The sequence below is a fragment of the Delphinapterus leucas genome, chromosome 3 (genome assembly GCF_059928025.1).
Source record: "Delphinapterus leucas isolate spDelLeu-1000000601 "Yukka" chromosome 3, BTC_Dleu_Yukka2, whole genome shotgun sequence".
NCBI classification, from domain to species: domain Eukaryota; kingdom Metazoa; phylum Chordata; class Mammalia; order Artiodactyla; family Monodontidae; genus Delphinapterus; species Delphinapterus leucas.
The window spans coordinates 118950430-119022518 of record NC_143131.1 but is presented as its reverse complement, the minus strand read 5'-3'; the positions used below and the strand labels follow the sequence as shown (position 1 = coordinate 119022518).

At 41.5% G+C, this 72089-nt stretch overlaps 1 protein-coding gene across 1 annotated transcript; it reads right to left on the bottom strand.

The window, feature by feature from the left end:
- Positions 1–21075: 21075 nt before the first annotated feature.
- Positions 21076–65297, bottom strand: PCDHAC2 (protocadherin alpha subfamily C, 2). The gene is made up of 4 exons (XM_022566565.2): positions 62702–65297; positions 54148–54206; positions 51103–51191; positions 21076–24013 (listed from the first exon to the last, which is right to left on the bottom strand). Exons 1-4 carry the CDS (start codon positions 65255–65257, stop codon positions 23703–23705), a joined length of 3015 nt encoding a protein of 1004 aa, XP_022422273.2. The 5' UTR covers positions 65258–65297; the 3' UTR covers positions 21076–23702.
- Positions 65298–72089: the final 6792 nt, after the last annotated feature.

The following is a 72089-nucleotide window of genomic DNA, read 5'->3' as shown; positions in this document are numbered from 1 at the left end:
TATAGCACAGGGAACTCTATTCAATACTCTCTATTGGCCTATATGGGAAAAGAATCTAAAAAAGAATGGATATATGTATAACAGAGTCACTTTACTACACACCTGAAACTAACACAACATTGTAAATCAACTATACTCCAATAAAAATTTTTAAAAAACGAAGCGAAAGAGGAGAACTGAAACAACAGAAATACAAAAAATCAGGAGAATACTATGAACAATTATATGCCAACAAATTGGACAACCTAGAAGAAATGGACTGGTTTCTAGAATCATACAACCAGCTAAAACTGAGTTGAGAAGAAGCAGGTAATTTGAACACACCAATCACTAGAAGTGAAATAAAATCTGTAATTAAAAAAAACCCAACAACCCAGAAAAACAGAAAAAAACCTCCTGGCAAGGGCAAGTCCAGTACTAGATGGCTTCACTGGGGAATTCTTCCAAAAACACAAAGAAGAACTTGTACCTATCCCTCTCAAACTATTCCAAAAAACCGAAGAGAGAACACTTACAAATTCATTCTATGAGGCCACCGCCACCCGGATACCAAAACCAGGCAGAGTCACTACAAAAAAAGAAAATTACAGGCCAATATCTTTGATGAGTATTGATGCAGAAATCCTCAAAAATATATTAGCAAACTGAATCCAAAAATACATAATCATATACCGTGATCAAGTTGGATTCATTCCAGGGTCGCAAAGATGGTTCAACATACACAAATCGGTGTGATACACCACATTAAAAAAAGGAAAGACCAAAGCCACAAGATCATCTCAACAGACACAGAAAAAGCATTTGACAAAATTCAACATCCATTCAAGATTTAAAATCTCACCAAAGTGACTATAGAGGGAACATATCACAACAAAATAAAAGACATTTACAACAAAAACTATTAAGACTAGTAAATGAATTCAGCAAGGTAGCAGGATACAAGATTAATATACAGAAATCTGTTGCATTTCTTTATACTAACAATGAAATATCAGAAAGAGGAAGCAAAAAAAAATCCTGTTTAAAATCGAGTCAAAAAACCCAAAATACCTAGGAATAAACCTGACCAAGGAGGTGAAAGACCTATACACTGAGGACAATAAAACACAGATAAAGGAAACTGAATATGATTCCAAGAAATGCAAAGATATCCCATGCTCTCAGATTGGAAGAATTAATATTGTTCAAATGGCCATACCCCCTAAAGCAATCTACACACTTAATACGATCCCTATCAAATTACCCATGCCATTTTTCACAGAACTAGAACAAATAATCCCAAAATTTATATGGAACCACAAAAGACCCAAATTGCCAAAGCAATCCTGAAGGAAAAGAACAAAGCAGGAGGTATAACCCTTCCAGACTCCAAACTATACTACAAAGATACAGTAATCAAAACAATGTGGTATTGGCACAAAAAGAAACATATAGATCAATGGCACAGACTGGAGAGCCCAGAAAAAATCCACATGGCTACAGTGAATCTATGACAAAGGAGGCAAGGATATACAATGGAGAAGAGACAGTCTCTTCACAAAGTAGTGTTAGGAAAGCTAGACATCTGCATGTTCAATGAAATTATGAACATACCCTCACACCACACATGAAAATAAACTCAAAATGGCTCAAAGACTTAAATATGTGACATAACACCATAAAATTCCTAGAAGAGAACATAGGTAAATCATTCTCTGACAAATTGTAGCAATATTTTCTTAGATCAGTCTCCCAAGGCCAAAGAAGTAAAAGCAAAAACAAACACATGGGACCTAATCAAACTTTTAAGCTTTTGCACAGCAAAGGAAGTCATCAACAAAACAAAAAGACAACCTATGGAATGGAAGAAAATGTTTGCCAACGATACAACCAACAAGGGCTTAATTTCCAAAATATACAAACAGCTCATACAACTCAATATCAAAAAAAACAACAAACCCAATCAAAAAATGGGCAGAACACCTAAATAGACAATTTTCCAAAGAAGACACACAGATGGCCAACAGACACATGAAGAGACTCTCAACATCGCTAATTATTAGAGAAATGCAAGTCAAAACCACAATGAGATATAACCTCAAACTGGTCAGAATGGATACCATCAAGAAGTCTGGAGAGGGTGTGTTGCAAAGGGAACCCCCCCCACGCACTGTTGGTGGGAAGTAAATTGGCTTCCCTGGTGGCACAGTGGTTGAGAGCCCACCTGCTGATGCAGGGGACATGGGTTCGTGCCCCGGTCCAGGAAGATCCCACATGCCACGGAGCAGCTGGACCCGTGCACCATGGCCACTGAGCCTGCACGTTCGGAGCCTGTGCTCTGCAACGGGAGAGACCACAACAGTGAGAGGCCCGCGTACCGCAAAAAAAAAAAAAAAAAATATTATGGAAAACAGTATGGAGGTTCCTCAAAAGCTAAAAATAGAGTTACCATATGATACAGCAATCCCACTCCTAGGCATATATCCAGACAAAACTATAATTCAAAGAGATTCATACACCCCTATGTTCATACACCTCTATGTTTATAGCAGCACTATTCACAATAGCCAAGACATGGAAACAACCTAAATGTCTATCGACAGATGAATGGATCAAGAAGGTGTGGTACATATATACAATGGAGTAGTACTTAGCCATAAAAAAGAATGAAATAATGCCATTTGCAGCAACATGGATGGACCTAGAGATTATCATACTAAGTGCAGAAAGTCAGAAAGAGAAAGACAAATACCATATGATATCACTTATATGTGAAATCTCAAATATGACACAAATGAACTTATCTACAAAACAGAATCCATCTCCCAGACACAGAGAACAGACCTGTGGCTACCCAGAGGGATAGGGACTTGGGGAGGGATGGAGTGAGAGAAGGGATGGATTGGGAGTTTGGGATTAGCAGATGCAAACTATTATATACAGAATGGATAAACAAGAAGGTCCTGCTGTATAGTACAGGGAAGTATATTCAATATCCTATGATAAACGTACAGAAAAGAATATGAAAAAGAATCTATATATATGTAAGACTAAATCACTGTGCTATACAGAAGAAATTAACTCAACATTGTAAATCAACTCTTCAGTAAAATAAATTTTTTAAAAAACAGTGTGATATCAGCACAAAAACAGACATATAGATCAATGGAACAGAATAAAGAGCCCAGAAATAAATCCACACACCTACGGTCAATTAATCTTCGACAAAGGAGGCAAGAATATACAATGGAGAAAAGACAGTCTCTTCAACAAGTGGTATTGGGAAATCTGTACAGCCACATGTAAATCAATGAAGTTAGAAACTCCCTCCCACCATACACAAAAATAAACTCAAAATGGTTCTTAAATATAAGACATGACACCATAAAACTCCTAGAAGAGAACATAGACAAAACATTCTCTGACATAAATTGTAGCAATATTTTCTTAGATCATCCTCCCAAGGCAAAAGTAAAAGCAAAAAACAAATGGGACCTAATCAAACTAAACAAAAGCTTTTAACAAACTTCAAAGCTTTGTACAGCAAAGGAAAATGTAAACAAAATGAAGACAACTTATGAAATGGAATAAAATATTTGCAAATGATACAGCCGGCAAGTGGTTAATATTCAAGTTATACAAACAGTTCATAAAACTCAATATTGAAAAAACAAACCAGTCCAATCAAAAACATGAGCAGAAGACCTAAATAGACAATTTTCCAGAGAAGACATACAGATGGCCAACAGGCACATGAAAAGATGCTCAGCATCGCTAATTATTAGAGAAATGCAAATCAAAGCAATAATGAGGTATAACTCCAAACTGGTCAGAATGACTGTCATCAAAAAGTCTACAAATAATAAATACTGGAGAGGGTGTGGGGCAAAGGGACCCCCTACACTGTTAGTTGGAATGTAAACTGGTGCAGCCACTGGAAAACAGTACGGAGGTTCCTTAAAAACCTAAAAATAGAGCTACCATATGATAGCCTTGGATATTATTCATAGCAGGAGGAATCAAGGTTCTGGCTTTCTACCCTTTTTTGAAGACAAATCCATTCCTGAAGCCCTTACTTTTCAGGAGATCAGAGCATTGTGATGACAATTGTGCTGCTAATGCTGCCAATTCTTCTCACATAGGACAATGACCTGTGAGAACCAAAGGGCAATGAGAATGTCTAAAAAGTAGCACTAAGCTGATGGGTATTCATGTTTCTGTATGGCAAGGATGGGTAATCTTGAAAAATGGAAAGTTCAGTTAGAGGCTTCCAGAAGTCTTTTTTTTTTTTTTAAGTTTAAAAGTTGGTTACTTTCTATCACCAAGATCAGAAACACAATGGCCTAATCAGTAACTGTGGGCATTTTGAAACATTGTAATATTTAAGAGGAAATTAAAAGTGAGTCTTGCTTGCTATCAATGTTAAAAATCACAAATAGACACACCATACTGAGTCACTGTAATAATTCTCTAGCCTTGGTTCACTGAATCTCTGCAGATTCAATTTGGCATCAAATAACAGCCCATTCTTCTCTGCCACAGTGGTTCTTGGGAGCTGATGAGGGAGACAGATAGCACCTTAGCTACAGAGACAAAGATTTCAGGTGACTATTTGTTTTGGAAAAAGTCTGGAAATGTTAAAGTCTGATCTGTTTTTCTAAGCAATACTAAGCAAAATCGGAGAATTTCACTGTGACATCTTTTCTTAAGTTAACTCAAGTAGGAGTTAGGATTCTGGAGTTTGCCTCTGGTTATGTCCCTAACGCTTAACATGTTACAAACTTACTCTTACTTATAGTTTCTCCATTTGCAAATGAAAAATAAAACTGCCTTAGAGTGTCAGAGGGGATTTCTGAGCCATCGTTGACTTGAGACCAGGGTGTTTCAACCTGAAATTTGGAGAGAACGTTCACACGTTCAGTTCCAGACTTGAGCTAATAGGCAAGAGATGCGAACTGCTCTTCTCAGGAGAGGCCTCACGTAAGCAAAGAGGAGAGCCAGAGGCAGATGCCAAATTTAAAGTGGGACCCTGTGAGTAATTGTCTATAAAATGAATTAGGTATTTAGAAAGACATAATGCCCAAGGGGTATGGACAATCTTTGTAAGTAGCATGCAAAGGTGGTGATGGGAATTTAGTTCACCTGATGCCATTTCACCTAAAGTCAAATCTCCTGATGCCCCTTCTGCAAGTGCAGGGGACACAGGTTGTAGCCCTGGTCCGGGAAGATCCCACATGCCGTGGAGCAACTAAGCCTGCGCGCCACAACTGAGCCTGCGCGCCTAGGGCTAGTGCTCCGCAACGAGAGAAGCCTGCGCACCGCAAAGAGTAGCCCCCACTCGCCACAACTAGAGAAAGCCCGCGCAGCAACAAAGACCCAACACAGTCAAATACAAAAAAATAAATAAATTTTAAAAAACCTCCTGATGCCAACTTGCCTAATTAATTCATATAAAATTAGCATTCTCTAGAGAAGTGTATCTTAATCCTAGCTGTGAATTAGGTGGTTCTGACCTGGGAAATTTTAAAAAATACTAATGTAATAGACATTTCAGATAGGCCTTCAGACAGGGTCCCGTATTCTACATAGCAAATTAACACTAAATCATGTCGTATTAATAACCAAAAGAAAAAAATTGCTTGACAAAATTGAATAAGTAATGTATTCCCATGGCACAGTATTTTGAAACTATAAAATTATACAAAAATAAAGACAGGTCTCTCTTTCACAGTTACCAAACAACCAAGTTCTCTTCAGAGATATCCCACTGATGTCAAGTCCTTATGTCTCTGCCCAGGGATGTTCTATACATACACCAGCATACACGTACATGCACACACATATCTATTACAAATGGTAGCTTATATTTACTGACCTACACCAGTCTGTTTATTTTAAAGAATTACTGTTTTTTATTTATTTATTTTTGGCTGCATTAGGTTTTCATTGCTCACCCGGGCTTGCTTTAGTTGGCGTCAAGCAGGAGCTACTCTTCATTGTGGTGCGCAGGCTTCTCATTGCGGTGGCTTCTCTTGTTGCGGAGCAGGGCTCTACACGTGGGCTTCAGTAGTTGTGGCACGTGGGCTCAGTAGCTGTGGCCTGCAGGCTCTAGAGAACAGGCTCAGTAATTGTGTCACACAGGCTTAGTTGCTCCGCGGCACGTGGGATCTCCCCGGACCAAGGCTCGAACCCGTGTCCCCTGCATTGGCAGGCAGATTCTTAAACCACTGCGCCACCAGGGAAGCCCTCTACAACAGTTTTTAAAGATCTTTCCGGTAATCAAGACAGTATGGTACTGGCACAGAAACAGAAAGGTAGATCAATGGAACAGGATAGAAAGCCCAGAGATAAACCCATGCACATATGGACACCTTATCTTTGATAAAGGTGGCAGGAATGTACAGTGGAGAAAGGACAGCCTTTCAATAAATGGTGCTGGGAAAACTGGACAGGTACATGTAAAAGTATGAGATTAGATCACTCCCTAACACCATACACAAAAATAAGCTCAAAATGGATTAAAGACCTAAATGTAAGGCCAGAAACTATCAAACTCTTAGAGGAAAACATAGGCAGAACACTCTATGACATAAAGCACAGCAAGACCCTTTCTGACCCACCTCCTAGAGAAATGGAAATAAAAACAAAAATAAACAAATGGGACCTAATGAAACTTCAAAGCTTTTGCACAGCAAAGGAAACCATAATCAAGACCAAAAGACAACCCTCAGAATGGGAGAAAATATTTGCAAATGAAGCAACTGACAAAGGATTAGTCTCCAAAATTTACAAGCAGCTCATGCAGCTCAATAACAAAAAAACAAACAACCCAATCCAAAAATGGGCAGAAGACCTAAATAGACATTTCTCCAAAGAAGATATACAGATTGCCAACAAACACATAAAAGGATGCTCAACATCATTAATCATTAGAGAAATGCAAATCAAAACTACAATGAGATATCATCTCACACCAGTCAGAATGGCCATCATCAAAAAATCTAGAAACAATAAATGCTGGAGAGGGTGTGGAGAAAAGGGAACACTCTTGCACTGCTGGTGGGAATGTGAATTGGTTCAGCCACTATGGAGAACAGTATGGAGGTTCCTTAAAAAACTACAAATAGAATTACCATATGACCCAGCAATCCCACTACTGGGCATATACCCTGAGAAAACCAAAATTCAAAAAGAGTCATGTACCAAAATGTTCATTGCAGCTCTATTTACAATAGCCCAGAGATGGAAACAACCTAAGCGCCCATCATCGGATGAATGGATAAAGAAGATGTGGCACATATATACAATGGAATATTACTCAGCCTTAAAAAGAAATGAAATTGAGCTATTTGTAATGAGATGGATAGACCTAGAGTCTGTCATACAGAGTGAAGTAAGTCAGAAAGAAAAAGACAAATACCATATGCTAAGACATATATATGGAATTTAAGAAAAAAAAATGTCATGAAGAACCTAGGGGTAAGACAGGAATAAAGACGCAGACCTACTGGAGAACGGACTTGAGGATATGGGGAGGGGGAAGGGTGAGCTTTGACAGGGCGAGAGAGAGTCATGGACATATACACACTAACAAACGTAGTAAGGTAGATAGCTAGGGGGAAGCAGCCGCAAGGCACAGGGATATTAGCTCGGTGCTTTGTGACAGCCTGGAGGGGTGGGATAGGGAGAGTGGGAGGGAGGGAGACGCAAGAGGGAAGAGATATGGGAACATATGTATATGTATAACTGATTCACTTTGTTATAAAGCATAAACTAACACACCATTGTAAAGCAATTATACTCCAATAAAGATGTTTAAAAAAAAAAAAAAAAAGATCTTTCCGTATATAGGTAACTCATTTACTGCCTGCATACTATTCCATTGTATAGATACATTGGCATTTATTTAAGCAAGCTCATATTTGGGGGAATTTAGTGTTTGTTTTTTTTAAATTCCTGGCTGGTATACAATGCTGCAGTGCATATTCTTTTGCAGCCATCATTTCACCCATGCTAATATATTATTTTTTTTTTAAATAAATTTATTTATTTATTTTTGGCTGTGTTGGGTCTTTGTTGCTGCGCGCAGGCCCTCTCCAGTTGCGGCGAGCAGGGGCCACTCTCCGTTGCAGTGCGAGGGCTTCCCATTGCGGTGGCTTCTCCTGTTGCTGAGCACGGGCTCTAGGTGCGTGGGCTTCAGTAGTTGCAGCACGCGGGCTCCAGAGCACAGGCTCAGCTGCTCTGTGGCATATGGGATCTTCCTAGACCAGGCTTCGAACCCGTGTCCCCTGCATCGGCAGGCAGACTCTCAACCACTGCGCCACCAGGGTAGCCCCTCATCAGTATTTTTTCAGTTGTAGTAAATACTGTCAAATTACTTTCTGCAAAAATTGTAGTAAATACTATCAAATTACTTTTACCAACTTACATCCCATTAGCAACACGTCTGAGCTCAAATTACTTCCAAAAGCAAACCCTCCGACAGGGTTGTGATAGGTAACTAGTTTGGGAGATTTGTGGGCTGCACCCGCAAGCCTTGTACTTGCCCAGCCACAAGACCAAAGAAAATGCCTGGAGGCAGTGACAGAGACATCAACAACTTGTTGGATAGGGAAACTTACAAGTCAGAAGCAAAGTCCTGGAGCAACACCCCACGGTGTACAGCAGACGGGCAGGCAGGACATGGCAACAAAGATGGCTGCTGGGGAGAAAGAAAGAGGTTACCATTTATAGGGGGAATTGAAGTCAGGTTGGCTCATCAGTTACCATGGAAACCAGCTGAGGAGCCCACCCCTTACAGCCCCTCAGGTTAACGATCATTATGATCATTATCCTGGTCTAAGGATTAGAACAATCACCAGCTGAGGCAGGGGAAAAAAACTGATTAAGTTCTACGATTAAGAAGGAAAGTCAGTCATGGGAGTAGGGTACAGGTGAAGCAAGGAATGGTCGAGCAGGGGATGTGCAGAGAGCAAGAGAACTGCCGTCTTGAGTGGCCTGATCATACAGAGGTGATCTAAGGGAGAAGTGAAGGACCAATAAAAGTGAAAAGGAGAAGAGCCAATGCAGGGATGCATCATCGAGATCACCACTGTAGGGAACTGGGGTTCCAGCCAGCCAGGAACTTCAGAGGAGGCTGTAAGATGCCTCTTGTAAATGTTCACCCAAGGGTCAACAGGGAAAAAACATGTGTCCATCAGTCCTCATCTAACCTCATTGAAGGTTAGCCCAGAGGTATTAAGGCCCATACTTCTAGAATAAACCTGTACCTTCAACCACCAGTGACCTGTGAATGAGATACCAGAAAAGCTCTAGGAGAGAAAGCAAAAAGACTTGGATGCATGCTTGAGGCAAGATACTGTCAGCCAGAATGAGTCTAAGCTCACAGAGGATTTTTTTCTTTTTTTTTTCTGCAGCAACAGCTGGAATCAGAGGTGAAGTTTAGAGGCTGTGAGGTGAGGCACAAGAAGCATCTGATACGTGGCATAGGACTTGCACCCTTATCAACAATGTGTCATTAAATTTCTTAACCATTTCTAATCAATAGGTGAAAAAATGATATCTCACTGGAGTTCTGTTTTGACTTTGTTGAACCATGTTCAAAACATCTGTATTTTCATTTTCTGTGATATGTCCTTTGCACATTTTTCTATTGGTTTTGAAGGCTTTTATCTATTAATGTGTAGGAGTTATATGTATAGAAATTAGCCCTTTTCTATGACATTAATGAAAAGATATTTTATCTTCTGATTTTCAGTGGTTTTCACAGTGCATTTTTAAAATTTGTCTATACATTTTTCTGTCTTCTTAGTATTCTGTCATACTTATAAAATCTTTCCCCATTTTGAGATTTTTTAAAAATCATCCATTTTGTGGCAGAGGCTACAGCCCCCAAATTCTCTTCTCTTTAAACAGAGAACCCTGTTTTTAAGTGGTCACATTCTTGCATCTAGTTTTGACCATGTGATTGATTGATTTGCCAGCGAGATGTAAACAGAAATGTTAGGTGGGACTTCTGGGAAACCTTTTTAAAAGACTTCCCTACCTCCTTCTTGTTCTTGAAATGGCTGGAGATCTAGCAGCCATATTGAATTATGTGGGAGACCGTGATAATGAGGAAGCAGAATCTCATGGCAGAGCAGAAGATATGACCCTAGGTCCCTAATGACATAATAAAGCTACCCTATTAGCTTTGACTATCTCCAGACTTCTTTTTATGAAAGAGACATACTTTCCATCACTTTTGAGTCTTTTAGAAATATACTAACCTAAACCTAACTGATGCATCATGTTTGCTTTTAACGTATTATTTCTGTCTCTCCAGCTTGAATTTATTTTGGTGTGCATAATTTTATAAAGTCATAAAAGTAGCACATGCCAATTTAAAAAGACACAAAGAAACATATAATCAGAAAGGGGTATCAGTCTTCATCTTACTACTTAAAAATAAACATTGTTAAGATTTTTGCTGTATTTCCTTCTAGGCTTTTTTCTTTGTAAATTACATAGCAAAGTCCTCGGCTCATTGTACAAGCTAAAAAATATTAGTTGAATGAATGAAGTGTATACATTCTTTTACATCTTGATTTTTGCCTTTTAGTAGCAATTTTGTTAGTGGATAAAACATTGGTTCACTAGCCATTATTTTATCATTAATTTAAAACCATAATGAAGATCTTAGTGCATAAAGGTTTGTCTAAATGTAATTTCCAGAAATGGATAAAAGGCTTTGAACATCTTTAAAGCTTTGGGTGCACAGTGATAAAGTGTTGAATTTTGACAGGCCCCAGTAAGTAGTACTCTTCTTTGTGGCCAATATCTAAAGCAATGGAGATATAAAACAAGGAACAAGACATAATGGAGATGAAAATACCCCCTTTATCACTGTTAAATCTGATATTGGGAAATATGCTTTTATCTTCAGGAAAATTTGCTTCTTAGTCAGATCTCTAGAATTAAACACAGGTGGTAGCCTCTCTCTCAAACCAGTAGGACTGGAGTAGAACATAGGCTCAGGGGGAGGAGTTTGATCCACGAGGAAAAAAAAGGAAGAGGAATGGTCTCTGCATGCCAGTTTATCCTTTCAAACTCTCCTATCAGGTAAATCTTTTCCCTTAAGGAGTCAGGGATTGGGTAAAGGCTGCAAGGACAAAGTCATTAGAGCTCCCCCAGAATGGAGGAAGGAGTGGAGAAAAAGTGTCATCTCACATCTTCGTGAGGATCAGAAATTATGGATTTTTTTTTTAATAGATGACAAATGGTAACTAATAGTTTTAGTTTTTACCTTCGATTATTAATGAGATTGAACAGTTGAACATTTTCCAAAGTATTTTAAAATTCTCTGGTCTGTTCATATCTCTTGGAGCCTGAGCATTTTTCTTATTAATTTGTATAATTTCTTTATACAATAAAAATTATCGTTTATTTCCTGTTAATATTTTTGGCAGTCCATTTGCTTTAACTTAAGGATATAAGATAAATTCATATAGTCAAATCTATTTTTATGCTTTAATTTTTTGCCTTTAATGGACATGAGCTTTTGTTTTAGTCTAGTTCTTCTATAGTTTCAGTTATATTTAACTCCTTAATCCAAATGGCATTTACGTTTTGTTGTATAGTGTTGGTGAAAACCCTTTTGCCTGCCTTCAACCCCTCTCCAAGTTTCCTCCTTTTAGCCCTCTGCTTTCTCACTCCGTAGGCAAGCAAAGAGGGAAAGAAGTGAAACAGTACAAAATTATGTGATTTTTGTCTTATTAATTAGAAGGGAATAATTGTCTCTGCAAGTGGCCAACTCTCTCTGGACACTTTCCCCTTCTGGCTACTAGTCTGAAATGTGCAGTTTTCTTGAAATTTAAAGTGACTTTGAAAGTATCCAGTAGAAACCCTTGAAATGTAAGGAGGGGGATGTCAACTTAACTTACTTGTAAAGCATGCAAATATGAGGAAAGATCATGTCCCATATGAAATCATTGGAAAAACTACATTTTAATCCAATTAAACACTAGGTAGATTCCCTTTCTGTAAATTGATTTTTTGTAGTTTGTTGACTTTCTCAGTTGTCATTGAGAAGTTCAATCATAGCCTGACTCACTGCAGATGACATAAGGGTTTAATTGAGGTAGTAAGGGAAGGAGGAGGGAGGAGAGGAAAGGTATGGGGGAGAGGAAAAAATGGTGAGAAGGAGCAGAAAAGAATCATGGGGAAAGGGAAAGGAATGAATTAGACAGATGGGAGGAGGGAGAAAGAGAAGGAAGAAAAAATTGATTCTCAGTCATTCAAAATGGGTTCAGGTGCCATACCGTCAACCTGTTAAAAAATGCTTCACATTTATTAAATGCTTCCTTTGTGCCTAAGCTTTTTCTAATATCTTTACACACATTCTTTCTTTTAACTCTGTTATCTCTCCAGATGTATGATTAGACCTAAGTGTCTAAATTTGCTTTTGTTGGTATTGTTAAATCTAATGTAGCCATAGCATAAGCTGCTCTATCTTGAACAGCACAGATTTTAAAATTTACATGCATTTTTCTTTCCTACTGACCCTGGCATGTCTTTGAGTTATAGATAATGTCTAGCTAACTAGGAGAGAATTAATCTTGCTTGCTTAAGAATTCTAGGGACTGACCTTAATGAGGTGGGAGCAGACCAGCCTTGGAGTAGAAGACTAATTGGGCATAAAACCATCAAGATGCCATTGACCAGAACACCCCAAGCCCAGTTCTGAGATGATTATTGTTGCTGCAGTTCTACACATAGCCCCCTGCCTGTACACCCCTGAAACTCCCCTTTAAAACCTTTGTCCTCAAACTGGCAACTTGGAGATGATCTTAGGACATTAGTCCACATCTTCCCAGGTTGCTGGCCTCCCGAATAAAACAACTTTTCCGTTTCCACTAACACTTGTCTATCAAGTATTGGCTTTTCCAGCGACAAGCAGCCAAACTTGGGTTTGGTACCAGCTTTGTCCGGTTACATTAAGACCCACACAGAACAGACTCCAAGTCTGCTATTTGGGAGTTAGTCAAACTTCTATCAGTGTGCCCAGAGAAGCAGGAATGATGATATGTGGGCTTCTTTTCAGCAAAAGGGAAGACAAAATTTTGTATGCTCTGGTTTGGTCTCCAGTCATTATGAGGACTGAAGGGTAGAGTTCTGGAAGCAAGGCAATTGGCCCACTGTTCTGGATGGTTTCTAACCTCCTGATCCAGCAAGCCCTCTGGGACACAGGCCTAATGCACTATGTTCCTTCTACTGAAATGTCAAGTCTGCATTTATTAATTATCCATCGCACAAATATATGGACTGAACATTGATTCTGAGATCACACATTGTAATCTACCTAATACATCTACTAGGCCAAATAACACCATCAATTTTTCACACTGTTTTAAAGCCCAATTTGCTGCTCAGATACTTAAAGGCATTTCGTATTCTGGTAAATAATTGACACCTGTTTTATGCAGGTCTCAGCCTATCAATAACCAATGCTGTGGCAGACCAGCCCTTATGGTTCTTATTATTGACACCCTCCGCAATAACCATCAGGAAAGGGGAAAAAAAGGCCTAATACTTACAGATCCTGCAAATTACACAACATACCTGGGGCCACACAGTGAGGTCGAGGGGAGAGAGATTGAAAGCGTGCGTGGGCCCTAGGGTTCTGCTTTTACTAGACTCGAGGGTCGGGGCCTAGGGTTTCTGAGCTCACTCTACTGGTAAATTTAAAACATAAGGGAGGGAATTTAAATTACTGGGTTGGGGCAGGGGGTGGTGGTGGTGGTGTGGAAATAGGGAAATAACGGTTAGTTATCAACATTGAAATCAAAAGAGGTGCGGGGTAGCCTGTCACTGTATCTAGGCAAGTGGCACTGTGTTTACTCGGGATCCCATTTTGAAGCGGATGCCTCTTTAAAGTGAAAGCCCAGGCAATCAAAGCTTAAGGCAGGGGCTTCCCTGGTGGCGCAGTGGTTGACAGTCTGCCTGCCGATGCAGGGGACACGGGTTCGTGCCCCGGTCCGGGAAGATCCCACATGCCGCGGAGCGGCTGGGCCCGTGAGCCATGGCCGCTGAGCCTGCGCGTCCGGAGCCTGTGCTCTGCAACGGGAGAGGCCACAACAGCGAGAGGCCCGCGTACCGCAAAAAAAAAAAAAAAAAAAAAGCTTAAGGAGGCACTTGCATTACAAAAGGAGAAGCCAGCTGTCAGGGTTTATACTACAACACTGTAAATCAGACCGGTCAAATCATAATCTTCTGGTAGAAGAGGTGGGAAAAAATGTGCAACTTCATGGTAATCAAAGAAATACAGATTAAACCACAATGCTTTGCTTCTATTTTCAAAAATGAGAATGACTGATAATATCCAACATTAGGCAAGGTGTAGAAATTCTTATAAACTGTTGGTAGGAGTATATTGCATTTCCAGGGGCCAATTTTGTAATACATATAAAAACATATTACTTTACTTTTTTACTTTTTGGAACTTATCCTGAGGGAATATTGGACAATATGCTGAATGTGGCAAAAGAATGTTCATTATAGCACTGTTTACAGTAGTAAAACTTCAGAAAAACTTTAATATCTATTTACAGGAACTGGTTAAATTATAGTGTAATTATATCATGGAATATATACAAATAATTCAAAAAATTTATATGTGGGAGAAAGCAAGTTACAGAAAGTAAGACTAGTATAACCCTTTAAAGTACATGTACATATTTATGGAAAAAATCCATCTCTTGCTCTCAATGCTCCCGTCCATGCAAAAGGAACTCAGTCACACTCTTACCTCTCTATACTCCTTTATGCACGCTGCCTCGACAGATTTCAGTGATCCATTTGATTGGCGATGTGGGGAAGAATACACAGTTCATACCGTTACCGAATCAAAGCTTGGTCCAGCAGCCCACGCACAGTAAAGCCAATCTACTGACATCAGGCTGTGGTGAAAGACAGTCCAGTGCTCAGCAAAAGAGGCCGTGTGGTTAATGCTCAAAAGACAGTACTCCCAGATGGGTTTCTGGGAAGATTTTATTTATTTACTTATTTATTTATGTATTTATTTATTTTTGGCTGCGTTGGGTCTTCGTTGCTGCCCGCGGGCTTTCTCTACTTGTGGCGAGCGGGGGCTGCTCTTCGTTGTGGTGTGCAGGCTTCTCGTTGCTGTGGCTTCTCTTGTTGCAGAGCACGGGCTCTAGGTGCGTGGGCTTCAGTAGTTGTGGCTCGTGGGCTCTAGAGTGCAGGCTCAGTAGTCGTGGCGCACGGGCTTAGTTGCTCCGCGGCATGTGGGATCTTCCCGGACCAGGACTCCAACCTGTGCCGCTGCACTGGCAGGCGAATTCTTAACCACTGCGCCACCAGGGCAGTCTGGGAAGAGTTTTTAAAGGCAAGGTGAAGGAGGGGAGTTGCAGGGTGCGTGATCAGCTCGTGCACAATTCTCTAATTGGTTGATGGTGAGGTTACAGGGTGGTCACAGGTGTTAACATTATCAATCTTCTGGCTCCAACCAGTCTGAGGGCCATGTGCTCATTGTCATCATGCAGTTAACTTCTACCATCTGGTGGCGGTTTTAGTATCTAAAATAACTCAGGAATGTGCATCAGACTGTTTGTTATCTATGTCCTTCAGGGAGGACCTAAAGATTCTATGACTGCAATACGCCTGATTTACTGTTTAAATAGTTACCAGTTCTCCTGACCCAACTGCTATTTTTTGTTGTTACTGTATGTTCACATTCTTTCAATCATTAACTCTTGAGCTAGCCTTTTATGACTCAGGGGAGGACTGGGAAATTAAAGCTTTTCTACAAACAAGAGGCAGGTGGAGGACATGGTGGGGTGTGTCCTAGGAAGGCCCCATAACATCCTGCTCCATTATAATACTTGACCCAACTCTGCCCCTTTTCTTCTTGGAATTGAACTGCCTGCTGGGAATACCAGCTCTTTTCTGCTCCTCCATGCTGTCTTTCCTGCTTGATACTGGGAGGGAAACCCTGAATAATTCCAGAGTTCATTTAGCAGTCCCTACTTTGGCACTCACATTAATCAACATCCTCCAATTCATCTTTACATTCATAAAAGTAACATTTTTGCCTTCTTATACCATTTATTTGTCTTGTTTATCAATTTATTCATTACTCTGGACAAGGAAGAAAGCTGCTGTTTATTGGGTATTTTCAAGTACCAATATGCATCTAAAAAGGCATGGAAGAATAAATTCCAAACTCCTCCACGGTGCTCTCTATAGATACTTTACTTGCTACTTTCTAAATTCTGGACTTCTGTATATTTTATTTTTAAAATATATGTATATATAATCGTGTGTTACTTTCAGAACCAATAAAGAGAAATCAATATTGATTTCCATTTTGATTGAAAAGAGGAATAGAACATATGTAACAATGATATACTACTCTCTATGTGAAATAAACATGGCCTCCCTAAATTATACTACTTATGGCTGTCAAGAATATAATGAAATATATACTGTTATTCACTCCTGGTGGCCTCTGGTCTTGCAGTCCATGGTAAGAGGATAATGACTTTGCTTTGTCATTAAGTAGCTGTGTGACCTTGAATGAGTCATTTCCTTCTTCAGTTTTCTCATTTGTTAAACAAGTTTCCTTTAGGCCCTAACTTTCTAAGATTCTATACACTGATGTTTAGTATACACTTGGGTAATTAATATCAGCTGTCAGCAGGCTATTAACGTTGTCTCTAAGTGTCTGACTCCCCTTTTTTGGGAATTCTCTTTCCTCTCCATAGCCCACTGGCCCATGGCTGATGGGACCGTAAGTGGCCACCTGACTGAAGGTGATCCAATCAGTTTTTCTCTCCATGAAGAATTTAGAATAGGGATTTAGAAAGAGAAGTTAGGTTTTTGTGGAGCACTAGAATCAAGGGTAAATGAATTTAGAAGCTGTGGAAAAGAAAAAATCTGGCCTGTAGAGATAGGGGAAGAATAAATCAGACAAAGGAGAATAACTAGAGAAGATAAAGTTAAAAAAAAAAAAGATTTCTTCTGGCTTTCTAGTCTCTGGTCCCTTCTGGAGGCCCAGCTGCCTTCCAATTCTTAGTTTCATGGTCCCTTCTGGAGGCCCAGCTGCCTTCCAATTCTTAGTTTCAATGAGACAAATTTGTATCCTTATAATAGATATTCCTTCTTAGCTTAAGCTAGAGGGAGTTGGTCTCTTTAACTTGCAATCAAAGAATGTACATCTAGCCAGCAGAAACGGACCTGTTCCTTAGCCTCTTGGCCCTATCATTCCAAATCTATGCAAAGAAACTAAATTTCTATTGGATTTAAACTCAGCCTGCAGAAAGCCACGTCCCCGCCCTAGGAGCAACCCCAGGCTTTATCCAGCCCTGCCCATCCCAGCTACCGCTCCCTAACACATGCACCACCCACCAATGTTCCACAACTGGTGCAGGGGACAAAATTTTCCACCCAAAATGTTTCTCTTTGGCATGAGGTTAGTTTAGGCTGATAAAATTATTTTTAAGAAGCAGAAGACTCAGGAAATCTGTCTTTTTACCTCCCACTTAGCTGCCTAGAGAATTTGGATATGACACAACATTGTAAATCAACTATACTTCAATTAAAAAAAAAAAAGTTTAGATAAAGAGCCCCTTCGCAGAATAGTGCTGTCATCAGATATAAGCAAAGAAAAACTAGGGGTTATGGGGGGAACTGGGCAGGGCCTAGAGATCAGAATCCACTCTGTGTCCCATTGTCTCTGCAGGCCCAGCGAACATCTGTTTACCAAACATTTGCTTTTTCATCTCCATGTGAATTGCCTTCCTCTCCTTAAAAGTCCCAAACTGCTACCCCCAACATCTTCTTTTGTCTTTAGCTGAAGACGGGGTTTAAGGTGAGGGTTTTGGCCATTTGGGTGAGTTAGTTTTCCTGGCCTCTCCCAGGTATATGTGTTATTAAACTTTTGTTTGACTTTCTCCTGTTAATCTGTCTCGTGTGGATTTAATTCTTAGACCAGCCAGAAGAATGTAGAAAGTAGAGGAAAATCTCTTCCTCCTGGACACGGGCATCTCAATCTGTGATTGGAAGAGGAAAAGTATTTGGGCGAAATGCAGCTCCTAGGAAACGATTTTGGATAAGTAAATGAAAACATCTTTCTGACTTCTGTCTTTCTTGTGAATGTCTATTCTGTTTTTCATCATTCATCTATATAAATAGATCCATAATTGACTGCTGAGTGCTAAAAATGAATATAAGTTCAAATAGAGGACTGTGGTTATTACAGAGGGAGTCACTTAATGTTCATAAAAGCCTTCTACATTTCCTCTTTTTTAAAAAATATTTATTTATTTATTTATGGCTGTGTTGGGCCTTCCCTGCTGCATGCGGGCTTTCTCTAGCTGTGGAGAGCAGAAGCTACTGTTCGTTGCCAGGGCATGTGGGATCTTCCCAGGCCAGGGCTTGAACCTGTGTCCCCTGCATTGGCAGGCAGATTCTTAACCACCACGCCACCAGGGAAGTCCCTACATTTCCTCTTTGGGATACACCTAGAACAGGTTTTATAAAGCTCAGCAACTGAATTTATCACTGCACGTAAGTGCTTTTTGTTGTTTATAGTAGCAAAAATCTGGATATAACCCAATTGTCCATTAATAGAGGAAAAAATGAGTACATTATGACATTATGATCTATTATATGGGATTTGTACAGGAGTTTAAAAGAATGATTTAGAGTTGACCTGGAGAAATCTCCATGTTACTGTAAGTTAAAAAAACAAAAAACAAAAACTTCAGGGTAATGAGCATGGTATTAGCTTGTTTTTACTTAAAAAAGAAAGCACTTAAACTTATGTGTATGTGATATATACACATACACAGAAGTTTAATTCTCTACGTTTTACCTAACTGGTGCTGGGGTTCAGGACAGGCTGTCCCAAAATAGGCCACATATTTTGAATTAAAGTTACTTAAGAAATGGCCAATGCAAGAGGGACACCCTGACCCACCTTTCTGTCTCCCTGAAAGCAGGAAATAAATCTCCCGTGTGAAAAGTGCACCTGCATCTGCAGGTAGAAGGATGCCCTTATCCCCAGAGACAGGGTATTTAGTCCCAGAAGCCTATTATAAACAAACCATGTTACTTCTTTATCAATACTACCCCAAGCCTAAACTCTTTTTAGACTCTTCACTAATTGATCACCCCAAACCTGTTTCTTTGACCTGTCAATTCCTTACTAATTTATTGTTTCCTTGTCTAAAAAGCTGCCTGCTTTGGCCACTTCTTAGGTACCATTTCTATAAGACCTCCATGCGCGTGAAATAAAATTTGTTTCTTTCTCTCCTGTTAATCTGTCTTGTGTCATTTTTAATATTAGTCCAGCCACAAGAACTTAAGGCAGGTAGAGGGGGACATTTTCCCCTTCCCGACACTGGTTATGACAATAAGGTTGCTATATACCACCCTTAGACACAACTTCAAAGGGAGACTAGCACCATGCTCACTAACTAAAGTCTCCTTCCTAATTATAATAGGAGTGTCTCTGTGTGGGTATGTGTGTGCAGACAGAAAAATGTGGAAAAGCATACCTTAAAATGTTAACAGTGGATACCTGTGTGAGGGAGAATTGAAAGAAGCTGGTTGAGGAAATTAACTTTTCTTTATATGCCTCTGGATTCTTTTGATTTATAAAAAAAAAGAGCATGTATTACTTTTATAATAAAAATTCAATGTATAAAATTAGTCTAGTAAAAGCAGAGCTTAAAAATGGAGGCTGTTTAATCAGCCCTTCAGTAATGTTTATGGACCAGAGGTCAATTTTTTTAGCTCTGCTGTAAGACCAACTACTGGCTGAGTGGTTGTCTAAATTGTTCATGTTCTTTGTGGATTGATGATGCCCAAGTCACATGATAATTGCATAACCTACCAAATTGCTGGGCTTTATGTTTTTCACTACCCAATTTTCCCTATTTCTTTATGTACTCTAGACTACATTTTATGGAAGCAAATTTATCAGTGTCTTTCTCACAGGAGCTTAAGCTCAGAGACAAGCTCAGACTTTTTTGAGAAAAGACCTTAAGGATTTAATGTTTCATCAGGCATTGGGTACAATGGTCTGTGAGGCACTGGAGGAACCAAATTCTGTTCTGCACTGCAGAAGCTGAATATGAGGGCTGAGCAAAAAAGTGGAGTAAAAATATTTTTATTGCCAAGTATGTTATTTTACCATCCCCCATCTGCATTTTAATCAGTAGGAAAAGTGTCCTGAGGGTAATAGCTAAATCTTTCAAAAAACAGATGAGGAGATGAAAGAAAAGGATTCTTAATAATAACTATATATTGAGCATTATGGTGTGCCAGACATTGTGCTGAAACCTTTTTGAGATTATCTCGCTAAATCTTCCCCACAAATCTATAAGGTCTGTATTATAATTATGCGTATTTTGTAGATGATGAAATGGAGGCTGAAGAACTGAGAGGAGTAGTGGCTTGTCCAAGGCTCCCCAGCCAGTAAGTGACAGAGTTAATACCAGTTTATTTTTTTCTATAAGTAGATTCACCATACATCCCAGTTTGCCTGGGCTAGTCCCAGTTTACATCTTGTATCCTGAAGTAATTAGTAATGGTGTCCCCTTACCGTCTCACAAATGAACCTGACAACAAATTTACAGCTGCTCCATCTCAAGATTTCCCAATCTTGGTACTATTGCTTTTGGGGGCTGGAAAATTCTCTGTTGTGAGGGGCTGTCCTGTGCATTATGGGTGTTTGGCAGCATTGCTGGCCTCTACCCTCTAGATGCCAGTAGCCCCCCACCCAAATAACAAACAAAAATGTAACCAGATGTTGCCAAATGTCCCCTGAGGGGCAAAGTTGTTCCTACTTGAGAATTACTGCATCTAAAGCCTATGCTCACAAAAATTTAACTACAGAAGGAAAATACCATCTATTTGCTACAGAACATGTACTATAAGCCTACCTATTACACTAGCTGGCATACACCCTGTACTCAATAAAAGTTAATTTCTTGGGGGCATTATTTGATTTCCCAATTGTAGAGAGGTACAAGGGCTAAACAAACAATGAACAAGATGACTGGAGGGCTCTAGTGATTAAAATTGGTTTGTTGCAATTCTTATTAGAGAAGACTGAAATGGTGTACTGGGAAGTGACCCAGAAACCTCCTGGCTGCCCGTTCTGGTAATATTGTGGAATTTGATTCTTGATTCCATTGGGTGTCATGCCTTAGTAATGAACATAATAGCCAGGGAGACAGCCAGAGAATGATACGGTATGTTTTACACTGCAACCTTCTTCAATCATAATAGCTAATAATAATCAGTGTTCTATTTTCTCCTACTCTTCTTAGAAATGACCACCATTTCTTTCATACCATCATTTTCCATTTATTAGCAATAACAGAGGAAATACCAATAGCACCAATCAAAAATGAATCCATATGACGTGTTTTATCCTTACAGCTGTAATAACTAGTAACTAACATGGACTGGAAAGCACTTTGCAAATGTAAAAGTGCTGTACAGATGCATTATAATTATCATCATTAATAAATTAGCCCGATTCTCCTAGTATTCAAAAGGCACGTAAGGTCAGATACGTGGGTTTCAGTGGGGCAAAATGATTACAACCTACAATGATGTAGCAATGGTTCACATGTGTTAGCAATAAGTTTTACCCCATGCAATCCTGCAGAGCTGAAGTTACACACCCTTCAAAAAATGGGAGAATGAAGCTAAAAGTAGACAAAACAGGTTTGAGGTTTTTTGAGATTTAATGCTTTTAATAACAGACTCCTACCTCTTTTATGTTAACTTTTAAAAGATAATATAATTAATCAAACTTCTAAATTGTACATTTTAACAAATTAAAATTTCTTATTTAAGGTGACAGTAAATTTTATTATTCTCTATGAGCTGATATTCCAGATATTGTTAGAATTTCAAAGTATTCTGTAACTTCAAAGAGGTCAGATTGGTAACTTTTGTGCTTGCACACCCTCAGGAAATACCTTCAGTATGCATTCCAGAACTGTTACTAGAGAAAAACAGCTTTAACCATTCCCTTGCCAGCAAGAGTCTTGGCAAGAGACAGCTCTTGGCTGACCATAAATAAAATTCCTTGAATCACCAGTATCTTGATTTAAGAAAGAAATTTTACTGTGTCTTTCATACATAAAAGTTGATTAACAATGGTTAAAAAAACTCTACTGCACTTTTTCACAGGTGTACAAAAGGAAATATAATGGAATTACATTCAACAATAAAGCTTAAAGTTCACTCTAGGTAATAGTTGCAGTAACATTCACATACACAAGCACAGAGTAAATATATATCAGGAGTCTTATAATAGCATACAGCATACATATGGGAGATTGAGCTCAGGTAACATCATAGGTGTTAGCAAGATTAGCAATTCAGAGTGTTATAGAAAAGGAAAACTAAACCAAAGAGAAGGTGTTGGCGATCACACCAAGACAAATCACAGAATTAGAGGATTGGAAAGTCTGCTCACTGTATGTATGAGAAAACAACATTTTTCTTCAATTTCTGGGTCTTGATACAGTTGGTTAGAGAAGGTTGTGTATTCAAAGTGCACATAATTGTTTCTTAGAAAACAGAGAGCGAAAGATCCTTTTATTTAGTAATTAATACATGCAAGAGGCAGCCCCAGAGTGACCTGAAAGAGTAAAGCTGTGATTGGCAGGTGGCCGGTATAATACAGATGTTTCAGGCAATTCTCTTAAAGCACTTCTGTAGCAGCAATGATCATTTAAATGGCTGTAGGCTGAATTCTCTTTCGAGGATAGTTTAGGGGAATTGAATTCATCATATTTCTCTTTAAAGATTTATAGTTATAGATTTTCTCTTTTTTAAATAAATCTATCAACAAACAGCATAAAGTGAGGTGCTGGGGTTTTCTTTTGCTTTTGCATATGTGTTGTCGGAAAAGATTCTGACCTTTTCATAACATTGTGTGCAAAAGAATTTTTAATAAAGTGAGCACAAGGACATATGCAGGAAACACATCAGATCTGCTTCTGTTGCCCTGGTTGGCCCCCTGTTAAACACTGAAGTATTGGCTTGTAGGTAAAATGCAGGTTTTAGGTATAATGACACCACAGCCAAGAGACTTAGGGATTCCTAAAGCCTTGTCAATGGGGGGAGTTTTGTCTGCTAGAGGGTGGCCACTGCCTCTTCAGTTGTAAGATTTAGAAAGTCTGGTACCTTTTCGTTTCACATTTCCCATTGTTGATTTGCCTTTGTTTCCCAGCCCTCCTAGTCTAATCTGGCCCATCCCAGCCAACATATTCCCCGGTGGCCACACATACCCAGTGGCCACAGACACTCAAGCTGCTCAATCTCAAAACCTTTCAGCCTGCCCTGAAAGTGTCATCAAGACAGGATCCCCGGAGCACAGGGCAGAGAGTCCAACCTCTCACTGGCGGGGCTGGGAAGCCTCTCCTTTGTGGCGGAGGAGAAAGGAGACTTGGGTCTGCTTTTTAGGTTCTGAAAACAAGCCAGAGTGGAGAGAGAGAGTTAACACCAGACTTAGTAAAGCTTTTAAGACAAAACTTGTTAAATGTGATCTAGACAGACATAGGGAACTTTCTGCAGATTTCTGAGGTCTATAAGAAAGGGCTCACGTGGATAGGAAAAAGGAGTAGGGAGTTGCTACATGGGAGAGATTTGCCATTATTACAAAAACTGGCTAAGTGGCTTGTTTCCATTAGATGACCTCACTGGTCACTGTTGTCAGTCGTGCTGTTCCCTTTCTCTTTTTTCTCCTGGGTCTTGTGACCCTTCTTCTTTTTCTTCTTTTTCTTGGTCTCCTCCTTTTTGCCGAAGGTTATGAAGTCACTTTTGTCAATTTGGCTGTTAGTAGGCTCCTGCCGGATGGAGATGATTGCAGGAGATCCTGGGATAATGAATTTGTCTGGCAACTCACCGGGACCAGATTGTTTGGGGTTGCCTGGTCCGTATTTAAAGGTCCAGCTGTTGCTGTTGACACCAGCACCGACTGGAGGCGACACCTCTCCTGCCTCTGGTTCTGCAAGACAAACCATCACAAGTCAGTCACAGAGTCAACATATGCTTTCCATATGCCACACCAGGAGCCTGAACACAGGAGAGGCTGCACAGATGGTCATGGCCCCCATGAAATCGTGAGTTATTTCTTCAAGCCTAGGGCAAGGCCAATGTTTGGAAACGATTTTTTTCACCAGAGGGTCCAGAAATCTAGGTTTCTAGTAACATATTTTTGGTTCTTTGTGAAGAATTTTCTAAAGAATATCTGGTTGTGATTACCCTGCCTGGGAGTGGGGCAGGAAATGTACTGGATTAAAGCAGAATATGCGATAAAGTACCTAGGAATAAATTTAACCAAGAAGACGAAAGACCTGTACACTGGAAACTTTGCAACATTTATGAAAGAAATTGAAGGAGATAGAAACAAATGGAAAGATATTCCATGCTCATGGATTGGAAGAATTAATATTGTTAAAATGCCCATACTATCCAAAGCAATCTATAGATCCAATGCAATCCTTATCAAAATTCCAATAGCATTTTTCACAGAAATAGAACAAACAATACTAAAATTTGTATGGAACCACAAAAGAACCCAGTAGCCAAAGCATTTTTTAATTTTATTTTTTAGATTTATTTATTTATGCATGCATGCATGCATGCCACATGGCATGTGGGATCTTAATTACCCTACCAGGGATCAAACCTGTGCCCTCTGCAGTGGAAGCATGGAGTCTTAACCATTGGACCACCAGAGAAGCCCCAGCCAAAGAATTCTTGAGAAAGGAGAACAAAGCTGGAGGCACCAAGCTTCTAAACTATATTACAAAGCTATAGTAATCAAAACAGTATGGCATAAAAAGACACACAAATCATGGAAGAGAATACAGAGCCCAAAAATAAACTCATGCAAAAAGGGTCAGTTAATTTATGGCAAACAAGCCAAGAACATACAATGGGAAAAGGACAGTGTCTTCAATAAATGATGTTAGAAGAAATGGACAGCCACATATAAGAGAATGAAACTGGGCCTCTATCTTACACCATACACAAAAATTAACTCAAAATGGGTTACAAACTTGAACATAAGACCTGAAACCACAGAACTCCTAGAAGAGATCATAAGCAGTAAGCTCTTTACCATCAGTCTTAGCAATGATTTTTTTGAATCTGATAACAAAAGCAACAAAAGCAAAAATAAACAAATGATACTACATCAAACTAAAAGGCTGCTGCACAAAGAAGGAAACCAATGAAATGAAAAGGCAACCTACAGAATGGGAGAAAATATTTTCAAATCCTATATCTGATAAGGGGTTAGTATCCAAAATATATAAAGAAGTCATAGAATTCAATATTAAAAAAACTCCAAACAATCTGATTGAAAAATGGAAAGAAGATCTGAATAGACATTTTTCCAAAGAAGACATACAGATGGCCAACAGGTATGTGAAAAGGTGCTCAATGTCACTAATCATCAGAGAAATACAAATCAAAACCACAATGAGCTATCACCTCACACCTGTTAGAATGGCTGTTATCAAAAAAACTAGAAATAGAAAGTGTTGGTGAGGGTATGGAGAAAAGGGATCCCTTGTCCACTGTTGGTGGGAATGTAAATTGGTGTAGCCACTATGGAAAAGAGTATGGAGGTTCCTCAAAATATTAAAAATAGAGCTAGCATATGATCCAGCAATTCCACTTCTGGGTATGTATCCAAAGAAAGCAAAAACACTATCTTGAAAAGATATACGTACCCCCATGTTCACTGCAGCATTATTTACAATAGCAAAGATATGGAAGCAATTTAAGTGTTCATCGATGGATGAATGGATAAAGAAAATGTGATACACACACACACACACAGCTGAATTTTATATATATATATAATTCAGCCATAAAAAAGAATGACATCTTGCCATTTGTGACAACATGAGTGGACCTCAAGGGCATTATGCTAAGTGAAATAAGTCAATATTTAAATATTTGACAAAATAACACCGAGAAAGACAAATACCACATGATCTCACTTATATGTGGAATCTAAAAAAACAAACAAAAAAACAAGCTTATAGATACAGAAAACAGATTGGTGGTTGCTAGATGGTGATGGTGGTAGTGAAGGGTGCCAAAAGGTACAGACTTACAGTTATAAAATAAATAAGTCATGGGATGTAATGTACAGTACGGTAACTACAGTTAATAATACTGTATTGCATATTAGAAAGCTGCTAAGAGAATAGATCTTAAAAGTTCTCATCATAATAAAAAAAATTTTTTGTAACTATATATAGTGAGAGATGTTAGCTAGTCTTATTGTGATAATTTTACTATGTATACAAATAGTAAATCATGTTGTACACCTGGAACTATTATGTGTCAATTATATCTCAATTAAAAATAAAAGATAAGATATACATAGGTACATGTAAAGTATTATAGGACCGAGAGGCAAAAATTATTAACTACACTTGAGAAAGTCAATTGAGATTCCAAGAGAGGTGAAATTTACGCTGAGACTTGAGAAAATGATTATGCATCCACAGGGGTTTCCAGTGCAAGACTTTCCCAAGAGTCTAGTTGGAAGACACACCATAAAGTATACCAATGACTTCTAGAAGAGTAGAGGTCAGAGCTAGAGAAGAAGAGTAATGGTCTGTCTGAGCAAAGTGATCCCAGTGGCCATGACATTGAAACCTTTTGGCATCACAGCAGTGTTCGGTGGAGCCATGGAAAGTTCTGCCAGATAAACAGTTTACATTTGATTGTAGTTTGGGATTCTCTACATTTGCTACTTCCATCTCCTTACCTTCCACCACTTCTCAATCTCCTCTAATTTGGTATCCTTGAGCACTACTTTTCTAACATTATTCATGGCAAGCTCACTGATTATATTACTTCCAAAGCCAGTGGTCACATTTTAGCCTTCATCTTATTGAACTTCTCAGCAGCATTAGTAATCCCCTTCTTGAAACACTTATTTTTTATGAGTTCCGTATCAAACCATTCTCCTGACCACTCTCTCTGGCTGTTCTTTGTCAGTCTCCTCGCAGGATCCTCTTTACCTATGTATTGCAGCTTCCTTGGGTTTGGCCCTAGACCTTTTCTTCTTCTTTCTCTTCACTCTCTCCTTTTGGAATCTCAGCCTGTCCATGGGTAAACATACCATCTAAATAGGCTGATGAGATACAAATGTATACTTAAAGCCCATAGGTCTCTCCAATCTCATGTATCCAACTGCCTATCTGGTATCTCCTCTTGGCAGTCTCATGGGCAACTCAAACTGAAGGAATCTGAAATCAAACTCATGATTCCTCTCCTCTATTCCCTTCTAAATCTCTCATCTCAATCGATGATATGCCATTCACTCCAATGCTCAAGGCAGAAGCTTCAGAGACATTATTCATTTTTCTCTATTCTTCATTTATAATATACCAACACCTGTCATTTCAGCCTTCTAAACATATCTAGACTTTGTCCTCTTCTCCCCATTTTCACTGCTGCTACCTTTTTTCAGGACACGATTATCTTGTATGTGAATTACAACAATAGCCTCTTCCTTGTTCAGCCTGCTTCTACTTTTGCCTCTCTCTAACCTTCCACACATAGCCAGAGTCATCTTTATTCCTTAAAGTCTTTCTCCGTTTTTAAAATACTGAAGTATAACATGCACACAGTAAAAATCCTTTAAAAAATAGAAATTATTTTATATCACTCCCCTTGCTTAAAATTATTTGAAGGTTTTCTATTGCCTTGAGAGGAAAAAAAAAAATCAAACTCCTTAACATGGTATACAAAGCCCTTCAATAGCCTGTTATCTTTTATTCTCCAATTTCACCTACAAGTGTCTCTCTTACCACTATCCTCCAGCCACACAGGTTTTCTTTCAATTCCTCAACATCCCTTGGGATTGTTTTTGCCTCAAAATCTGTACACATACGGCTTCTTTTTGCCTAGAATGGTCTCCCCTCCATGCTTAGCATGACTCCTCATTCTTCAAGTCTGTGCTTAATTGAAACCTCTTCAGAGAGGTATTCTATGACCATCCTAGCCAAGCAGCACCCCCTTTACCTCTATCTCTATCACTGTAAGGTCCAGAGAAGCAGAAAATACGTATTTATTTTTGAATGTTTAAAAAAATTTTTACTGGAGTACAGTTGATTTACAGTGTTGTGTTTCAGGTGTACAGCAAAGTGAATCAGTTATACATACACATATATCCACTCATTTTTTTTTAGATTCTTTTCCCATATACGCCAGAGTATTGAGTACGTTCCCTGTGCTATACAGCAGGTTCTTTTTAGTAATCTATTCTATAAGAAAATATAACTGTTTTATTCACCAATGTGTAGCCAGTGTCTAGCACAATTCCTGGCCCATAACAGGTGTTTGATAAATACTTGCTGGATGGATGAATGAAAGGACTGATGTGAGAAATGGAAGTGGTGCCCACTCCTTAGCAGATCAAATAAGTTTCCATTGCCACACTTTGGAGTCCCTAAAGACAACCAGGAAATGCATGTGAAGTGCTGAGACGGACTCCAGCACAATGAAAGAGCTCAATAAATGGAATCACACATGGGCAACTATACATGGCGCAGCTCTCAGGGCTAGGACGGCAGGGTAAGGATATTGCAAGTTTAGTCCAAATACCAGCAGACTGTAGGGAAAGGGAGTAAGAGAGTTTCTTTTCTCTCATAAACCCCTTTGCTACACCATGCTTCCCCTGGCAGAGCTGACACTATAGCTCTTTGGACATAGGGCTATAGATATTTTTTCTCTGAGACTGATTTCTTTGATTCGTCTAAGATAATCAAATCTGCAATTGACCTCAGCCAGAATCTGCCTGTTGACCTTTCAAATACAGGCCCTGCCCCTGAGAGACTGAGACAAAAGGGAGAAATGCAATTAAAAGCCTCTGACTTGGCGTCTAGGAGAACTGGGTTTCAACACCACTCTGTAGTCCTTTAGTTGCTCTCACAGAGTCCAGGATGGAAAATTTTCTGACCACAGCCAGGACTCTGTATGAGGCCTTTAGGACTGTCATCTGGAGATGCAGAGTTCAGAGATATTTTTATCTGGCAGAGTTAAAGGACCTTAATGGCCGTGCCTATAGGCGGAGGGAGCCTCTCACAGCAGGATCCCTAAGAGTTGATGAGTTCTTTTACGTGTCACTGAGCTTCTTCGGCCTTGGCTGGGAGTCTAGGTTGGGTCTGATTCAGCCTCCACTCCAAGAAGAATTCAGGTGCCTCCTCCTCATATTCAGCTTCTGCAGAGCAGAACAAGATCTGGTTTCTCCAGTGCCTCCCGGATCCTTGTACCCAACCTGTTCTGGCTGATGTGTGTGCGAACATCTCTGAGGGTTCATTCAGGTGAAATAATATCTTAAGGCTGTGACAAACAACGTTTACTGACCTCCTAAATCTGAGTCCCTTTTGGCCAAGAGCACTGAAGCCCTCGGCCTGCTTCGCTTATAGAATGCTGTGACTTTGGGGCAGAATCAAGGAGATACTCCTTGATGAGAGTATCTCATGAGAAAGATGAAAAAGGAAGATGAGGAAAAGATGAGAAAGGAAGATGAACCTTTTCTACCCCTAACCCCAGCCCAGGGCCAGTCTCAGGTCAGTCAAGGGAATGTTTCTTCTTTCAGTGCTGTCTCCCTCTCCCGCTCCTGGGACCTCCCACAGGTCCCCTCCCCTCTGCTCCCAGAGACCCAGCTCACTGGCTCACAAAGACAAGACTGAGATGCAGCCATGACCCAAATGAATGGATCTATTACAGCCTGGAAAGAGGACTTCTGAGAGACATCAAGCGGCGGAGGATCAGCCCTTCCCCGACATTCAGATTACAACCCAATGGAATTTGAAAGTTTAATAGAGTATGATCATAATTAGAGTAAAAGGTTTTGCCTTTTTTTTTTAATTGGCTGATTTCTCCACAGTAGGTATACATGTAAAAATATGAACAACATACACTTTTTGTTTTACAAAGGCATGCAGATCTACAGCTTTAAAAACTGCCCTATGGGGGTAGCTGACCACTTCACCTAATCCAATAACCCACTTTAGGCATTTCCCTTAGACACTGCCCAGGGTCTTTTGGGCAACATTCCCTACTTTCTTCTTTCATTCTAAACGAACTCTGGATGGAGTTTAGCCTCGGTGACTGGGAACAATTGAGCTGGAGGCTTTGCCAGTGCAGATGCCAGGGAAGGTCCTGAAGATTGTGAAGCAAATGCCAGACTTGTAAACCTACCCCCAACCCCTATTCTAATCTGCTCCTGACAATCAGCTAAGGCCAGGAGAGGTTTATCTGATTTACACAGACTTCCCCTAACGAAACAACCCACAGTCATTTTGACCAAGAATAGTACTTTCAGGGAAGTTTTTAGAGGGGCAAGCCTGGAGAATGTTGGAGGATTTTTAATCTTCGTTTCCTCTCCTCCTCTCGCTTTGCTCTTCTGAACTTGAGGGCTTGCCCTGGTTCTATCACTTAATGGTACATAGTCCTGGGCAATTTACATAAACGACTCTGAGCCTCAGTTGCCTCAGGCATAAAATGGAGGTGATCACCTTCCTGTCTTCATCAGGGTTATGAATTAGGTAACATTTACTCTGCCTTCCTATGTGCTAGGCACTGGGCTAGGCAGATCTGCATATGCTATACAATTTTTACTCCTCACAAGAACCATAGGAAGTAGATATTGCCAATATCCATGTCTGCTTTATAGATATGTTGGTTTTATAAATGAAGAGACTGAGGACCAATCGTCACAGGGTTACTAACTGGTGGAGTCTGGGACTCAAATCTAGGTAGTCTCACTCCAGTTACGAACGAGACCCACATTCTGGGCTGTATATGAAGGCCCTTTGAAAACCCTGAAGCATTATACAAATATAGCAATGGCTCTGGCTATATCTGTTTAGTCATCATTTGGGAGACGGCGATGCAGGCAGGAGCCTCTAAGAAAGAATCAATAGAAAGAAGTGTGGAGGTGGGGGGAGGGGTGGGGCTGCGGGAGTGAGTGCTCAGCTCTGGAAAATCGCAGCCCAGCCGGCAGGTTGCAGCCCTCCCCTTCGCTTCCCATTCATCCCTTTGTTACCATCTCTGGGATTCTGGTGCTGAGGTTAATAAAGAGCTTCCAGAAAACCCATCATTTTGATTAAAGCGGGGGACCATCTTGCCAGACAGAACTCTGGAGCCTGCCTACCGCCCACTCCGCTAGGTTCGTGCAGCCAGCAAAGGCTATTAAATGATTACAGCCGTTTCCGGCCCCACCAGACAGCTCCCCTGGACTGCTTGTTCTCCGGCGCGGGCTGCTGCTACTGCTGCTGCCTCTGGCCGCGCAGGGGAGGGTTAGGGCACGGAAGGCTGTGCAGATTCTGGGTTTGCAAGTGAACACCCAGGCTTTCTGCACAGGGACACCTCGCTTCTCCTGGACTCCTTTCCCACCCCGCCAGCCACTGCGGCCCTTCAAGCAGCTCCAATTTCATTTGAGCCTTCTGTGGCTTTGAGCAACCATTTCTTCTGTGTGTGTGTGTCTTTCTCTCTCTGTCTCTCCCTCTCTTTCTCTACCAGAACTTGGCAGATTGTAGAATTATACACGCTCAGACCAAAACGCAAAAAGCATCTGCCATCAAACCCACTGAAAGACCAGGATGTAAAACATATCTCGCTCCCTCCCCACCCCCTATCCCACCATCTGTATGGTTTGTGGACTGCTTGGACAAGCTCCGCCTCCTCTCCCTCACTCGATCCGTTATGAACTGGGCAAAGTAAATCTGAGTAATTACAGCCCACAAAACACAGGAGAATGATGGCTGGAAACCCAAATCCTGTCCAGGATCAGAGACAGGGAAAGAAAGCTAAAACCACCTGGGCATTTCCCCACTGCTTCTTAGTCCTTCAGTTGACAGTGGAAAGAATTTTCCATGGAAACAGGGGAATGTAAAAATATACTCCCTGTTCTCTTTAAGACTTTAGGCCCTATAATCAGAATACTAGGCTTAAATCTGGCTACATCATGTAAATTACGTGATGTTTAGCAAATTAATTATCTCTGGGCCTCAGTTTTCATGTGTAAAGGAATAATACCATCCACCTCATAGGGTTGTTACAGGATTATATGTAATTATCCTTAGAGAGCATATAGCACAGTGCCTAACATAAAGTAAAAGCTCACCACATTTTACCTGTTAGTAAGATCAGAGTAGCAGAAGATTCACTAGTTTAAGGAATATCAATCGATTGCTTATTATGGGCCAGGTACTTTCTTAGGCACTTTATTAAACACTTTGCATATACATACATTTTATATATATATATTATAAAATATATATTTTTTTAAGATTTCCATTTTATAGATAAGGAAAGTGAAGGCTTAAATTACCGCAAGATTGTCTGCCCTGAATCAAACAGTGATTTGGTAATAAAGCTGAAAAATTATTCTTGTACTGACTCCTCAGCTCAATATTAGAATTATGACTTTTTTTTACTTCTATTGAAGCCTTGGGGATGGGGGAGAAGACAGAGCTGAGCTGATTCACAGGCCTAGCATCCTGATCCCTACAGTAGCTGGGAAGGGATGGTGTGTGTGTGTGTGATCAGAAGGTAGGCTTGGTGATGGGGAACTAATCCGATAGCCACTCCCCAGAGGCTGCCACTTCTGGGTGTTTCACCCGCTTAGGGTGGGTTGAGTGAGCTGGAAGAAGACTGTGTGGCTGTTTGGTGCCTCAGGCCACAGCTGGGCTAATTTTCAGTAATCTTGGAGCGGAAGAGATAAATACAGTGGCATATTTTTAAAGCCACAGCTCTTGCTTTGTGCCCAAAATAACTCTGCCATTTCTAGGTTGACTATAAAGACACCACGTGCTGAGAACCCAGATTTAAAAATTGGAATGGCTGGTCTCAAATCTTCCTAGCTCTCCACAGCCAGCTAAAAAAACAAAATAAAATAACATTTCTTCTTTCTGTGGCCCCGTCACCTAGGAGGGCTCAGGCTGCATGGTTTTCTCTACCTTATTTTCTCTACCTTATTTCTCTACCTACTCGTCACTAAAGTCCTCCAGGGTCTTGGGAGGGCAATTTCTGCTTACAATGTCCCCTGCCCCAGCTGCTGTTATAAGCTGGGGTAGCAGAATGCTTAAAATGAACGTTTGGGGGTCACACATTTTGAGTTGGATCTCAGCCTTAGCACTTATTTGTTGTGTAACCTTGAGCAAGTCACTCGGCCTCTCAGTATTCTTTCACATGTAAAACAAAGATAACAATGTCCATCTAATGGGATTGCGATCATTAAAAAGAGACAATGCTCATAAATCACACAGAATAACATTTGGCATGCAGAAGCCGACATAGAGGATACGTATTATTACTATGCGGTAGTCCTCTAAGGAACCTGACTCCTCTAACAACTGATTCCTGGTTGCAGTACTTCCAGAAACTATTTTCCAGGGGCCCTCCTCCCATCAGGCTCTGCCCCTCCCAGGGATCATTAAAACTGGCTAGCTGTGAGTCTTCCAGCTTAGAAACAGTTGCTAGGTAGGGAGCCATGCTCCAGAGCCCTCAGAAACACGCAGGAAGGAGGCAGCTCAGGCAAGGTGGACAGCACCCTGGATTAGGTATCAAAAGCCATGGGTTCAAATTGCAGCTCCACGATTCCGCTTACTAGTCTTTTCTACTGCAGCGTTTGGGTGACAGTGACTTGTAGTTTCTTTATCTGTAAAATGGATATAGTAGCTACCTCCCAGAGGCATTGTTATCCATTCAACTAAATTTATTTATTATGTACAATAAATCAGACATGGTGCTAGGAATTAGGTGCATTGTTATCCGTTCAACTAACTTTATTTATTATGTACAATAAATCAGGCATGGTGCTAGGAATTAGGGTATAGGGTTATGAAGAATACTTGGACAGGTACCCTGCCCTCAAAGAGTTACAGTGTAGAAAAAGACAAGTAAATGAATAAATACAATATTGTTTTAAGGAATAAACAAGGTAGAGAAACTCTGACATCTTTATGGCATTAAGCTCTCTAGAGAGTGTGTGCAGAGGTTAAGAGCACAAGAGCCTTGCTTCAGATCCTGGCCCCAACATTTACTAGACAGATGTGTGACCTTACTTAACCCTAGGTGTCTCAGTTTCCTAAGCATTAAAACGGGTATAAGAATAGACTTATCTCTGTGGGTGGTTATACAGATTAAAGGAGTTAATACATGTAAAGTGTTTAGAACAATACTTGGCTTGAGTGCACAAAACATGGTTTAAGTGCTCAATGCAGGTGAGCTATTACTGTTATTATTCACAAGTAAATTCTCTCCTTTCCGTGCTCCAGTATTCTCAACCCTGAGGGCTAAGTCCCTTGAAGATGGTGTCACTGAGTTTAAGTGACAGAGAGGTGGGGGATAGAGGGAGTGTATAACAAGTGCAGTCAACCCCAGATAAGAGAGCACCAATTTGATATGTTCATACCCTATAACCAATAATCCCACTTCTGAAAATTTATTCTATATAATACTAGGAGCGCAAAATATATATGTATAAGAATGTGGGGACTTCCTGGTGGTCCAGTGGGTAAGACTCCATGCTCCCAATGCAGGGGGCCCGGGATCAATCCCTGGTTGGGGAACTAGGTCTCGCATGCACGCCGCAACTAAGAGATTCCTCATGCAGCAACTAAAGATCCCGCGTGCCGCAACAAAGACCAGGCACAGCCTAAATAAATAAATAAATATTTAAATAATAAAAAAAAAAGAATGTGTAAGTTGTTTAAAAAACGAATAGGGACTTCCTGGTGGTCCAGTGGTTAAGAATCTGCCTTCCAATGCAGGGAACGTGGGGTCGATCTCTGGTCAGGGAACGAAGACCCCACATGCCGTGGGGAAACTAAACCTGCCTGTCACAATTAGAGAGCCCGCACACCGCAACTACTGAACCCGTGTGCCGCCTCTCAACTAGAGAGAGGCCCGTGTGCCACAAGGAAGAGCCTGCGTGCCACAACGAAAGATACTGCATGCCGCAACTAAGACCTGATGCAGCCAAACAAATATTTTTTAAAAACCATATATACCAATGGGAAACTGGATAAATAACATAATATAGACATACAACACTGTATGCCCTTATTAAAGAAGAATGAGGCAGGTCTACATGTAGTGACTTGGAAAGGTATTTGTTAAAAAATAAAAAACAAGCTATATACTAATATGCATGATATTATCCCATTTTGCTTTTTGAAAGCCTACATATTTTTAATAGACATAGAAAAAACATTCATACATCAATTACATAATTAAAAATTAATTTGAAAAATATTTGGAAGAGTGAACCCTGGTGTAAACTCTGGACTCGGGGTGACAGTGATGTGTCAGCATAGATTCATCAACTGTAACAAATGCACGCTCTGGTGCTGGTTAACAATAGTGGTGGAGCCTGGGCAGGTATGAGGACAGGAGCTTACGGGAACTCTCTGTACTTTCCACTCAATTTTGCTATGAACCGAAAACTGCTCTAAAGAAATAAAGTTTATTAATTAAAAAATATATTTGAAGCATACAGACAAAACTGTTAATGGTGGTTGCCTCACTAAAGGGGAGTGGAACGGAGAAAAACTTGAATATTTTCACATAAATGATGCTGTACTGTTTAATATTTACATCAACAATGTAACTGCGTATTATTTTATAATACAGTACTTTAAACTTTACAGTACAAAAAATCTGGGGGATACACACTAAGCTCTTGGTAGTGGATGACTGAAGTAAGGGAGGAAGGTGCTACCCATTTTTTAAATTAATTAATTATGGGTTTCCCTGGTGGCACAGTTGTTGAGAGTCCGCCTGCCGATGCAGGGGACACGGGTTCGTGCCCCGGTCCGGGAGGATCCCACATGCCGCGGAGCGGCTGGGTCCGTGAGCCATGGCCGCTGAGCCTGCGCGTCCAGAGCCTGTGCTCCACGACGGGAGAGGCCACAACGGTGAGAGGCCCGCATACCGCAAAAAAAAAACAAAAAACAAAAAAAGACTAGCTCAAAAACTAGCTGAGGCAAAATGTCACTGCCCCAGGTAGCCTGCACCCAGGACCAGCTACATAATTTGCAGGGTCCACTACAAAATGAAAATGGGGGGCCCCTTGTAAAAAATGATTAAGAACTTCAAGGCGGTGAGAGCATAGTATTAAACCAAACAGGGCATTTTCCAAGTGCCAGGCCCCATGCAGCAGCCTTGCCTGGACCCCAGAGCCCACCGCCGGGCTCCTCCTTCAGTGCCGCAACCTGACAGTGACTCTTCACAGTGGTCTCACCCTGCCTGTCCCACCTGAAACTGGGTGAGGCATCACCATGTCACTCAGTGAGAGCACTGCGTCTGGTTTTCGTTAGGTTTTCACATTTTCTCTTCTCTGTCTTCCCTCCCACCCCGTACTTTGTCACAATCTGCTCTTCTTAAGATTTAGCAGCAATCCCAGGCTCTCCGTTGCTGTGTCCCTTTGCAGCCTTGAGCAACCATTTCTAGACAAACCGTGATATCTCTGCACTGAGGGTGTAAAACGGAGGTGCTGTCAGAATACTGCAGGGAGGAAGGCAGGAGAATGAGTGTCGTCGGGGAGAACCCTCTCCACCACCACCACCCTACGACTCTGTGCACCCTAAGACCATTCCATTTCATCTAGCAAAGACGTTGTGAATCCTATATACTATGTGCCAAGTATTGTGCTAAGTGCCAGGTGTATTAAACTGAGAAAATAGTAACGTGAGCTAAGCATTGTGCTAAGCATTTCACAGGCATCATCTCACTTAATCCTTAGAGCAGCCTACAGTCTTTCCTTTTATACACATTAATAAATCTGAGGCACAATGATGAAGCTGTACCACAGGGAGCTGAGGCACTGTGCAATGCCATGCTACCTCCCTTAAAAAGCTAACACAGGCAAAGTTTAAACAAGCCTTCCCTTCACGCTCCACATTTTCTTAGACACGATCAAACCAAGTCCAGCAGAGTTACCTAAGAACATTTCCAAGGCCACGCCTTTTTACAAAAATGCTGCATTCATCACCCTCTTGGTCCCACATTTCTAGACACTCAACATTTCTAATCCCTGATTTAGGTGGAGGAAAACACTAGGTTGATAGCTTATGAATTTGTCTTGACACATTACAGGATGATTTTTGCAGATTCAGTAGAGCTAAGGAGGCTCAATAGAGGCTCCTTTCTTAAAAACAAACAAACAAACCTGGTGGCTCTCCACTGCCAGCAACCGAATGAAAGTTCTAATTCTTTAGCAGGATTGTTAAAGCCAACAAAATCTGACTCCAGTCCAGCTTTCTGATCTCATTTCCCAACAGTCCTCCACCTTACCCGGCCCATCAAATGCACTCATTCTGTTCACCCAGAATATGCCTTCTGGGTTTAAGGCTCACACACGCGCATGTATTGTTCCCTTTGTCTGGAACTCTCTTTCTTCCCGCATTCTATGTACCATCCTTCAATACCCAGTATTGAATGCCACATACTCTTTGATCTGGTCCCCTAAATTCCCAATTCCATCTTCTGGGCTCCCACAATATCTAACATTCATGGTTGCTGAGGGAGGGTTTGGGCCCTGTGAAAACAATTAAAGAGGTCCTTATCAGCAAAGATGAACCAGCTGACCATATTTACATGGAGTTTGCATGGATTACAACATAGATAGACTCTGGGTCCCATTCTGGACCGACAAGCTTCCTTATTGGACCTGCCTATACATGGCACTATTACGGTCCTGACACTGTAATATTTCCACCTTATTTCTTTACATTTCTGCCTCCCCCACTAGATGATGAGGACAGGACTGTGTTATATTTAGTATCGTATTCGCATCACCTAGAACAAAGACTGGCTATAAGTAGGTACTTAACAAATGTTTGTTTAATGACTATAGGAAGTTCCAACCAAATTCTACACTGAAGCCAAGCCAAGGAGAGTACCCTTGGATGGGATAGTCTAATACTTTGTGTGTGTGTGTGTGTGTGTGTGTATGTGTGTGCGTGTGAGAGAGAGGGAGAGGGAGAGGGAAGGAGGGAGGAAGAGAGAGGATATGAATGAATGAATGAAGGGGTATTTTAAAAGAGAATGCTTCTAGTGGTGGTGGTTAATGGTAAAGTTCTAGGGACCTGCCTGTTAGGTGAGTTTTGTGATGATCTTCCTAGTGCCCTTCAAATCACAACCATTTAGAAGGCTAGTATCTGGGCTTCCCTGGTGGCGCAGTGGTTGAGAGTCCGCCTGCCGATGCAGGGGACACGGGTTCATGCCCCGGTCCGGGAAGATCCCACATGCCGCGGAGCGGCTGTGCCCGTGAGCCATGGCCGCTGAGCCTGCGCATCCAGAGCCTGTGCTCCGCAACGGAAGAGGCCACAACAGTGAGAGGCCCGCGAACCACAAAAAAAAAAAATAGAAGGCTAGTATCTTGGAGGCAAGGTTGTGACCCTGAGTGAGAAAAGACCAAGGAAACTAATTTATATCTCTAAGGCCCAGAATTAGAGAGAGCACACTGAAAAGCTCATCTTCCCTACAGAAATTTCCCCAAGGCAGATACTTAGAATCAATTTATACTCGGTCCAACAGAGGGAAATTGACATGACACTGATCATTGACTAAACACAACCCCACTGGCTGCAGACTGAGGGACGGCGGTCGGATGGACATTTTAGTGACACAAGGAGCCTCTAGGGGATGCTGGTCTCCAAGGAGAACCTTCCATGGGTCTCATGGCTAGTCACTGTCAGAGGCAAGAGGGTGATTTAGTCTCCAGTCAGAGCTGCTGAGAGTGCCGAGATGCTCCAGGCTTTGGAAGTGCTTAGCCTGTTAGGATCTCAAGGAGGTACCCAGTGTGAGAAGAGGTATGTTATGCAAAATGCTCCTAAAAAACAAACAAACAAATCCTGAATACATGTGTATCCACAGAATTGGCCTACAACCACCCTGCCCCTGACACAGGAGGCATCCCTGAGGAAAAGTGAGATTTAGAAATAGTGACTGACTTTTTTGCTAGCTACCATGCCCTTTATTCATTTATTTATTTTATTTTAAAATATTTAGTGTTTTGGTTGCGCCGCGCGGCATGTGGGATCTTAGTTCTGCGACCAGGGATCAAACCCGCTCCCCACCCCCCCACCCCCCCACCCCTGCATTTGAAGCATGGAGTCCTAACCACTGGACTGCCAGGGAATTCCCTGGATTGTGTTTCCTGACTGCGCCAAATTAGCATCAACAGTTACTGTTCTTTCATGACATACCTCTTACCTAATTAATTCTCTTTCTCTGCTCTAGCTCAGCCAATCGAACCAGGACAGTTCCCCTTCCTCACTAAGGGAGAGGTCTGCCATTCTTGATTTTCTTCCCTTGCATTGCTAGAGGCCCTGTGGTATTCTTCCCTTGCATTGCTAGAGGCCCTGTGGTATTCTCCAGAACTTCTTTACCAATAATAAGCCTGACTCTGAACTTTGATTTCCTCAGGTGGCCCCATGCATCGATTCCTAATTAGCTAAGGTCTGGAGAGAAAGCGGGTGATGCATGTGTCTCCAGGAAACTTCTGGCAATTAATAGCTTTTAAAAGGCTTTTAAAGTCTAGTCCACACTGACTACACCCTCTTCAGGGTCCTAATATGAACCTTATTTTACCTTCGTCTCTACTGAAATTTACACACAGACACACACAGCCACTGCTGCCTGCACATAAATGACTCTGAGGTAGGCAGGATAATGGTGCCCCAGAGATGCCCAGGTCCTAACTCCTGAAACCTGTGAATATGTTATGTTACATGGTAAAAAAAGACTTTGCAGATGTGATTAAATTAAGGATCTTGTGCTAGAGTGATTATCCTGGATTATCTAGGTGGGCCCAATGTAATCGCAAGGGTCCTTACGAGGGAAAGAGGGAGGCAGGGGAGTCAGAGTGAGATTAGCAGATGCTGCGTAGCTGGCTTTGAAGATGGAGCAAGGAGCCACTAAGCCCAGAAATGAAGGCAGCCTGAGAGCTGGAAGACAAGGAAAAAGGTCCTCCCCTAGAGCCTCCAGAAGGAATGCAGCCCTTCCAACACACTGATTTTTTTTTTTTTTTTTGGCTGCTTTTTGGGTGGGTCTTCGTTGCTGCACGTGGGCTTTCTCTAGTTGCAGTGAGCGGGGGCTACTCTTCGTTGTGGTGTGCAGGCTTCTCACTGCGGTGGCTTCTCTTGTAGCAGAGCTCAGGCTCTAGGCACGCGGGCCTCAGCAATTGTGGCTCGCAGGCCCTAGAGCGCAGGCTCAGTAGTTGTGGCGCACGGGCGCGGTATGTGGGATCTTCCCGGACCAGGGCTCAAACCCGTGTCCCCCTCATTGGCAGGCGGATTCTTAACCACTGTGCCACCAGGGAAGCCCCAACATGCTGATTTTTAACCCAGCGAAACCCATTTTGGACTTCTGGTTTCCAGAACTATAAGGTAATACATTTGTATTGTTTTAAATCACCCAGTTCGTGGTCATTCGTTATGGCAGCCCTAGAAACTAATACAGATTTTGGTATCTGGAAGTGGTGTGTTGCTGTTACAAATAAGTAAAAATGTAAAAGTGGCTTTGGAATTGGGCAGTGGGCAGAGACTGGAGGGCTTTGAGGAGCATGAAGAAATTGCCTGGATTACCTTGAAAAGACTGTTAGTAGAAATATGGATATTAATGACTCTGCCAGAGAGGACTCAGAAGTGAGGAGTATGGTAGAGAAAACATATATTGTCTTGGGGAATACCTAACGTGTCATGAACAGACTGTTGTAGAAATATGGACATTAAAGGTGCTGCCAGGGAGGGCTCAGATGGAAATGAGGAACATGTTATTGGAAACTGAAGGAAAGTGGATCCTTGTTACGTAGTGGCAGGAACCTACCTACGTTTTAGCCAGCAGTAAAACCCATTTTGTACTTCTGACCTCTAGCACTGTAACATAATAAATCTGTATTGCTTTAAGTCACAAGGTTTGCGGAAACTGATTGCAGCAGGAATGGGAAAGTGCTATAGACCCCTACAGTCAGCCTGGAGCTCAGACAGTGAATAGTCTTCTCCTAGTTACCCAACTATTCGCTTCACCTGGCAATTGGGACAAAGTAACAGTAGTGTATTATTTAAATGCATAGGGTTCAGCAGCAGGCAGACATGGGTTCAAATATAGCCTCAGCCATTGCTATTCCCTGATGAGTTCAACAAATATTTATTAAGCACCATCATGTACTAGACAGCTGCCTCAACACTGGGAATATAATAGTGAGCAAAAAACACCTACTAGATGTAAGGAAGGATGACTGTAAGGAAGTCATTTACTTCCTGTGAGCCTCAATTTTCCTAATCTAGAACATGGGAATAATAATCACTTCTCTCTTGTTTAAGGACGCAATACATGTAAAGTCCTTATCACAGTTCTCCATAAATAACAGCTATTATATAGTCTTCCTTTCTCTTGTTCTAAAATACTATTTCTACAACCCAGGGGGGCAACAGCACAGGATTCAAAAACTTTGAAACTTCAACGACAAAGACCCTCCAACTGACACACACACCTCCCTACTAATAGGCATTAGCTGAGAGAAGGGAACTTCTGCTAACTTCTAATATTCCTTGCTCATCATCACACACACAGCCAGCCTCACAGGCTCAAGGGCATCCATCTCAGGGCTGTTTACACATCTGGTGATGCCCTTCTCCCCCCAAAACTCTGACATGGAGCTTGGTGTGCATCTAACATAAGTCATTTACACTGGCTGAAGCTTCTAGCTTTGTCACAGACCTTTGGGTGACACCAGGTGACTATGGAAACAGACATATGACATATGTGTGCTTGGGTAAGACAGTATCTACGACGCAGAGTCAAAGAAAATAAGAGAGGTGACTTGGGGAATGTCACCTCACTACTCAGCTTGGCCCACGATGTCACCTAGAGCAACAGCTCTGGACACGGGATTGAGCCAATGTTGGAAGTAAACCCAAGCTGGCAGGCTTTCTTGGACCATCAACAACAAACTTGTTTGTTCAGACTTTCTGTACAGGACAGGCTTTCCTTCTTTTTAAAGTTTGTTTGCTTGTTTTTCACATGCAATCGTAGCTATAATCGGGAGGCTCAGGGTACTCTGCTTGGGGTTCAGCAGCCCAGGGACACGACTCTAGCAACAGTAAACTTCCCATCATTCCTGTTGTCTTGTGGATGCAAATTTGGTTCCTGAAAGTTACCTTTTCACACCCTAACCTTCTGTAGTTAACCTCTTGAGTCTGACTTCTACAAAGCTCTTCATTTCCTATTTTAAAACTATGCAAAAACATCCTTTTTTTCTCTTTATTTCCTTTGGTACTGCCATCCTCAGGACTGCCTTCTCCCATCCTTCACCTAGCCCACTGCCTTGGAGTTAGACCTTTCCAGGCAGTGTACTGCTGAGGAAGCTCTTGGTCTCACTGAGATGAGAGTGGAACAGTATCCATCTCTTCTCCCTGTCCTTTCTATAACTGTGGGTAACAAGCTCCAAGTGCTGAGGCAGAGAGAGGCTCCTCTCCAACCCACAGGCTCATTTCCAGGCCTCCTGGCACTGACTGAGCTCTCTTATGACCCTCCCCTAGAGGCCCCTAGTCTCCAGCCAGTGCTTGACCTGAATATGTTTCTCCAGGTTAGGCAATGACCTTCTCAACTGCAAAGCTAACTGCCTCTGAGAAAAAGAACTTTTCAAGTTCTTTTGGAATCTGGACTGAGTTGCTCTGAAAATATTTGTCATTAAAGATCCTTGCTGTTGCTGGGGACCAGCTCTCGTTTCTAGTTTACTAGAATCAGTGAGGCTGAGGGCAACGCCTGCTGGAGCTGCAAAGCTTAAAGGCATCACAAGTTATCACTACCACTCTGCCCTCAACCCAGGCCATAAATAGGTCTTTCTTGTCCAAGCACCTCCCAGGGAGGCACTCCAAGCCCACCAATTCTATACAATCCAAGCACTCTTTCCCACAGAATGAACTGCTGACCCTCACCCCCCACTTCCACTTCCCCACAAAGCTCTCAAACATACAGGTGGCCTGTCGTCTTTGAGCCAAGTCAGGTAGCAGAGTTGGTGACACACACACACACACACCCTTCTTTGGTCCTTGAGACCCCAGGATCTCCCCAACAGAAACATGAATTTCCCTTTCGATAAGGGGCTTAAAAATTCAGCTACAGTACAGCCACTATGGAGAACAGTATGGAGGTTCCTTAAAAAACTACAAACAGAACTACCATATGACCCAGCAATCCCACTACTGGGCATATACCCTGAGAAAACCATAATTCAAAAAGAGTCATGTACCACAGTGTTCATTGCAGCACTATTTACAATAGCTAGGACATGAACCAAATCTAAATGTCCATCGACAGATGGGATAAAGAAGATGTGGCACATACATACAACGGAATATTACTCAACCATAAAAAGAAATGAAATCGAGCTATTTGTAATGAGGTGGATAGACCTAGAGTCTGTCATACAGAGTGAAGTAAGTCAGAAAGAGAAAGACAAATACCGTATGCTAACACATATATATGGAATTTAAGAAAAAAAAATGTCATGAAGAACCTAGGGGGTAAGACAGGAATAAAGACACAGACCTACTAGAGAACGGACTTGAGGATATGGGGAGGGGGAAGGGTGAGCTGTGACAAAGCGAGAGAGAGTCATGGACATATATACACTACCAAACGTAAGGTAGATAGCTAGTGGGAAGCAGCCACATAGCACAGGGAGATCAGCTCGGTGCTTTGTGACCGCCTGGAGGGGTGGGATAGGAAGGGTGGGAGGGAGGGAGACGCAAGAGGGAAGAGATATGGGAACATATGTATATGTATAACTGATTCATTTTGTTATAAAGCAGAAACTAACACACCATTGTAAAGCAATTATACCCCAATAAAGATGTTTAAAAAAAAAAAAAGGACTAAGAAGAAAATCTATTCCAGCATTTTGGAATAAAATTTTGTTCCCCCCCCCCAAAAAAAATTCAGCTACAAAGGACGGTGTGTAGAGAAAGCTAGAAGGGAAGGTTATTCAGAAACTCTCCTGTCCCAAGCAACACTCAAACAAAAGAAGAATGAAGTGTATTATTTTCCTAAGACATACGCAGAAGTTGTTTCTCATGATGAAGTTTGCAGGGGCCAGACTGTACTGCTCCAGTGGCTCATTAGATGGATCAATGATAACCAAAGGGACTGTAATGAATCTCCATTTCCTGACCCTGCATTAGCTGCTTCTCTGCATCTGTGGGATTTGAAGGAAACTGCAGCCTAAGAGAACAGTTCCTGCCCCTCCTCTCTCCTCACTACACTCTCCTCTCCAAAATGTATGCCCAGGAGCACGCGTCTGAGTGCACAAGGGATTCGATTTTCAGGAGGCACATGATCTGTTGTGGGTCTCTGACATAGAAGAAATTCTTTTACTATGTATCACGGCCCCAACCCTGACTGTATCCTGCCCAGGGCTACCGAACCTGGAAGAATGGGTGTAGGAAAAATGAGAGAGGTGCAGGGAATACAGGGTGGAGGGAAAGAAATATCTCAGAATCTATTTATTCAGCAGAAACTTTTGAGTTCAGGAAAAGCAGGAATTCTTCATTCTAGTTTTTTTATTTACATGACCATTAAAAATAGAGGTGCAGGGTGTTCTCCTAAGAAGGAGTTGAAGAAAGTCTCGGATGGAGCCAGCAGAGACTTAAACTTCCTGGCTTCTCCTGGGTAGAGAATTCTAATTCCCCTTCTCACACCACCTCCCTCCCTCCCTCCAGGCCAGGTCAGAACACACAAGATAAGCTACATAGAGAACTCCAACAGACATGATGAGCTCCACGCCCCCGGAAAGTAAAAGTGTATCTTACACAAGGACTTACTTTCCTCGGCTACTAGACACAACTAAGGCAAGCTGGCACTCCTGGGCTGTGAGATGCAAGGTGAGAGTGGAGGATACTGACGGGAGGGAGCTGCTCCACCCACACAGATTGCAGATCTTATTTTTTTTTTTCCTGATAAAGATATGCACACATCTCCCAGGACTATCGTTGCCATGACAACAGCAGAAGTTGAGGGTGAGCAGGTTAGTGGAACAGCATGCTTTCTAAATTCTCAAACAAGGCCTGAGGCTGCAGTCACTCATGATGTGGAAAAATTCATGTTGACGGTACTCCTATATGGATTCCCCCAAATTTAAGGATCATGGCTTCTTTCTGGGGGAGAATCAGAGATGGAGTCTCCATGGAGCCCCTCCATGGGGAGGTGATTTAGTCAGGGAGGTAGGAATCCCTAAGACAAATAAGAGCATGAATCTCCCTATAAAACTAGGGCACATAAACTGTCCGTCTTCCACAGAGTAAAGAGATGCAGCAAACCAGGGCAAAAACAATCCCCCGAGGACACAAAAAGGCGCTTTTAAAAAAATCTGCTCTATAATAAAGCCTTCCCACAGAGACTACTCAGAACAACTCAGACCTAAATTCTGAAGCTGAAGGATAGACTCATACCTTGAAAAATCATAAAAATAACTACCATTTACTAAACAGTGTTCTCCAGGCTGTGTGTATTATCTCATTTAATTCTTGCCAACAACGCTGTAAGGTAGACACTACTACTATCTCCATTTTACAGAGAAAGAAACTGGGACTCAGAAAAGTTATGTAATGGTCCCAGGAACATACAATTGCTGGGCTTCCTGTAGGAATCATAAACAGATGGCTTCCCCGCATGGTTTCTGAGCCTCCAAAGGTATCAGACAATCTCAGAAATATTCACTCTCAACTCTATAACCTTAGGGTTCATCAGGATCACTTGGAGGCCTCCTTAAAGCACAGATGGCCCGGCCCCAGCCCGAGAATTGCAGATTTGATATGTATTGTCAGTGTGGCTCTGGGAACCATACCTTGAGAACCCCTGTGCAGTCACTCTAAACTAAGCTTCTCTATACAGATGAACCTGTTTGCAAGCCAGAAATAGAGACACAGACGTAGAAAACAAACGTATGGACACCAAGGAGGTAAATCGGGGGTGGGCTGAATTGGGAGATTGGGACTGACATATATACACTAACTAATATGTATAAAATGGATAACTAACGAGAACCTGCTATATGGCACAGGGAACTCTACTTCACTGTACAGTAGAAACTAACACAACATTGTAAAACAACTATACCCCCATAAAAAAAAGAGACAGAGATAATGCAGGCAACAACACAGAAGAAAGCCCCCCCAAAAAAATAAAAAATAAAATAAAAAAATAAACTAAGCTTCTCTAAGGAAACCTCATGGCCTTAGTTGCCTCACCTACCTAATTAACCTTTCACACTTCAGCCCCAGGTCCTCTGGGGTGTTCCTTGAAAAGCTATAATGTTATCTTTGGCAGTGTTGTGCATTTCGGAATTCCTCCACTGATGAATTCTTTGGCTGAGCTCTGAGCTCTTTTGAATTCTGAGCTCTTCTGAAAATAGCGAATATCTCTCACTCTAAAATTAATTTACTGCTGCCTTAGGTAAGTCCTGAGATCCCATGAAGTGTAGAAAGAGGAGCCTGGAAGGACCAGTCAAGATAGCAAAGCAGCCAGGGGCCCTGAAGCCAGACTAGCTCTCTTGAAGGCAGGGACAGTCTTTCTATAATCTCTTGGGATTCTCTCTAGGAACTGTCGCAAGAGGGCACTCATTAAACCCTGTTCAGAGCTTGCACACTGAGAACGTTAAAAGAGTTGTAAGCACGAATGACTGGCCCTTTAATGCCCTCAGCCCCCCAACACACTCCTCCATCTGAAGGATGACTGTGTGCTGTGCACTCCCTACTCAGCTCCTTTTCTTTCCCTGTTCAGTCGCACTGAGCTGCCAAGGAAATAAGAAGCCTGTGGTCCAGGTCTGCTCACACAGAGGCAAGGCTGGAGAAAGTGGCCAACAATTGGGATTAACAGATTTAATGCCCGACTTGTTTATCCTGCAGGAAACATCACCTGGTGATGTCCCCATTGATCCCTTCAGAGCGTGGCATCTTAGCCTAGGCTTCTGTGGACTGTGAAAATGAATGAACAGTGTGGGGACAAAGCCAAAGAATTCATCTTTGAATTAGTAGGGAAAAACAACTACAAAGAACACATGTGAGGGGGGAGCGGTCACAGCAGGCCTCTCTATTCCCATGCCACTGTTGCAGGTGTTGGTGTCAGAAGGTGCTGGTTCCTGAGAAGGTCTCAGACACAAGTGAAAGGAGACTCAGGTGCCACTAGGAAGCCTTTTGGAAGCAACTGCACTTTCGTCATGAAACACTAAGGGCAACAGAATCAGTGAAAGGCAGGCTCTACTTGGGAACGAAGTTTTTTTCCTTTTTCTCAGGCAGAACTGATAAATTCTCCTCATGCCATCTCCAGGAGGGTGGCTGGGGGTGACGGGACTGTACAGACGTCAGGATGACCCAGACAACCTTAGAGGGTCTGTATCTGGGTTCAGAAATGAGAACTACTGAATTCTCGCTAAGATGTTACCAGCTAAGGCCACCACACAGACTGCATGAAATGAAAGTATCCCAGAAAAAAAAGAATAAAACGATTAGACATTTGGGACTTTCCTGGTGGTCCGGTGGTTAAGAATCCACCTTCCAATGCAGGGGACGCAGGTTTGATCCCTGGATGGGGAACTAAGATCCCACATGCTGCAGGGCAACTGAGCCCGCACACCATAGCTACTGAGCCCGCACACCACAACTATCGAGCCCATGCACTCTAGAGCCCATGAGCCACAACTAGAGAGCCCGCAAGCTGCAACTACTGAGCCTGCATGCTCTGGAGCCCATGTGCCACAACTAGAGAGCCCGCGTGCTGCAACTACTGAGCCCATGTGCTCTGGAGCCTGAGTGCCACAACTAGAGAGAAGCTTGTGTGACACGATGAAGAGCCCGCACAACGCAATGAAAAATTCCACATGCCACAACTAAGACCTGACGCAGCCAAATAAATAATTAAAAAAAAAAAGATTAGACATTTATTAATACTGTATGTCAAGCACTATATTCAGCTCTTTCTTCTTTAGTTATCATGGCAACCAGATAAGATAGGTGTTATAATTATACCCAATTTACAGATGGGGTAATTAAGAAAACATGAATTTAAGCAATTTGCTTATGCTCACCCAGCAAGTAAGTTTGAAGTTGGAATTCAATTCAGATCTGATTCTAAACCATAATTTTCATCTTTATGCCATATTCCCTCCAAACATTGCAGAACATATTTTGAGTCCTAAAACTCTAAAGTACCAAAAGGACAGAGCAGAACACAGAGGAACATCTCTCTAATGTCCTATCACTGGTGCAGAGATATGCTGAAAAGTATGGTTAGGTCACCCATAGAGTAACTGGAAGATATAAGCTCTGTCCAGCTCAGTCCATGAAAACTGTGACTCATGACTCAACAGCCAGGTATCGTACTGGAGAGAAGGGATTATACAAGAGGAGTTAGGACATTTGGGAAGTGGAGCGATGGCGACTCCTTCCCTCTCTTCTGTCAGAAAGATGGGTTCCTCCCTCCTACACTGTTGGTGGGAATGTAAATGCAGCCACTACGGAAAACAGCATGGCGGTTCCTCAAAAAAACTATAAATACAGTCGCCATATGATCCAGCAATCCCGCTCCTGGGCATATATCCAAACAAAACTACAATTCGAAAAGATACATGCACCCCTATGTTCATAGCAGCACTGTTTACAATAGCCAAGACATGGAAGCAACCTAAATGTCCATTGACAGATGAATGGATAAAGAAGATGTGGTAAATATATACAATGGAATATCACTCAGCTATAATAATGCCACTTGCAGCAACATGGATGAACCTAGGAATTACCGTACTAAGTGAAGTAAGTCAGAAAGAGAAAGACAAATATATGATATCACTTATATGTGGAATCTAAAATGCAACACAAATGAACCCATCCATGAAACAGATATAGACTCATAGACAAAGAGAACAGACCTGTGGTTGCCAAGGGGGAGTGGGAGTGGGGGAGGGAAGGACTGGACGTTTGGGATTAGCAGATGCAAACTATTATATAGAGAATGGATACACAACAAGGTCCTACTGTGTAGCACAGGGAACTGTATTCAATGCCCTATGATAAACCAGAATGGAAAAGAATATAAAAAAGAATAGGTGTATATATGGATATATACACACACATATATCTGAATCACTTTGCTGTACAGCAAAAACTAACACAACATTGTAAATCGATTATACTTCAATAAAATAAATTTTTTTAAAAAGATGTGTTCTTAACATTCTTTTGAATTTGAAGGAGAGTCCTGGGCCAGATGCAGATAAAAATAATCAGTAAACAGTTCCTATTTCCCACTGGCCTAGGAATATACACCAACCAGCATCACTGATGAAAGGAAGAATGTATTCAAAGTTAATTTTGGGCTCACCAGCCTGACCTACAAAGTCTCTATGAGAACAAGAAAAAAACCCTGAAATGGAGGCAGGGTAGGAGGGCCTGATTTCATGGGGCTGCTTGGATTGAGTAGTTCTCACCTTTCAGAGGCCTCCCATCCTGCAGCACTTGGTAGTCTAAAACCACTTCCTCCTCCATCGCTTCTTCACACCATCACTGGCATTAGGGTTGCAGATTTGTCAATGAACTATTTTATGTTTTTCCCCTTGCCATCTGGCAATATTAGCTCTCTAATGAATTGCTTTAACTCGGGCATTTGTTTTTTTTTAACAAATGTGACTTTTAGTTGAATTATACAATATTCATAAATAGCAAATGCTGGCTGATTAGAATCAACGAAAACCCTTAGAGCTGCCAGCGAAAATGGGCCCTTAGCTGCACATGTTACTTGCATAGCCTAATCACTTGAAAGGCACCAGCTTATTTTTGGAAAGAACTTTTTACACATACGCTTATGTAATCTGTTATGTATGTATATATGTATGCATTTGGATTTGGGTGGATTCTTGCAAGCCAGCCATGCTATGACTATAAGAGCTAGATACACTTGGATTTGGAACTAGACACACTTGGGTTTGAATCCTACCTCTGCCACATACAAACTATGTGAACTTGGGTATGTTTCTTAATCTCTCTGTGTCTCTAGCTCCTCACATGTAAAACAGAGATAATAAATCCCTTGCAAGATTGTCTCAAGGAATAAATGAGATCACACAAGGCACAGTGTCTGGGTACATTGTGGCTTAATTATCAGTAACTATTACCATCATCATCATGTTCTATTAATAGAGGATTATGGTAGACAACATTTGCAGTCTCTATGAGCCTTCCTTTCTGATAACTGCCACAGGGATGGGCCTCCAAAGCCATATTTGTATTATATGACACTGCTTCAGTGATTGGGCAAGAATAAGGAAAATAAGGAAATATGAGTTTAGGCAACTTTTTTATGCTCACCCAGCCATTGGGTTCTTGGTTTAATCTGGCAGATTCTCTTTCTTGAAAGTTTGGATTAGGAATCAGTTCCCATTGGTCCTCTGAACTAAGAAACTGCAAGACTGGTCATGTTTCACAACGTGCATGTCAAGGCAATAAAATTCAGTCTGCAGAATGATGTACATGTCAGGGAAGGAGGAGGCCTGACTGTGACTTGAAGTCAACCAGAGTGGTGCCCTGGTCCTGACAACTTTTCCACTTCCATGAGAAACTCCATTTCATCGATCTATCTGTTAACCAATCTATCAGTCTCCCTTCTGCTTACTACTTTGAGTGGATTTCCATCACCTTTAACCAAAAGATCTTTGCTAACAGTGTCATCTCTGTGCATGAGGCCACCAGATCTTGCCTGTTGTAGTTCGGACAGCCTAAGCATTTGAAATGTACCCAGTTATTTCAGAAAATAACTTTACACACACACACACATACACACACACACCCTTATGTTATCTGTTTTCAACTGCTGAAGTACATTAAGTGGAAAATCAAAATACTCCTGCATAATCATGTAAGCAAGGAAGTCACACATGTAAGAAAAAGAAGTAAGAATAAAAAGAGAGCCACTGACATTCCTGGTCTTACAAAAACAGGTCATCTCATGGCTTTCCAGAATCCAAGCAAGAAGGGAGAGACCCTGGGTCTTTACCTGGTGTCGCACTGGATACTGTTGGCCACTGCTGATCAGGTCCTCCTGGACCAGCTCGTAGAATGCCAGCCTCTTCCAGGTGCACAGAGCTGAGTAAACACATAGACCCAAATAATAGTTAGACCATAAATGCCTTTCCAGCTCTCCTTCCACCCTCAGAAAGTGCTCACATCTCTGGAGGCAGGGCTGCAGCTAACACTTTTTACTCATGCTTGAACTGAAGCAATTACCACTGAGCAGTCACCTTGCATCAACTGTAAAAGCATTGCTGACTTACTGTCTGCTACACCATGCAGGCGATAAACATGTTTTATCTTTATAGCAATTTTGGTTTTCAGTAATGCTGTGTGGTGTTCATTAAATCTAACAGGAAGCCCATCAGAGGGCTAATGACATTTTATCGTCTTAATGCCAAAGCAGGTGAGGAGAGCTTGTTCTCAAAAGCCTCAAGCCTCTTTTGCTAGATCTCTTATTTCTGGGTTCTCATAGGAAAGAGGAAAGCACGAACATTATTTGCTGGTAACTGTAGTATTATTCCAGTTTGGCCCAATTAATTCTTAACTTTATTTTCTGTTTTACTCTTTCTGTATCTTTTCCTCATGGATAACCCACCCTACATTTCCTGGGACTAGAGGAAGTTTATCACCAGCACTCATGGATCCCAGTTCAGAAGAGATTAATTCATCATGAAATATTGCAGAGTGAGACATGAACTGGGAGATCCTTAGAGGCAAGTAGAGATAGAACGTAAATTGTTCAAGGGCAGAGAGAACATCATATTCTTTATGTATGTGTAATGTTAGCAGATATGAGACCCTCAATATTTTCTGGATGAAGAAAGGAACAAATGGGGCCCTAAGAGTAAATATCACCCAAGAAAACCCTCACCAAAATAAGAGGACTCTTTGAAATTAGGCATTGGTTCATCTCGGAAGTTAAGTTACTAAAGTAAAACTTAGAGTACTACTGCCTGAAGGGGTCATGTGACTCAACAGAGCAGGAAAACTTGAAATATTGTGGGGGAAGGTCATCTCTAAGTTCAATATTCTCTTACTCTTTTTTTTTTTGGCCGTGGCAGGAGGCTTATGGGATCTTAGTTCCCGGACCAGGGATTGAACCCGCACCCTTGTCAGTGAAAGCACAGAGTCCTAACCACTGGACCGCCAGGGAATTCCCAATATCCTCTTACTCTTTGACTTCAAACAACATATCTGGTGGAAATTCACTCATTAAGCTCTGCCCTACTGCTGTTCTTCCCTTCATCTACACCCTAGAATCTTCTCTTTTTTCCAAATATTAATATCCTTCAGGTGTTGGTGGATTCTACCAGCAAATTGTATGGGTTCAATTAGATTCACTCTGAAGATGGAACTACCCTAGGAACCAGCTCAGCTCAAAGCAGAATTTTCAAAGGAACAGGCACATGATATCTGAGGCTAGAAAGGCTAAGAAGCCAAGCGTATGTGTGAAAAAGATGAGTGTTGTTTAAGTTCACAACTTTAACATATGTTCCATGTACTACACTGTGAGGAATAAATAACATTTAGTTTTAATTTTTATTTCATTTCTTATCCTACTTGAATCTCATAATATCTTAATTGAATCCTGAATAGAAACACATGTGGCTTCTTTTTTTTTCATTTGAAAATGGAATAAGGAACTGATATAGTTTAGTATTTTATTTTAATATAGTTTTAAAGGTGCATCTTATAGCTTTGGTACTTTTCAAGTAAAGCACTAATTCAACTGGGACAAAAGAAGTTGGTATTGTAAACCATATTTTTTCCTATCATATGGTCCACCACAATAGCTCAGATGCAGGCAAAAGCATAAGCTGGTTTCTAACAAATGGAAAGAATCTTTCTGAAACCTAGTATTCTGGCATCTGCATGAGTGTTTCTGGCCTAAAGTTATGACCAGATTCCAATGTGATGTCTCACCAAGCCAACTACTGATCTTCAGTTTTCACTGATTGCTTCTCGTTCAGAAAGAGCACCCATTATAACGATTTCTGCTCAATTTGTAATGTAATGTTTGGGAATATGTTGATTTATTTTGATTTAATGTGTTTTTAACAGGCTAAAACTAATTTTTCATTAACTCAATACATACTCTGTAAGCTCTCTCTTTAGAAATTGATCAAGGTTTGGTGACGATCTACTCAAGAGTTGCCCAGATATTTGGAGGGGCTTAAGTCTGGAGTTTATTTCTTCTTTAAAACTAAGTTATTTTGGTGGTAGTGAACACTAGTTGCTTGGCTCTCTCCATTTGGTTTCCCAAAGACACTCAAAAACAATGAATCTTTTATTTGGCCCGGTGGCATGAATACTAGATCAGGTCTGGGAATAATGGTAGTTAATCAATTACTGTCAAAGAGACAAAATAGAGAAGGCAAAATTATATTTAATCTGAGTTTTAAAGTAATGTTATTGCTCTAGGTTAATTTAAAAGTAAGCTAGATTTGGTCTCCAGATATTCAATAAAAGCCCTTCACATGGCTTATCCTCTGAAGAGAGCTCTTGCCACTGAGGGCAGGCAATAAGATAGCAACAAGATGGAAAAGATAAGGAGACTCTAATAGGGGTGAACATGAACAACAATTATTGTGGTTAACAGGATATAACAGTCAATGTGTGATGGAAAACCAAGGTAGACAACAAGTACATATATATTACACAATGTACTCAAGTCTGAAAGCATCAGTATTCATTATAATTTTAAGCGAAGGACAGAAAGTACAGATGGGGAAGGGATGAAAGAAGTTGAAGCTACTTCCTTATAGAAATTTTAATGAGAGAAAGTAAACAGTCGCCTGTATCTGTGATTTTACAGGAGATTCTTATTTGCCGGCACTTGATAAGCGTTTGGCACTGACCACTTCCAATGTTTCAAGGAATAGACACGGAGACATATAAACAACTGCATTCCCCTGGCCAAGTATCTAAGCTTCTCAGTTTTGACAGCTGCTTCCGGCCTATGAAGACAGTTTATCTGAGTCAAACAGTTGCAGTAACTTCTGAGTGAAATGAGGAGGGAAAGCCATACCTGTGCATTCCTGCTCTCAGGGAGGCAGAGTAACGCCAGTCAGGGTTGGGTTGTCGGGGCTGCAAAATCACAAAGGGAGCTTTTGTTAATATGGCAAAAACGATGATCTCCTAGTGACGATGTTCACCGATGATTTGTTTCTTAAATATTTCCATGTAGCTATTAAAAGTATGGAAGAAGCCATTTCATATGCATCTCTAAGATGATGTTCACATATATATAGCACTTCAGGAGAAAATTAAATTAGCTCATCAGGGTCCTTGCACAGATTAAATACCATGGAAAACTGGGTTTAATGATGCTGTGAGGACCGGCTTTGGCTTTGCCTTGCTCAAAACAGGTCTATGTATTAAGATACACACTGCTATATATGAAGTAGATAAACAAGGGCTTACTATATAGCACAAAGGAACTCTATTCAATATCTTGTAACAACCTACTATGGAAAAGAATCTGAAAAAGAATATATATAACTGAATCTCTGTACCCCTGAAACCAACACAATATTGTAAATCAACTATACTTCAATTAAAAAACAAAACAAAACAGGTTTATGTTCCTAAAGCAGCACTAGTGGAAGGACAGTCTATTCTGAAACAGGAAAAGCTCTCATTGTTTTTGCCCTCAAACGCCCCTTTAAGGGAACATCCCCAATTTGGTATTCTAGCTATAACAGGGAACACAGCTACACAAATTCTGCTGTTCTGGCTGGACTGCAGAGCACTGCAATCTGCTGCTGACTTTGCAGACTGCAGCATGTTTGACTCTGGGCGGATGTGCCCAGTCATAATGCCAGCAACTGATAACAACCTCTTCTGCTGATTGAAGAGGAATACAAGGGAGAGGAAAACAAACCACCGCGGGGTTTGACCTTGTTGTGCTGCATAATCCTTTTCATAAAATTGTACTTGTTTCCTGCTCCTCTGAGGGCTTTGCCTTCTTATTCAATTACTGTTTGCTAAGCTCTGTTTAACAGGGAGCAGCTGAAACCTAAGAAGAACCTGACTTGCACCACCTATGTGTTGGAAAGATGCATTGCCCTGTGTCTTCAAACTCAATTCAAAGTGGAGGGGACACCGAGGGAAATGTGGGCACCTAGAGACTGTTCTGGAAGTTATGTGCAGAGTAGAAGCTACTCAGGAATCACTGGGGACAAAATCAATCACCATCACTATCTTGTTATCAATTAGCAAAAATGTTATCATGAAAAACCCATGACAGATGTTCCTCTCGATGTGTTTTCATGGGCAGAGATTAAAGTGGTCCTGTCACTGAATATTGAGGCCTATTTGAATGGAAAGATGAAGAGAGGGAGGTTGTATTCTGCATTTTCCTCTGGACTATAATTATCATATTTGGTAGACACAAGGCCACAGTAATGCCAATTACTGTAATGCCAATTGACATTTCAAAATGTCAATAAGTTTGTTCCTGTCATTCTTATAGTTCATTCAAGGGATGCACAGTATTTCATAAACATACTTCTTCACAAGATCCAGAGAAGAAGTGATCAGCATCTCAACTTCCAGACAGACTTTGGGATGGTTAGATGATATTCAACAATTCAGCCGAGTCAAGGCCCAGAAAAAGCTACAACTCTAGGATACTTTACCTCAAATGTCCCCATACACTAACTGCTCTCTCCGGTCCCTTCCATTCTGTTGGCAAGATATGAACATACAAGCTGCTTCATCCTTGGTTCTCAAATCCACAAAATGCTATTGATGTTCCTCATAAAGTACCATAAAACTATCTACAGATGAAATGAAGGGGCTCCCATTTTCTGTCAGGGGTAGTAGAGGGAGCAAAAGAGAAAGTATTTGCAAACCATTTGGTAAACCTGAAAATATGACTGAAATACTTTTTATTAATCATATCATCACCAGCTTTCCCCTGACCATCAGCAGCATTGGTGTCAGCTTGTTAGCTGTAAGAACCCTCCTTCAAGAAAGACTCTGACGTCTGTTGAGCAAATGCTGCCAATTTTTCTATGACTGGGTAACATCCATGATGAAAATTGCTGCAACTTGATCTGGTGAATGAAATCACCAACTCTATTTTGCAGAAAGGCACAGTTCTAGCAGGACTGACCAGGAAACTCAGTCCATTACATAATCTCACTTCCTCAACGACATGTAATTTGTCATGCTGCTATTTTCTATAATAGTCCCTCAGCAACAAGATGCTTCTGAGATTTATTTGCCAAAATCATCGTTATGAGACATCTTATGGCAGTGTGATCACGCAGGGAAAAGGTAAGGAAGAAAGTAATTAATATGTTTTATGTAGCCACACAATACTAGGCAATGGAATAAGCACTTTATACATATTACTGCATTTATCCTAACACCTTTGTTAGACCATAAACTTTATGAAAGGGATTATATCTTTGTTTATAAAACATACTGATATTCTCAAATATTCATAATACATAGCTATAGCTTCAGAAGCTAGCAGGGTTCAGGTATTTGATAGGTTTTTTAAAGGCTTTTGAATAAATTAACTACCATGCAAGGGTAATACTATCGTACTTAAATTACAAAAATTAGAAATCTGGAACTTTAGAGAGATTAGATTACCTGCGTGATAGGTAGGTTTGGCTGAGAGTTATGTTTAGGTACCCCTAACACGAAAGTCTGTGTTTTAAATAAATTTGCATGGAATGACAGATATATATTTTTCTCTTTTTTACTTCTGACTTTCCCAGATTGATTTATTTTAAAGTGATACAAAATTAAATGTAATAAAATGTACATGGGTTTCATGTGAACTTGGAAAAACTGATTAAACTTGGAAAAATTGAAGCTGACAGGTTGACTGCTGATATACCTAATATAATGAGACATATGTTTAGTTCTCTAGTACTTGGATGGTACATCCCTGGGCTTTGCTTAATTTCTATTGGTGAAAAGCCCAGTATGTTCTGTTGTTTCAAAGCATAGTCCTTCAGTAGAATAAGTCATGAAATTCCAGATGTGGAAAAACTGAATTAGGTAGTCCACGTGGGTGATGTAGTATTATTGAAGAACAAGAATCCATTTGTTTCTATCAAAATTATAGCTAAGACTTGATTTATTCTGTAACGGTATTATTTACACTATGGAATATTTGAGCTACAAAAGGGTGAATCACCTCTTCCAAGACAGATTTGAAATAAAATAGGTTTAAAATACCGTGTCATTCATAAAATCATAGGACTACTCAGTGAAGTAATATGCAATCTTCTTATCATGGAAATCCATGAAGCTATCAATAAATGATCCTCTGAGAAACAAGACTACATGTGGCATCTCCTTTTCCTTCCTAGTAGGAATCTATTAAAGATGTATCCACTGCAAATTTTTCAGTGATATTTTGTGAACACTGATATAAATTATGATAGGCAAAATCCTAAAATGGCCTTCAAGATCCCTACACCCTACTGTAAATGCCCTGTATAATCTCCAAGACTGAATATGATGGGTCTTACTCCATGATTAAGTTATATTATACGGCACAGCTGGCTTTGAAAAAGGGAGATTATCTGGGTGGGAATGACCTAATTATACGAGTCTTTTAAATCTGGGTCTAGAGATCAGAGACAGAAATCAGAGAGATCTGAAGCATGAAAGGAATTCCATGTGAGAAAATATTCTCCACTGTTAAAATACTGGTAAGGACCTGAGAGCAACTTCTAGGAGCTGAGAGTGACCTCCAGCCAACAGTAAGTAAGAAAACGGGGAGCTCAGTCCTCATGGAACTGGATTCTGCCAACAGCTTGAATGAACTTGAAAGCAGATTCTTCCCCAGAGCCTCCAAGAGAGAACTCAGCCTGGCCAGCACGTTGATTTCAGCCTTGCAAAAACCTGAGCAGAGAACCCAGTCACAGTGTGCAGGTAATAAACCAGTGTTGTTTTTAACCACTAATTTGTGGTGATTTGTTACAAAGCAATAGAAAATGAACACATAAACTGTGGGTCATGAAGGCAAAAAGGAATCTAACATTTAAAATAATCATTGTTATGTTACATGTTAGTCTTCTAGTAAATCAAAATGAAAAGATGATAAATATGAGAAGTCTAGGTGAATACTTACTTGTAAAAACAGTCATTTATAATCCTAAATCCACAGAGCAGTAAAATAAAATACCCATAACTTTAAAACATACCTGATGGGCTCTGGTACAACAGAAAATGCTAGGTTTGCTTAATTCTGGATGCACAGCCTGCTAGTGCAGCAGTTACTCTCTCCCCCACGGTTTTACTTCCCTGGAGCCCAGAGTTCTGACCCTGCAAGGCCAGAAAGCAACTGATGTTGTTTATGTGCCAAGGGACTAACATTTTTCTTCGATTTTTGCCATGTTGGAGATTTCTCTGCATTTGTCAAGTTCAAATCCTCGAAAGACAAAAACTTGTGTAATTTTTAGGCTAGCAGATTTAAAACACTGCTAAGGAATTCTCTTGACCTTTGATTTTTGAAATCATGCTTTTAGAGTACTCAAAATATTATCATACGAATAAGCCAAATTTATATTCATACTGTAATATGCCCAGGAACACGGAGCCAGGTGAAATTTACAAAACTCATATTCAAAGACACCTGTAAATCCCCATTCAATTCAGCTAAACCTCTGGGCTTGATGATGGTAATTTTTCATCAAACGTTTGCAAACAGACATCATCCTGACCTCTCATTGAGAGCAAAAATTGGTGGCCAACCAAGGCAAGTATCCAGAACCAACTCTGCTATTCTGTCAAGCAAACAGCATGCCAGTAGACAATTTGTAATATGCCAGGCTGTGTCCCTGCAGAGTGTTCTGAGTCAGACCAGATGCCCATGTGCAGGCTCAGTCCTGGGTCAGACCAAAGGGTAGGCCAATGACATTCAAGCTACAATAAATAGCTTTCTCCATCAGTCAGAATATGTGCAAGATAAAGAGACAGAGAGGAGCTCAGCCATAATTCCATCTGGCTCAGCAGATCTATAGAAGAGGGTGAGGAAGGGGGTAATTTGAAGAAACGAACGTATTCTCAGACCAAATAAAATAAACCTTTTCTCAGAAGGACAGTCCTATAACCAACACAGAAATGGCAAAACAAAACAGCCCCACCCATTCAAAAGTGACCATCAGAGGATGGAAGTTCAGATACAATTTCTTTGCCTATTCTGACCACTGTGCAGTTTTTATCAATTCACCACGATGGCACTTTACACTAAGTGTAAGTTCTGATCCAGGACAGAGTCAGTCACCAGCTAGAAAAGTCAGTCCTGCAAGAAATAAATTAGGTGCCACTGAAAGAAGCGTTCACCCTTCGAAGTTACCACAAGTGGAATTAGAGTGAGTACGTACACACAGTGGCAAAAATAACTGAAGATTTGGTGACTACAACTTGCTTTAAAATAAGTGAAGTGAATGTAAACTTAACTCATTTCTGCTATACCCTTTTGTGATTTCCACATCTTGTGCTAACTGGTCCCACTGAGGCGCAGTTGGACAAATCTGCCCAGAGCACTCAAAGTGACTCAGCAGTCACAGGACCACAGATGCACAGAAACCACCTTAAGACTTGGTTCCTTTTCTTGGAGATTCTGAAGAGGGTGCCAACCACATTCAACACCAGGTTTTCAGAAGTCTCCAAAGAGAAATTCTGCCCCACTGCTAAACAGTTACTTCAAAAACCTCACTGCACAAGTGGCTCACGAAATAAACTCATTGGGGGTAAAATCTACCAAAAGATTAGCCTGATGTTAAATACTGATATTTAATAAGCAACAGGAGAGAAATTAGAGACAGAACAAAGATAAAAGATCTGAACAGGTTTGGCCAATGGTAGAACAAATAAAAATATCCTACTTTGGTGGTAACGTTTTTACTCATTGATCCTCCCATTGGTGACCTACTTCTATGCAAAGAATTCCTTTTTCCAGAGCAGTTAATTAACACCACTAGGTGAATCAGTGGTAGCCTGAATGCCTGAGTATCCCATATCAAAAGGAATATAAACATTGGGATTTCTATCTACTCATACTGTTTCAAAAAGCACAGTCTTTGGAGTTAGACAGATATGACTTAAAATACCACTAGTAGAGTGACTGTGTGTGTTACTTAACCTCTCTGAGCTTGTTTCCTCGTGTGTTAGATGTTGATAAATATTTAATGTATGACTTACAGGTAATGAAACCATACATATATTGCAGTGCAGAATATTTTTGTATAGTAGGGTGGTCGGTGAGCGTAAATTCCCTTACTCATCCTTTCCAATCCCCATCTAATTTTAATGTAGGCACATGGAATCAATTGCACCCCAGGACTCTCCTGCCATCTGCAGTGAGTGGGTAGGGAAGAAAGAAAGCCTAACGTGAGAGTTTAACAGGTTGATCTAGCAGTGATGACTTTCAGAGTTGAATGATTTTTGTCCCCATTTTGCCATGCTATGACAACGTGACTCACTCTCTACCTATAACCGCAATAATTCCAGGAGCTTTAGATCTTAGGGCTCTCTTCACTGGATTTCCAAAAAGTGTCTGGCAAAAATTTGCCTTTATTAAAATCATGTACTCTCCTGGCAAAATCCCACAAAAGCAAGCCCTTTCCTGACATAATTTTCTCTCTAAATTAAAGGTTTGTGAACCAAAGCACATATTAACACATAGGTCAGTATAAGACAGAAATAGTTCACGTATCAAATTGCCCCAAGCTTTGAGTCAGGAGAGAGAGGGTGAGAGTGTCACTCGCCTGCGCTTCTGGCTCACAGCTGGTTGCAAAGCTTGCCTGGCCTGCTCTCTGTGCCTCTTTACCACCTGCAGCCCACCCAGGCCCAAAAGGACTTAACAGTAATTTGTTCAGCAAATGTCTACAGCATCCTTATTTAAAATTAAGCCTTTCTACATGCTGCCAAAAGCTATGATCTAAAGAATTTTGGAGGCTCTTTGGTTTCCCCTCCCCCACCCCATTCTTCTTAATCTGCAATCTGCCTCCCGTGGCTGCTCAGCATTGACTAACATCAGGCTCTTCTGATAAATCTACCTACAATGTACATGGAAATTCTCTCAATCCATCTCTGTTCTTTTCTGTGCTTATGCATTCATTTCCTGAAGATGAGCATGAATTTAGAATGTGAAACTATGGACGTTAATAAAAAGACAACAATATGTCAGTGAAAACACATCACAAAAATATAGGAGGGACAAATATTATTAACTCATTTTGTAGGACCTCTGAAAGTCCTAGCTACAAAGTAGTTGTTTGGGAAGAAACAACTCATCACTTTTTATGGGACAAAATTTTGGCTTCTGAAATCCAAGTTTAAAGTATCACAAAGCAGGGTTCTATTATTTCAAGCATGCATATGGAGACAAACACACTACACAAACACATGCACTGTGTCCAACAATTTATATACATCCTTCATATACTGAGCAAACTGGCCTTACACCTACTTAAAACCAGTGTATCTACTAACACCTGTCTCTCTGTCTCTCATGTACAGTAAGCCATCCACTTTCCAAGGCTTTTGTAGCTAGATCCAGAAATTAAATGTGTGCTTTGGAGCATGTTGAAGTACCATTTAAAGTACTGTCATTTAACTTAAGGACATGAAGGGCCTGAAGAGGCTGCTTCACATCTCATCAAAACCTTAGGAATTCTCAAGAGGAAATCAGAAGATTACATTTATGCTAAATGCAGGGAAATCCTCTTACAAGGAGTTCACACAAGGCCAAAAAAGATAACTAGTGGCAGAATTCTTTCTCCCCAACCCCAGCTTGTCCTGGTCTTCACCATATCCCCCACATCCCTAATCCACTCATTCTACCATCTCCCTGGCCCAAGCAGACAAATTGGTTCTTGGATGCCATCATTCATCTCCTCCGACAGCCCCAACAGAATAGTTACCACAGCAAACAGCCAAATCAAACTTTGTCTTCAGGGTGAGGTCCACATTCTATGGCTTTATCACCTCTGACATGAATTTCTAGCAGATCTCATCACATTAGTTCAATGCAATTACCAGAAATATTAACTGGATATATTTCATTGTAGATAGTCCATGGTATAAACAGGGACAGCATACAGAGATGACCACCACAGCCCCGAGAGGTTTCAGAGCTTTTGAAAAACAACACTCCTGTAGGATTTCAAAAGGGAACCTTCCCTGTAGATGATACAGCACAGGCCATTTCTCCTTGAATCTCATAATGTTACCCTCTATAGCATCATCTTATTCTCAGGCCTATTCTATTTCTCTACAGAGCTGTGCTTTAACACCACATAATTAAGACAAATCCTCATTTCTCAAACAATTTTATGGTCAAGGTTTCATATATCTGAAAAGAAAATGGAAAGTAAAACAACTCTCTAGTCCTATTTTTCTAGAGAGGAAACATAGCAGATTATAATCCAATCACAGGTAATACACACACACACACACACACACACACACACATACTCAGTTTACCAGATAACCCTTGTCATTGTTAATAACTCGAGAAAGCCAACTACATGATACTGGGAGGGGGCTGGGGGGAATGTGAAAAATGCATGACTTTGTGGAAGACCCCTTGACTACTATCTCACCTCATTTTGAGAAACAGCTTCGTTTTTTAGAATAATCAGGTTCCCAGCACTCTGCCCACTTTGGCCTGTGAGGTGCCTGCTGTCACCTGCTGCTGCTTGGGCTCCCCCAGGTCCCAGTCCTGTCTGCGCCCCCGTGTTGTAAAACATGAAAGTGTCACTCCCTGAGCCTGCTGTCAGACAGGCCTTGTAGCAGTAGGTCTTGGTGAGGGAGCCGTTCCCTCGCACTTCAATGAAGTGAGGCTGCACTTTGAGGCCGTGTGGTATCCTGGCATCAATATTGTTGTTGGCCTGTTTGTAGAGTTCTGCAGGGCACCTCTCCCTCACTCCACAGAAGCCTCCACAGCACGCAGTGCCATAAGCAGTGTAGCGGTAGCACTTGATGATGCTCAAAACAATGATTGTCAAAAGAAATATAAAAGACACTGTGCTTAATGCTATTATTAGATAAAGTGTAATTTCAGAGTATGTCCGAGGACTTCTCACATGTCTCTGAGTGTCAGGGAGGATTCTGGAAACCCTATCCACTACGGCTACTGTAATGGCCACAGAGGCTGACAGCGATGGCTCTCCATTGTCTCGGACCACCACGGTCAGGTTGAAAGTGGCTCCACTCTCATCTCCCATCTTCCTGGTAGTCCTAATTTCTCCCGTATGTAGCTCTACTTTAAAGAGGTCCAGGTCAGAAATCTGGGCCAGATGGTAGAAGAGCCAAGCATTCTGCCCAGAGTCTGAGTCCATGGCTATGACTTTAGTGACCAGGTAGCCAGCAGGGGCAGTCCGAGGCACCATTTCAATGGCTGCTGACGAATTGGTTGAGGTAGGGTATAGGATGTGAGGGGCATGGTCATTCACGTCCACTACATACACGTTGGTGGTCACAGTGCTGCTCAGTGGTGGGCTCCCCTTGTCCCGGGCCTCCACAGTCACAAAGAACTCCCGAAATTTCTCATAATCAAAGGAGTTGACAGCATAAAGGCTGCCACTGGCACTGTTAATGGAGACATAGGAGGTGACTGGCAGCCCTTGAATCTCCCTCTCCATGAGGGAGTAGGTCACCTCCGAATTCTCCTTTTCATCTGGGTCTGTGGCTTGCACAGTGCAGAGCAACACCCCTGGCAAATTGTTTTCCTCGATGTAAATGGAGTAGGAGTCCTTCAGGAAGCTGGGTGGATTGTCATTGATGTCAGAGATCTCAACCTGCAGTGTCCGCTGGGATGTGAGCTGTGGTACTCCCCCATCAGTGGCTGTCACTGTGATGTTGTAGGCAGCCACTTGCTCCCTGTCCAGGGGGCCACTCACCACCAGTGTGTAGGAGTTTCCAAAGCCATTCAGTCGGAAAGGCAGTGTGGCCTCCAGGCCCAGGCTCACTTTCCGGTTGGGACCTGAATCTTGGTCATTGACACTGAGAAGGGCCACAACGGTGTTGGGCGCAGCATCTTCAGGCACTGGGCTGTACAGGTCCGTGAGCACCACCTCTGGTGCGTTATCATTCACATCCACGATGTCCACCAGCACCTTGCAGTGACCCACCATGGGCACTGGACCCCGGTCTGTTGCCTGCACATAGATCTGGTAGGAAGAGGCCTCCTCATAATCCAGCTCTCCACTTACCCGCACTTCCCCCGTGCTGGCATCGATGCTGAAGAGCTGCCTCTCCCGGTCCGACGTGTAGCTGCTCAAGGAGTACGTGAGTTCGCCATTGGAGCCCTCATCTGGGTCTGAGGCATTCAGCTTCACCACCAATGTGCCTGGGGGAGCGTCCTCCCGAAGCTGGACGCGGTAGGTGGACTGGTCGAAGGCGGGAGAATTGTCGTTAGTGTCCAGGACAAGCACAGAGATCTGCGCGGTGCCTGAGCGGGCTGGGCTGCCCCCGTCCACAGCTGTGAGAACCAGGTGGTGCAAGACTGCCTGCTCGCGGTCTAGGCCCTTACGCAGCACCAGCTCCAGCACCTTACTGTTCTCCTGCAGGGGTTTCAGGTCCAGCTCGAAGTGCTCGCTGGGGCTGAGCTCGTAGGTCTGCACCGAGTTGGTGCCCACGTCGGGGTCCTGGGCGCTCTCTATGTGAAAGCGCGCTCCAGGTGCCACCGATTCGCTTACCTGAAGCTGGTAGTCGGGCCGCGGGAAGCGCGGCGAGTTGTCGTTTATGTCCAGTACCTCCACCTCCACGGCACTCACCGCCACGGGGCTGTGCGCCAGCACTTCCAGGCTGAGCAGGCAGCGAGGCCGCTGCTCACACAGCGCCTCCCGGTCAATGCGCTCGTTGACGAAGAGAGCTCCACTGGTCAGGTCCAGCTCCAGGTAGCGCGGGCTGGGCGCACCCAGGTGGTTGATACGCAGGCAGCCCGGCCCCAAGCGCCGCAGCTCCAGCCCCAGTGCGCGAGCCACGTTGCCCACAAGCGCGCCAGGTGTCTGCTCCTCCGGCACCGAGTATCGCAGCTGGGAGGCCGCTGGGCCCGGCAGCAGCAGTAGCAGCAGGGAAAGCAGCAGCAGCCAGAACATGGGCGTCCGGAGCCGGGGATGCTCTGTCGCCCCAGGTATGGTGCCCGCCAGCTCCATAGCCGCCGGCCGCGGCGGAGGCAGCCGGGCAGGGCCGGAGGCAGCAGCTTCCCCAGCCGTGCTCCACGCCGGGGCCGCGCCTCCGCCTCCGCCTCCGCTCGTGCCGCCCTGCGCCCGCTCCCCCACGCCTCACGAGCTAGCAAACGCCGGGGCCGTTCCCCTCGTGGGCCCTCCGGAGGGCTCCTGGCCCCGCCGCCCGCTCTGATTCCCCATATCCCAGCTCCTCCGCTCGCCTCGGAGTCGCTCAGCCCGGCTTCGTTTCCTGCCGCCGCCGCCGCCGCCGCCGCCGCCGCCGCCGCCGCCGCCGCCGCTGCCGCTGGTCCAGGAGGAGGGAAGAGGAAGCAGAAGAGGAGGGGGAGGAATGCTCAGCAAGTCCGGCTCCGATTCCGCACCGAGGTGGCGGACGGCGACCCGGACTGTCCAGTCGCTCCAGCCACTCCAGCCCCAGCTCCTTCGCCCCGGACCGGCCGGATCCCAGCAGACCCCGGGAACACGGCCACTCCCTTTTTCCCTGCCCCCACTGTCCTGTTCAGCCAGTCTCCACGGTCCCTCGGCTGCTGAACTGGTCTTGTAAGGAGATTATTCTAGGAAAAGCAGTTAAGTCTCTAGGACTCGGGCTTTCAGCTCCCAGAAAAAGATTTCCAAGCGCAAGTCAAGAAAATACACCGAGGGCCTTGGCTAAGTACGGATATCTGGGCGGCGGCTCCACGTTCAAAGAAACAAACGCAAGTGAAGCGCTCTGGGGTTACTGATGATGGGGATTATTTCCCTGACACCAACATTTTCCCTGAATACTCCTAAATACTGCAGAAACTTCTAGGGCGGAGGGAGGGGGGGTGGCAAGTGCTGCCATCTTTCGCGGAGCAAGCCTAAAATTAGCATCCTGCGATCCAACACTCAATTCTGCTCCTAGCCAAGTGGCTTTTACTTCCAGTGTGTGCCTTGGCAAATAACCAATATTTCCGGTTTTAATATTCTTTCTTTAAAAAATTGGTTCCATGAAGCTGCAGGCTAAGCTCTTATTTAACCCCTTTTGATCATAGTGGGGAGAATCTGGTAAAATTTTAAAGAGATTCTTCCCTCAAGCTTTTCCTCATTTTACTTCAATTTTTTTTTCATTTATCACCCAAGACATTTTCTTTCTTTCAAGAGTGATTTAATTTTTTTTCTTTAACGGATGACAATGTCTTCAAGAGCCTGCAAAACCATTACATCAAGAGAGTTACTCTTGATTCCCCAAGCCTGGCTGGAATTTGGACTCCATTAATGCCTTGCAGTGAAAAGTCTGCTGTTACTAAGCAAAATGTGGAAGGCTGGGATTTATCTCACAATAGCCAGCAATTTCAATGGCTGCAGCTCATCTTACATAAATATAAGTTTCCTTTACCCTTCCGGGTCTCTGTTCCCCTAAGACTCCCCCCTTGTATTGCTGCAGAGGCAACAAAAGGAAAACCAATTGTCAGTGAACAAGAAGGCAGAAGGATCAGAGGAAGCCTTTCTGTTCTGTGTCATTGCCTCTGTTTCTCTGTTTTGAACATCCACTGTTCCCAGGCCCTCCCATCTATTCCACAAGAGTTTAAAATTCATTGTCCCCCTTGTACAAAAGCACTCACTAAAGTGTTCTTTCTCCTTCTTTCTCTCAGCATCCTCTCACCCCTAGATCTTCTGCTGTCATTTTCTAGCTATGAACTGGAACAAAACTAGAAGGAGACCTGACATTTGGCATGCTTCCCTCCTTCAGGGCATAGTTGAAGGGGCCAAGGCACCCAGGTTTCAAAGGCCTGGACTAGCACATCTCTTCCTCCCACCTACCAAGTACAGCAGCTGACAACTCCACAACCTAACCCATTTTATTCCAGAGAAGCTCCCAGCTTCCTCCTATCCCTGCTGCTTCTTATTTGTCCTCTTTGTTCCCTCAGGAGTGCAAAGTGGGAAGCAATTTCCATCACATTCTATTCCTGTTCCTGTTCTTAAGCCTCTGGCTTCTCCCTCTCTGTCTGCTTCCTCCCAAAATGTCCCTACAGTAACTCTGTCTCTGCTGTGGTAATTTGATCTCAGAAAGCCTTTAACTCTCAAGTGCATGAAATGTAGGCCTGGCCTATGTCTTCACCCATTACTTATTTCTGAAAATAAATGGGTTATAGGTGGAATCAAGTTATAAGTTGTCAGGAAGAATGACCTTTTCTTCCCTCATCTCCTCCCAGGCTTTCACAGTCGCTGCCACCTCTGCCCACAGCTCTGAAACCTGGTCACTAGGCATTGACCATGCGTGGACCTGTGCCCCTGAAAAGATCACAGGCACTTAAAGAAGAGATTAAAATGACAGAGGCTTGGTAATGTTTTTAATGGAAGCCCCCAAGTGTCAAATCTCAGGAGAAAAATCAGGGCTCCTCTATTAGCAATCTTGTCATCTTCCAGCAAGGACATCTGCCAGGTTGTCCATTTTGATGTGTTGGGATCATAAGCTTCAACTAGTACTTACTCCCTCAATGGCTGAGAAGACAAACATAGCACCAACATAAATCAGCCACCTCTTCAAAGACGTACTAAAGAGATGGCAAACTCTGTATTTGGCACTACAATGATTTAGTTGCTCATACTAGTGTACATGTCTCATGCCAACCTTACTAGTTGGTGGAATAGGATTGCTTAGATTGCTGGCAAGTGCCCTGTCTACGAATATTAATACTAATGCCTCAACCACACCACTATGCATTCCTTCCTTTCCTTGGACCTTCAAGAACCCCCTATTGAAAAGCAGAATAGTGCAGATTTTGAAGTCAGTCACACCGCTGCCAATGACTAACCGTGTGGACTTGGTCATGTTACTTAACCTAAGCTTCAGTTTACTCATTTTAATTGGGGAAGACAATTTTAAGTTAACTCATAGAATCATTACGATTACATGAGATGATGTATATAAAACAATCTGAGAGAGATTAAGAGGTATAAACTTCCACTTACAAAATAAATAAGTCACAGGTATGAAATGTACACTATGGGGAATACAGTCAATAATAATGTGATATCTTTGTATGGTGACAAACGCTAACTAGACTTATCACGGTGATCATTTTGTAACACATAGAAATATTGAATCACTATGTTGTGTACCAGAAATTAACATAGTGCTGTTGGTCAATTATACTTCACAGACAAACACACAGAAAAAGAAATCACACAACACTGTAAATCAACAATACTCCAATAAAATTTTTTAAAAAAGAAATAAGATCTGTGGTTAAGAGGTGGGGGGGGATAGGAGAGGGGAGTTTAGATGAAGGTAGTCAAAAGGTACAAACTGCAAGTTATAAGATAAATAAGTACTAGGGATATAATATACAACATGATAAATATAATTAACACTGCTGTATGCTATACATGAAAGCTGTTAAGAGAATAAATTCTAAGAGTTCTCATCACAAGGAAAAAATTTTTCTTTTATTTTCTATCTATATGAGATAATGGATGTTCATTAAACTTATTGTGGTAATCATTTCATGATGTATGTAACTTAAATCATCATGCTGTACACCTTAAAATTATACAATGCTGTATGTCAATTATATCTCAATAAAACTGGAAAGAAGAAAAACCAATCTGCATAGTAATTGACAAGTACGTTATTATTATCATTATTATTATTATTAAAATGCAACAATTTATTATCATCAGATAACCTTAGTTGACAGTCTATATATAGCATGGCCCTTTAAGGTATCAAACAGAGATAAGCACCTGTAACTATGCCAGACAGAAAGTCAGTGATGATGGAGAAGATGAGTGTGCACCAAAGTTAAGCTTACCCAATTATTTCTAGAGCTTAGCCTATATTTTGAAAACAAAAACCAGTCCCTTTCTATATCAGCAAAGAAAAGGGACTTCCATCATGAGAATTCCTTCAAGGGATTTGTTCCCTCACAAGAGATTCACCTTTTTAGGATATGTGAAAATACTTTAGCAACAGAGTACAGAAGTGTTCCCAAAAATGCTGTAATCTCTAGCTCCCAGTATAGAGCTTGGCACAGAGGTACTTAATTAATGTTTCTTGAACAGAACTAAATTTACAACTTTACCTGTGCAATTCTCTCAAATAGAAATAGCTTCATCTTTTCTCTCCCCCTTTTAAATGTTCTCTATATCTCAATGTCCATCTTAAAACCTACCTAATCCATGAAACATTGTCTACTCTAAACATACTGTCTTTTTTTTCTCTTTCATAGTCTACATCTCTCTCAATGCTGACATTCAGAATTCTGAATGTGTCATTCTTTAATTCATCCAAATGCTTTAATATTATTTCCTTACCTTAATTATACACAACCTACAAGCAGAAGCCATGTTGTATATGTCTGTGTATTTCTTCACAGTGTAGGAAAACTTACAGACTCTCAATAAATAAGTGATGGCTGTTTCGTTTTCTTCAGATCCTTTTTTAGCAGATTCAAGAAGTGCTGCTACTTCTCCCTTTTTCCCCCAGGTCTAATGGTGAGAAGGCTCAAGAGCCTACAATGATTTTACTTCCTTTAAATTTTAAAATTCAAAATATTTCAAACCTGGAGAACTGAATCCTACTAATGAAGTTGCTGGACGCTAAGAAAGGCTCTGCTCAGAAGTATTATCACTCTTTCTACTTTATATTATAATTAAAAATTGTAAAATAAAGGTATTCCTTGCTCATAACTAACATGGGAAGTGACATGATACGAGAAGTGCCACAAAAAGACATGATTTTGTTTACCCCCATGTTAGATGAGAACTTTGAAATAGTATCCCTTAATTGTATCCCTTAATTGTATTTGTAAAATGCATCTATCACAAGGTCATTGGACACAGGAGCAAAACCAATCAGAACACAACCCAATTAAGCCTCTAAGAAAGATACTGGTATGGGACTTCCCTGGTGGTCCAGTGGTTAAGACTCCCAATGCAGGGGGCCCGGGTTCTATCCCTGGTCAAGGAACTAGATCCCCCATGCCACAACTAAAGATCCCGCGTGCCACAACTAAAAAAAGAGAAAAGATCCCACATGCGGCAACGAAGATCCCGCATGCCAACTAAGACCTGGAGCAGTCAAATAAATAAATAAATATTAAAAAAAAAAAAAGAAGAAAGACAAATACTGGTACTCAGTGAACTCTCCTAATTCACATAAATTTTCCTTTCTCTATTATTAGTGCCATTACAAATCATTTTACTTTGGGGAACCAAACAATCTGGAGTCTTTTGGCCACAGGGCAAGGGGACATGCTCATTAGTTGGATCAGGCTTTGGGCTGACCATTATGGGAGTACCTGCCAAATAGGGAAGGTTCTAATTTTCAATTTTAAGTTGTATATTTATGTTGTTCCACAAACTGAGCACATGATATATAATTTAAAAACAGAGACAAATGAACATCCCAATGTTTAGTGTGGTCCAAAATAGTTTTAAAATTCCATCTTGTTATAAACGAACTGTACTTCTGGTCTTTATGCATCTTCAGAAGGAAAATGTTTACCAACATGATTACAGCATTTGTCACAGGTACAGCATCCAATGGTTGGAGAGATAAAAAAGATTTTTCAAATAACATTATGGCTGAATTTTTTCCACAGTCCCTTCCCTCCAGAGGGAATGCATTAACTCTTAGGGAAAGATCCTCTAAGTTTTTATTGATAGTTCTGAAAAATTAATATACTGTTGATTTTTGACTGAGGCATCTGAAAATTGCTTAGAATAAGCAAAGGAACTCAAACTATCTTTGGACAAGGACTAGTAAAAACAGAGAATACATTAAAGTCTTGGGGCAGATTGTGTAATATAAGAGATAAAAATCAAACTATTCAATTATTTGAGGGCTTTGCTTCTCTATCAGTATTTTCAATTGAGATGGCCTACCAAGAATCACAGAATATTAAAGGTTGAGAGAGATTTAGAAAGTATCTCACCCAAATTCTTTATTTTTCATTGAACAAAATGTTTCAGTAGAACTTGAACCCCAAGGTCAGTGAGGAGATAGGAAGCATAAAAGTGCTATAAGTAAGCCAAGTGACAAATGATCTTCCAGAGTACTAGAAGAACTTACGGATGTGACTATTTTTCCTATTTTTTTGGAATTTTTCCAAATTTCCTATTTTTAAAAAAGTGCCATTGAGTTTGATATAAATTCCTTCAAAACTCTATTGTTACTAAAGTAACTGTATATGAGCACTTAAAGGCATTCAATACTAGGGACTACTTTGGCTTAACTGAAAACTGGTAACATCAAACCTACCACATAGACTTAAAAAAAATTTCACATGGGCATTCTAGATTTTCAGTTGCCAGACTCATTGATAAGGGAAATGCTACAGGCATAGTCTATTTGGAATTCGTGGAGACATTAAACAAATTCCCCCCAATATATCCTTACAGACAAAAGGAAGAAAGAAAGGCTGCAAGACAGTATGATTAGATGATTTCATAATTGTTTGGATAACAGTGAGACAAAAAGTGTTTATTAATGGAATGCTTCAGCCTGGAAGGAAAATTCCTGTAGGTGACTGCTGAGATTCACCATTGGTCTTATCCCTTATTCAATATTTTATCAATGACTCAAAGTGAGGAAGCATCAAGTGTCCAGGCCAATCCAGCAACAAGTTGAGCTCTCTAGAATGAGAATATCAACTGCCTAGGGTAAAACATGATTCTAATTCAATAACATTAGTACCAGTATTCTATCTGAGACTCAATACATGCCAGAAATTGGTAAGTTTGTATTTAATTTCTGGCTTCCAGTATTGCCATTAAAACCTGTTCCAAGCTTCCATTCATCACTCAAGGCCTTTTATTTTAATAGAAAAACTTGTTT

Excerpts from the sequence above, each read along its gene's own strand:
- PCDHAC2 (XM_022566565.2), bottom strand. The coding sequence starts at position 65,257 with ATGGAGCTGGCGGGCACCATACCTGGGGCGACAGAGCATCCCCGGCTC. Across the intron at positions 54,207-62,701 it reads AAGCTGTTTCTCAAAATGAG|CCCCGACAACCCAACCCTGA; the intron begins GTGAGATAGTAG and ends GTGATTTTGCAG. Across the intron at positions 24,014-51,102 it reads AGTATCCAGTGCGACACCAG|AACCAGAGGCAGGAGAGGTG; the intron begins GTAAAGACCCAG and ends TTTGTCTTGCAG.